Source organism: Armigeres subalbatus, chromosome 2 (assembly GCF_024139115.2).
Source record: "Armigeres subalbatus isolate Guangzhou_Male chromosome 2, GZ_Asu_2, whole genome shotgun sequence".
In the NCBI taxonomy this organism is placed as follows: Eukaryota; Metazoa; Arthropoda; class Insecta; order Diptera; family Culicidae; genus Armigeres; species Armigeres subalbatus.
Window position 1 is genome coordinate 299,513,178 of NC_085140.1, and position 72,089 is coordinate 299,585,266.

At 40.4% G+C, this 72,089-nt stretch overlaps 3 protein-coding genes across 4 annotated transcripts; 1 reads left to right on the top strand and 2 right to left on the bottom strand.

Annotated features, from left to right (window-relative positions):
* Positions 1-6,351: 6,351 nt before the first annotated feature.
* Positions 6,352-8,281, bottom strand: LOC134216618 (CDK5RAP3-like protein). Its single transcript, XM_062695477.1, has 3 exons — positions 8,125-8,281; positions 7,885-8,059; positions 6,352-7,751 (listed from the first exon to the last, which is right to left on the bottom strand). The coding sequence occupies exons 1-3, from the start codon at positions 8,128-8,130 to the stop codon at positions 6,427-6,429; spliced, it is 1,506 nt and encodes a 501-aa protein (XP_062551461.1). The 5' UTR covers positions 8,131-8,281; the 3' UTR covers positions 6,352-6,426.
* A 7,664-nt stretch (positions 8,282-15,945) lies between these two features.
* On the top strand, positions 15,946-25,266 carry LOC134212480 (small ribosomal subunit protein uS17). Of its 2 annotated transcripts, none has more exons than XM_062690386.1 (4): positions 15,946-15,996; positions 16,469-16,585; positions 16,923-17,128; positions 25,054-25,266. In XM_062690386.1, the coding sequence occupies exons 1-4, from the start codon at positions 15,985-15,987 to the stop codon at positions 25,175-25,177; spliced, it is 459 nt and encodes a 152-aa protein (XP_062546370.1). In that variant the 5' UTR covers positions 15,946-15,984; the 3' UTR covers positions 25,178-25,266. The 2 variants fall into 2 exon arrangements, with proteins under 2 accessions (XP_062546370.1, XP_062546369.1); XM_062690385.1 differs by lacking the exon at positions 15,946-15,996 and adding an exon at positions 16,079-16,117.
* LOC134212479 (gustatory and odorant receptor 22) lies at positions 25,254-58,918 on the bottom strand. The gene is made up of 7 exons (XM_062690384.1): positions 58,485-58,918; positions 57,625-57,786; positions 57,092-57,560; positions 56,883-57,028; positions 44,772-44,968; positions 44,485-44,646; positions 25,254-25,752 (listed from the first exon to the last, which is right to left on the bottom strand). The coding sequence occupies exons 1-7, from the start codon at positions 58,606-58,608 to the stop codon at positions 25,630-25,632; spliced, it is 1,383 nt and encodes a 460-aa protein (XP_062546368.1). The 5' UTR covers positions 58,609-58,918; the 3' UTR covers positions 25,254-25,629.
* Between the last annotated feature and the right edge of the window lie 13,171 nt (positions 58,919-72,089).

Consider the following 72,089-nt stretch of genomic DNA (forward strand, 5'->3'; position numbering starts at 1 on the left):
GGCCACGGATCCCCCGCCCCCTAGATTCGGCCCTGGATATAATTTTTGGTCCTCGCTCGTCTAGCCCCGAGGGGGTGGCCATATCGCCCCATACGATAGATATGGGCATCATAAAAACAGCTTTTTAAAACCAGTTTAAAAGATACTGAAACGTCATTAATCAGTGTATATTGATACTTATAAGTATATGTGACATACATGTCAAAGACAGGTAAATCATAAAGGTGTTTGATTGACAAATCAGTAGAATTCGACAGTTTTACTATTTTACAAGAATTACCGCTTAGGATGGCCATCTTGTCCCACTTTCCCCTATGTGGGTTGAAGTTTTAATACACAATTATTTATTTGAGAAACTGCAGTTGCCCATTTTGAAAAGTTTTCTAAAAAACAAGGAAAAATTGTTTTTAAACAAAATGGCATGGATTCTATCAATTTCATCGATACAATCCAAAGCTTAGCTAAAACATTTGAAACATAAAAATAAAGGCAAAATCAAATCAAGCGTGCAATGTTTTTTTTTTTTTTCAAATTAACTTAACCCTATGAGGTGAACCGGTCAAGGGCCGAAAACCTAATTAACCCTCTAAGACCCGGGACGAACGGATTTTTTTCAAATGGCTCGCATTCAGCACCTGATCGTCGGAATTCCTCGCGGTTTCGTTTGTGCTCAATGGGAATAACTATATTTTTGCTCTAAAACATTTTCAAATAGAAATTTTTGTTCAGGTCCGAGTTATTGCTAAAAATAAGTGTGCGCGGGGGTGTTTTTCCTATAATTCAAACATCTCTGCAATATTCTGGACGTGTTCATGTCCAAAATTTATCAAATCACCCATCAAACCAACCCAAAAAGATATTTGTAAAGATTTTAAGTCGATTCCGATGTTTTCACCATTTGAGTAGGGCAGGATTGACTGAATTCAGGGCCGCATTCAGGGGTTACAATGGTAGAGTATGGGCTAAAAATTCAATTACAATGAAATTTGCATGAGGTAATAAGCATGCGGCTGCACAAATTTTACAAAGCAGGAGGTTTAAATATTTAATTTTCAATTGAAATTGACCTTCTGAAAAATTCTTATCAGGGCCGGATTTAGGGGTCAAAATGGGGTGACCAGGTGCCATATCACCAATTGCAATGAAACTGGGCATGCGACTGCTCAAACTTTATGAAAACACATCAGGAGCTCAAAGAACTCTGTTTGAATTTGAAATTGACCTTCTGAAATTTTGACCAGGGCCGGATTCAGGGGTGAAAATATGGAGAGCAGGGGCCATATCACCAATAGCAATGAAACTGGGCATGCGACTGCTCAAACATCACGAAAAAACATTAGGAGCTCAAAGAAATCTGTTTCAAATGTAATTTGATCTTCTGAAATTTCAACCAGGGCCAGATTTAGGAGTGAAAATGTGGAGGACAGGGGCCATATCACCAATTGCAATGAAACAAGGCATGCGACTGCTCGAACTGCATGAAAACACATCAGGAGCTCCAAGAGTTCTGCTCGAACTTCAAATTGTCTTTCCGAAATTTTGACCAGGGCCGGATTCAGGGGTCCAAATGGGGAGAGCAAGAGCCATATCACCAATAGCAATAAAACTGGGCAGTCGGCATGCGATTGCTCAAACTTCATGAAAACACATCAGGATCTCAAAAAACTCTGTTTGAATTTGAAATTGACCTTCTGAAATTTCAACCAGGGCCGGATTTGGGGGTGAAAATATGGAGAGCAGGCCAAATCACCAATAGCAATAAAACTGGACATGCGACTGCTCAAACATCATGAAAACACATCAGGAGATCAAAGTATTCTGTTTGAACTTGAAACTGCTCTTATACAAATTTCAGGAATTTCTCCGGAAAATCCTCCAGGAATTCCTCCAGAAGATTCTCCAGGAATTCCTCCGGAAGTTCCTTCAGGAATTCCTCCGGAAGTTCCTCCAGGAATTCCTCCGGAAGTTCCTCCAGGAATTCCTCCGGAAGTTCCTCCAGGAATTCCTCCGGAAGTTCCTCCGGAAGTTCCTCCAGGAATTCCTCCGGAAGTTCCTCCAGGAATTCCTCCGGAAGTTCCTCCAGGAATTCCTCCGGAAGTTCCTCCAGGAATTCCTCCGGAAGTTGCTCCAGGAATTCCTCCGGAAGTTGCTCCAGGAATTCCTCCAGGAATTCCTCTACGAGTTCCTCCAGGAATTCCTCCGGAGTTCCTCCAGAATTCTCCGGAAGTTCTCCAGGAATTCCTCTCTCGGAAGTTCCTCCAGGAATTCCTCCGGAAGTTCCTCCAGGAATTCCTCCGGAAGTTCCTCCAGGATTCCTCCGGAAGTTCCTCCAGGAATTCCTCCGGAAGTTCCTCCAGGAATTCCTCCGAAAGTTCCTCCAGAATTCCTCCGGAAGTTCCCAGAATTCCTCCGAAGTTCCTCCAGGAATTCCTCCAGGAAGTTCCTCTCCGGAAGTTCCTTTAGAAATTCCTCCGGAAGTTCCTCCAGGAATTCCTCCGGAAGTTCCTCCAGGAATTCCTCCGGAAGTTCCTCCATGAATTCCTCCGGAAGTTCCTCCAGGAATTCCATCGGAGGTTCCTTCAGGAATTCCTTCGGAAATTCCTCCTGGAATTTCTCCGAAAGTTCCTCCAAGATTTTTTCCAAAAGGTGCTCCAGGAATACCTTCGGAAGTTCCTCCAGGAATTCCTCTAGAAGTTCATGCAGGAGGTCCTGCAGAAGTTCCTTCATGAATTCAGGAATTCTTTCGGAACTTTCAGAGATCCTCCAGGAATTCCTGACTTCTGAAGGAATTCCTGGAGGAACTTCCGAAGGAATTCCTGGAGGATCTCTGAAAGTTCCGAAAGAATTCCTGAATTCGTTTAGGAACTTCTGCAGGAATTCCTGCATGAACTTCTGGAGGAATTCCTGGAGGAATTCCAGGAGGAACTTCCGAAGGTATTCCTGGAGCACTTCCGGAGGAATTCCTGGAGGTACTTCCGGAGGAATTCCTGGAGGTACTTCCGGAGGAATTCTTGGAGGTACTTCCGGAGGAATTCCTGGAGGAACTTCCGGAGGAATGCCTGGAGGAACTTCCGGAGGAATTCCTGGAGGAACTTCCGAAGGAATTCCTGGAGGAACTTCCGGCGGAATTCCTGGAGGAACTTCCAGAGGAATTCCTGGATGAACTTCCGGAAGAATTCCTGGAGGAACTTCCGGAGGAAGTCATGGAGGAACTTACGGAGGAATTCCTGGAGGAACTTCCGGAGGAATTCCTGGAGGAACTTCCGGAGGAATTCCTGGAGGAACTTCCGGAGGAATTCCTGGAGGAACTTCCGGAGGAATTCCTGGAGGAACTTCCGGAGGAATTCATGGAGGAACTTCCGGAGGAATTCATGGAGGAATTCCTGGAGGAACTTCCGTAGGATTTCCTGGAGGAACTGCCGGAGGAATACGTGGAGGAACTTCAGGAGGAATTCCTGGAGGAACTTACGGAGGAATTCCTGGAGGAACTTCCGGAGGAAGTCATGGAGGAACTTACAGAGGAATTCCTGGAGGAACTTCCGGAGGAATTCCTGGAGGAACTTCCGGAGGAATTCCTGGAGGAACTTCCGGAGGAACTTCCGGAGGAATTCCTGGAGGAACTTCCGGAGGAATTCCTGGAGGAACTTCCGGAGGAATTCCTGGAGGAACTTCCGGAGGAATTCCTGGAGGAACTTCCGGAGGAATTCCTGGAGGAACTTCCGGAGGAATTCCTGGAGGAACTTCCGGAGGAATTCCTGGAGGAACTTCCGGAGGAATTCATGGAGGAACTTCCGGAGGAATTCATGGAGGAATTCCTGGAGGAACTTCCGTAGGATTTCCTGGAGGAACTTCCGGATGAATTCCTGGAGGAACTTCCGAATGAATTCCTGGAGGAATTTCCGGAGGAATTCCTGAAGGAACTTCCGGAGGAATTCCCGGAGGAACTTCGGCAGAAATTCTTGGGGGATTTTCCTGAGGATTTCCTGAAAGAACTTCTGGAGGAATTCCTGGAGGAACTTCCGGATGAATTCCTGGAGGAACTTCTATAGGATTTCCTGGAGGATTTTCCAAATGAATTCCTGGAGGAATTTCCGAAGGAATTCCCGGAGGAACTTCGGCAGAAATTCTTGGAGGATTTTCCGGAGGATTTCGTGAAAGAACTTCCGGAGGAATTCCTGGAGAAACTTCCGGATGATTTTCTGGAGGAACTTCTATAGGATTTCCTGGAGGAACTTCCGAATGAATTCCTGGAGGAATTTCCGAATGAATTGCTGGAGGAATTCCCGGAGGAACTTTGGCAGAAATTCTTGGAGGATTTCCTGAAGGATTTTCCGGAGGATTTCCTGAAAGATCTTCCGGAGGAATTCCTTGAGAAACTTCCGGAGGAATTCCTGGAGGAACTTCTGGAGGAATTCCTGGAGGAACTTTCATAGGAATTTATGGAGGAACTTCCGGAGGTACTTCCGGAGGAATTCCTGGAAGAACTTTTGGAGGAATTCCCGGAAGAACTTCTGGAGGAATTCCTGGAGGATTTTGCGGAGAAATTCCTGAAATTTGTATAAGAGCAGTTTCAAGTTCAAACCGAATACTTTGAGCTCCTGATGTGTTTTCATGATGCTTGAGCAGTCGCATGTCCAGTTTCATTGCTATTGGTGATATGGCCCGCTCTCCTTATTTTCACCTCTGAATCCAGCCCTGGTTGAAATTTCAGAAGGTCAATTTCAAATTCAAACAGAGTTCTTTGAGATCCTGATGTATTTTCATGAAGTTTGAGCAGTCGCATGCCCTGTTTCATTGCAATTGGTGATATGGCCCCTGCCCGCCCCATTTTCACTCCTGAATCCAGCCCTGGTTGAAATTGCAGAAGATCAATTTCCATTTGAAACAGATTTCTTTGAGCTCCTGATGTGTTTCCATGATGTTTGAGCAGTCGCACGCCCAGTTTCATTGCTTTTGGTGATATGTCCCTTGCTCTCCCCATTTGGACCCCTGAATCCGGCCCTGGTCAAAATTTCAGAAGGTCAATTTCAAATTCAAACAGAGTTCTTTAAGCTCCTGATGTGTTTTCATAAAGTTTGAGCAGTCGCATGCCCAGTTTCATTGCAATTGGTGATATGGCACCTGGTCACCCCATTTTGACCCCTAAATCCGGCCCTGATAAGAATTTCAGAAGGTCAATTTCAATTGAAAATTAAATATTTAAACCTCCTGCTTTGTAAAATTTGTGCAGCCGCATGCTTATTACCTCATGCAAATTTCATTGTAATTGAATTTTTAGCCCATACTCTACCATTGTAACCCCTGAATGCGGCCCTGAATTCAGTCAATCCTGCCCTACTCAAATGGTGAAAACATCGGAATCGACTTAAAATCTTCACAAATATCTTTTTGGGTTGGTTTGATGGGTGATTTGATAAATTTTGGGCATGAACACGTCCAGAATATTGTAGAGATGTTTGAATTATAGGAAAAACACCCCCGCGCACACTTATTTTTAGCAATAACTCGGACCTGAACAAAAATTTCTATTTGAAAATGTTTTAGAGCAAAAATATAGCTATTCCCATTGAGCACAAACGAAACCGCGAGGAATTCCGACGATCAGGTGCTGAATGCGAGCCATTTGAAAAAAATCCGTTCGTCCCGGGTCTTAGAGGGTTAATAAAGACAATAAAAAAAAAAAAAAAAACTTAACCGTTGTAATAAGCACAGCATCATCGTTTGTTGTCGTCTCGTATGAGGTGAGGCGTTTCGGATGAAGTGAGTATTGTCGAAACTCTCCATTTGAATTAGTTTCTTTCACAAATTACGTAACGCTAAATTTGATGATTTGAGACCCCCACCCTCCCCCTCGTAACACTTTTTGAATGGAAGGTTTATTTTATGTGTAAGGATCACACGGTCGACAATTCTCGAGTCATACGAAACGCAGAATAAGCACACCAGTCTCATGCGAGTCCCGGAAGGTCATATTCACACGATCGCATTAAAGTGATTATACAACAAAGCCACAAATTGGCCATCTTGGCAACCACGTGCTTTTTACAGTTTTTTTTTTCAATAACACGAGCTGAGAGAATCATAGAGCGCTTATAGTTATAAGTATGTATACGAATAAAACAATGGTAGATCAGATAGCTTACTTACGCTGAACAATCGACTTTTAATTTCAGCACTGTATAAACATCATTACGTCAGATGTGGGGTTTTGAGTTTGTTGTTGTTGTTCTGTTTGTCCTTCATTTATGAAGCTCAATACGCGCTAGTACCTACCTGTTTCATAACAGCGTCATACTTATGCCTCGTGTATTGTAGATCTCTGGTAGGTGGTAGATAAGTAAATTAACAAGATTTATCAACTTCAATATTTTAATACGTCATCATTCAAAGAAAAAAAAACAAATATTGATGTTATACCACTCTTGCTCACAAGTTTGCGCCGATCAGATTAACCACTCGATTTTTGTAGCGCTTGGAAATATCTTTCTCTATCTGTCCCTGTAGTATCTTGGTCTGTTCGATCACCTTGGCCAATGTCGGTTTCATATCTACACTTTGTTGTCGGAAAGAAATCGATTTCTCCCCCATAAGCTTCTCGGTATCCTTCATTTTATCTATGGCCAACAGTTTTTGCTTCAACTTGGAGGTAAGGATATCCACATACTTCGCGGAATGCTTAATTTGATGCAAGTGCTGGATCAATTGGCTATTAATTTTACTATAGACGACGTCGACCTGCGACAGCATGTCGGTTAGACTTTTTGCGTCATGATCCGGAAAGTTGTTCATCATCGTGAGCGATAGAATCTGATGTTTATCGGCGGTGCTTAACTCGTACAGCCTCATCTTCAAAAACGCTTCCAGCTCCAAAAGCTCGTTAATAAATCTTTCTCTATATGAGGGTGAATCGAATATACTGTAGGCTTCTTCGCCCTTGGCCGCTCCGCCAGCATTGCCATCGCCTTCAACAACGATACCACTTTCCTCCAGAGAAATATTGAAATCAATATCATTACCATTGGGTGCGACCTCTTCTTGTACACCCCAATCAATATCGCCTACTTCCAGATTAATTTCTCCCCCGTCGATTGCACCAAAATCAATCTCACCATCACCGAAATCCACGCCACCGCCATCTCCAAAGTCTATCTCCCCAGTATGTGGTACCTCATTCGCCTTTGTGTCAAATTTCACCGGTGGTTCTTCAATCGACAACGGTGGCTCGGAGTACAAGAACTCGTACACCGTCGTGTTTCCAGATGTTGACACATGCCGCAGAACCGGTAGGCATTCTTCATTACCCAAAAAGGCACTGTAAAGCTCGATTGCTTTCTTAAGCGCCGATACCGTACCGGAAATTTCGTTCAGCATCTTAGGAAGTTCACCGACCTTCTTTACCAACTCCTGGCGCACGTTGTCTCCGGCAATGCCCAACTGTTTGCACAATGCGTGATACTCTCCCATAACCACATTTTCCGACCGCTTTAAATCATTAATTTTTTTCTCTGCTTCATCGCTCAACTGTTCGAAATGTTTAATCTGCTTACGAATTCCCGGAACTTCATAATTGATGTTGCGAACTAATATCTGTGCCGCTTCCGCCAAGTACAAACTATCCTTTTCGTACAGTTTTAAGATCTCTTGCCAGTCCTTCATACGTTGGCTTCCATAGAATCCGAATACGTTCTTGGAATCTGCCTCTGTCGTTTTAAGGATATCAATTATCTGCTGGCAGTGAAAGTAGTTTATGTCTAGAATAGGAATTATGAAAAATAAATGTGACGATACTTTGTAGGTGATGTCTTGTAGGGCGCAAAGGTACCCTCAAAAGATTCATATCTGACCATTTGTATTCCGTCGGGTAGGCAAATGGGATTTACTTACGAGCTCCTTTAAGTAGCTGCACAAGGCCATCGTGCGCAGGCATATCAGTTAATGCATTGCTGATTTTGCTACGGACATCGCGGACATGTAGGGACCAATTTTTGTTTACAATCCGTCGTGATACCAACCAGTCCTGTAACTTGCCAGCATGAATGTCGATGGGGATATCCGCCTCCTAGAATTTGAGTACGTCTTGCTTATAAACCATTTGGACTTAAAAGTAAATAGGTATTTACTTACGTTCATTTTGCGAAAGTAACCAGGGAAAGACTATCCACGTATCCGATTTTTCTAGTTTTGATATTTTTATTTATTTTGACAAATGTAAATGTTTTGACATTGTATCCGGAGTAATTTGTGATTTTGGCGAGGCTTGGAAATCATTAATCAGGGGACGTTAAAAAAATAGGCCTTTTCATGTGACATGACACATTGCCGAAAATTTAAGATATTTTATGTCGTTTTCGTTTTTGCGGTGTAGCTACACTCGTGCTACACTTTTGCACCGAAAATGTTCGTTTTTGATTTTCGTGCTACACCAGTGTAGCATTTTTCTTGCACTGAAACAAGCAGTGTAGCACCAGAAAAAATCAGAGTGTGCCGTGTAGTGTAGTTTGTTTTCAAGTTTCTCACGTTGTTATTGTTTTCTTTGTATGGTATCCAACAGGTATCCATAACAAACAAACCCAACTGCACTCAAAACGTTCATTTTTGCCGTGCAAAATGCTGCACTAAGCGGTGTCGCTACACCTGAAAAACGAAAACGACATTAGTTAAGGCTCCGTCAGACGTTGCAAGCAAATCACTCGTGCGAGCGAATGATTTCTGAGAGCACTCGCAATTGCAGTCACACGTAGCAATTTTTTACTTTAAGCAAATGACAGATTTACTCTCATGCAAATATAAACAAAAACGAAAAACTTGTTTTTCGGCCACAAAATCTAATTTCATTCCTATTTTTGCAGTGCAACACTGCCACCTGAAAACGTTTTCACTTTTGCGAGCGAAAAATTTGCTAGTGCTGCACTAGCAAGCGCAATTTCGTTTCTGCGAGTTGAAAATTTTTAACGCTTAGCAGTCACACATTGCAAGCGAGCGTTTGCTTACGAGTTGTCATTTGTTTGCATGCAATCACTTTCAGTGTAGTCAGACAGGAAATTTTTTGACAGTTGTCACTTTCTGCGAGCAAAATGCTCGTTGCGAGTGATTCACTGGTAAAAAAATCTATATAAAGTTTATGTGTGACCGATATAGATATTTGCAATTAGATCAAACCAATATATTTTATGTGTGGGCGATATAGAAAATGTAATAGTGATCACACATAAAACTTATTAAGTGTACATCATACACTTCATCACGCTTGTTAATAATTTGGAATGAAGTTTATTTATATAAATTATCCATGAATTTATTGTTATTGAAATAAAAATTAGCTTTCTAAGAATAAATTGAAATGTGATGAATAATAAACGAGTCACTGTTTATATACTTTATTTGCATTTATCATTCGGCTCGTAGTACATGATGAAATTAACATTACAGTTGACTACTGCGTGAAACTGATGATCATTCCACTTCTAACCAGCTAATCCTTGCTGGGATCTGGCTAAGCAATGTCAAGCAAATTTGCTTGCAACGTCTGACGGCACCTTTACTATAGATTCGCGAAGTCGAAGCAAAATTCTTCACACAAACAATGACAGTTATTTATGGGTTTTTACAGTAGAGTGTAAAGACCCGCCGAATGACCAGCCGAATAGTCGCGTCCTTCGTGCAGCCGCTTGCTTGAGCACGTCTGCCTTGCGTGATGTCTATAACTCAACTGACCCAATGCACCATGCACCAATAAACCATGTGTACGAACGCACACATGCGTGCGTATGATCACGCCATCCGAGGGAGTACACACTAGTGCTTGTGATGTACATTTGATATGACCGTTACATCTCTCCCTTTTTTTTAGAACCTTGTGCCATTGTACTATTACATGGATTCTTATGTCTATAGTTCAAAATACATAATACACATATAATACAAAACCTTAAATCATCACATAACATCTCAGAATGTTTTATAATATTTCTCATCATGACTGTTGATATTTATAATGTAATAATTACGATGCATACATAAATCAGGTGTCATACAATGACTCACCAAATCTTCACAGTCATATAAAGAACCTAGCGAAAGTCTTTCTACTAAACATGTAATCTGCATGGCCAAATCCAAACACTTATTCTTTGCTCAGCTTTCCTTCCTCGGTCATCAATGTTTTTCGTCATTCAAATCATCCAGTCATTACATACCCGTTCAGAGTATACAATACACACGTCAATTCGATTTCACACCGAATGATTCGTGCCTAACAACAAACTTACACAATTATCTCTTAATTCAGCTTATTAGATGCACAATTATTTTTGCGCCAACTCATTGTACAACACATAACAAACAAACAAATGAAATAGCACTTCGAGAGAAACGCATCAGCACCATGTGCAATTCTTTTTATCTAAAGAACTCCAAGGAGCAGTTGAACACTGTGTTCATCAGCGCTAAACATGTATACACTTATCTCCTCCAACAACTCAATAGTTCCAAATCATCGACATAGTAGGCATCGATTCTCCTCAGGTTTTCTGATCTATCTTCCACCATTATTTGAGGTAACCCGAATAACTCTTCCGATTCTCAAACGATACCAGCATAAACCCTCTAATGCAAAAGGAAAGTTACTGCGCTACAGAAACATTGTAATCCACTGTATTACTCGATATTTTCAATATCATTCCCTTCAAGTCCTGGTTCATCCTGCAACTGTCACTCTGTACCAAATACTCAACGTCTTCTTCTCTCTTTGCAACTGCATCCCCCACTGGAACTATTTGTGTATCACGTGGCTAGCACCATGATATTCCGTATCTGAGGAGTTCAACAAAGAGTCCCATCCAAGAATTTCCTCAACAAGCACCAGGCAACGAACAGTCATCTTTAACATGGTCTTGCTTTGAAGCCGCACAGGCTAAAGAAGGCTCAAACACCAAAAGAAAACGAATAACTTCAGGAGGATACCTAACGACGAAGTTGTCATATAGAACTAAGACGCGATGATTATAATTCCATACAGGTGTTATTTACTTTTTTTTTCAACTTTTTTTCCTGTTCTCTAACAACATGGACACAATAGGTTGTTCCAGCCAGCCTCCCACCCATGCCAAACACAACCAATTCACTGCCGCCCAACTCCTATGCGTTGGCCACTCATACATTTAAACCTCATTCAATTCCTGAGCTAACAACTCATAGCTAATGAAATCAAATACACTTCCTAATAGAACACTACACCACTTCAAAATTCTCTCAAAATAAAAATGACTCATAATTCAGAAAATAACTCTCTAACACCTGGTTCGTGGGTAGATCCTTTCAACAAACAGTTCAACAGTTAATTTCACAAGATGCATGCACTTGGCAAACAAACCGTGGACGAGCCTATGGAGGCCTATGGAATCAATCCTACAAAAACTCCAAACATCCAAAAATCACAATCATAAAACAAGTAATATCGATGTTACTCTCACCATACGATCAACCACACTTCCCCTGGCATCCACCATTCTCTCAGCGATGTCACAACTTTTCCCCACGACGCCCAGCAGAGCTCAGCAGAACACAAATTCGGTCAAATCCACACATACACTCATTGAGCCTGTTCCCGGCCGCAACTGAACCGTTCCACAACTGCGCACAAAAACCGCTTCCCTACAGTGACTATAATAACAGTGTCGTCAAGTGTCAGAATTGGAACAGAATCGTCTGTCAGTTCCATTCAAATGCGCGTTCCAAACGGCAGGAGACCTGTCAAACGTGGCACATGACGTTATTCTTCTTATAGGACTCTACGCTTCCCAAGCCAGACACGATTTATAATCAAACTTGCGAACGCCAAACATTGGCTCAACTGTGAAGGGTAATTTCCCTTCCCGCCTCAGCAAAACACCCCTTGCAACAGCAGTCAATCACAATCCCGGAATCCAAACAATGAAGCTCAAATCATCAGCTCAACAATCCAAAATGTTGTACCATCAACTCCTAAACGAAACATCAACATCTATAGTACTATAATTTCTCAAAACACAACGTATTGAATCACGTTGTATGTTTGTGGAAGGACTCCCGTGGTATATCACACAAAATGCAAGTACTCCCGATTTCCACATAACTTCTATTACGCATGAATCAACACTGCATTGAACTCTTCTCATTATCACTCCTACAATGTGGAAAATACTATTTCATCTTTATGAGGATTACCTCTAAAACAAATCACAAACACTGCGCGAAGCAGTACTGCACGTGATCAATCCAAATCTTCTGCAATATCCCAGTACTAACGAAGCATACTCACATCACTGTGGAAACACGGAACACATCCATATTCTCGCTGTTACATATTTATCCACTTCGTCAACCAACGTAGACTAGTACGCACGCGAATTGCACTGCTACTTTCCATAAAGCAAAGCCTCTCGAATTGCTCGAGACATCATTCATGTTCCACAAAGCATCCCAAATTAACGAAGTGTACACATTATGCACGCATTTCTCTGCCTTACCCTGAGTTTCTCAATACTAAATGAAGCATTTCCACTTCTACGATTCATTTATTGAAATTTCGTAAAGCATCCAGACTTCTGCACATCGTTTCTCAAAATTATACCTGTACATCGCACGAAATATCTCAATTTTTACCAATCATTCATCAAAATTGCACGAAGAATCTCCTCATTACTAGAAACATCGATTTACATACGGAGTCTCTGCCTGTTGCACGCATCACCCTCTTATTGCACGAAACATCTCCTCATTCCATGATGCATCGCTGTACTGCATGAAACATCGCACTACATAAAGATCCGCTCATTGCACGAAGCATCTAAAATTTTATAAATCCTTTCCTAAAATAGCACGAAGCGTCTTCTCATTGCATGAAGCACCTCTACATTGCACAATGCATCCTCCTATTGCACAAAGATCCTCCATTGCACGAAGCATCCTAAATTTCATCAATCACCTTTCATAATAGTACGAAGCATTTCCATTTTTTCCAAAGCATCTCCTCATTGCACGAAGCTCGCTATTGCCCGATGCATCTTCTTATTGTACAATTTTTTTTCTCATTGTATGAAACATTTCAAATTTCATCAATCTCTATCTATCTATCTCCTCATTACACGAAGCATCTATTAGTTGTGCGAAGCTTATCATTACTGCATCAAGTCTCTCTTTATTGCACGAAGCATCTCTAATATCTCAAGCACGAAGCATCTCCTTCTTGCACGAAGCCTTTTGATACCACTCTAAAGCATTTGAACCTCCCGTGAAGTGTTAAGCTACAATGCACAAAGCATCTATATTTCGTACAATCTTTTCCAACACACAGCGCAAGACATTTACTAATTATACAAAGCAACTCTATAATGCACGAAGCAACAACCGATAGTACACACAATCTAAAGTAAACACATGTATTCTACAATCCGTCATGATTATCATATACGTTCATATACATATACATATATACGAAACATATACGTTCATCCAGACATCAATACAATAATGGTGCTTCGCTAAACGAATTAAAACTCAGCAACAAAAATAAATTCAAACACAAAATTCACATTACTCCATTTTGCGGTTCCTTCTTCTGTTGTGCATTCTTTCTTCTTCAACCACAAAACAAGAAACGACAAACCAAATTCCTCGAACTCTTTCATCTCTCATCTAAAAAAAATAAAATCAAATCGAATCTTTCTCCTCGTCGCCATTGTAAAGACCCGCCGAATGACCAGCCGAATAGTCGCGTCCTTCGTGCAGCCGCTTGCTTGAGCACGTCTGCCTTGCGTGATGTCTATAACTCAACTGACCCAATGCACCATGCACCAATAAACCATGTGTACGAACGCACACATGCGTGCGTATGATCACGCCATCCGAGGGAGTACACACTAGTGCTTGTGATGTACATTTGATATGACCGTTACATAGAGCAACAGAGAGGAGGAGATGGCGGCCATGTTTCACTCAAACTCTGACAGCTAGCAATGGGATTTCCCATAGGAGGGATCGAAGAGTAGAATTTGCTTCGACTTCTCGAATAAAAATTGTCGCTGTTGTCGCTGTCCGCAACATCTTTTGCTGGCGAGGATAGGGGAGCTAAATGTCAAAGAAGGAAAATCCATACGATTTGACAGCTTGGTACCCAACATGTTCCGGACAGCAGAACAAAGGGAACCGAAGTGACAATCTTTATCTAGTAACTAAAATATCTTTTCATTACCTTCACTGAAAACAGCATTGTGGTTAAAAATACCATGTTAATAGTTTAAATTAAATGCACAACACCAATTGATTTGTGCAGACTACATACTGCATTTTTTTCAAACGAATTGCGTAGTATTTTTTACCATGGTTGCAAAATGAACAAACAAATGTCAAAAATACCATAATACGTAGTTATTTTGACCGAGAAAAAATGTTAAAAAATCAAACATTTGTTGCATTTAAAATTATAAGTTTGTAGTAAATTTAACTGCATTGTATTGTAGTTTTTTCTAATGGATTTTTCTCTTTTAAGTAATAATAAATGTAATTATTCAATTATTATAAACATATTATATTTATTGATTACTCTAAGCGTTCATAGAAAGATCTCGTTGGAAATTTTTCCCAAAGATGTAGGTCTCTCTCAAGAATGTGCTTATTGCCTGTCCACTTCGCGACTGGAAATCATATACCAAGACCGCTTCATGAATGACCGCATGATGTACCGCCGTCCTATATCGAAAGGATCATATATGAATTCAATAAAAAATAACAAAAAATGATCTTACTTTTCAAAGTAGAGTGAATTGGTGAATCCTGGGAGGGAGAAACAGATTCAAAAAATGTGTGTGTCAAGCCGAGCCGAAATCTAGCTGTTATGACATGTCAGTGCGAGCCGAGAACAAAACTCTCGACAAGAAAATTTTCTAAGGCAAGGTAAGGTAACAACAATAACACACAAAACAAAATCTGGTCTTTTTAGGTGGCGCCTACGTTGATTGTTTATTCTTGTAGAAAATTTGCTTGTTGCCTGACGACAGTATTTTTTTTATTTGATGTGTAATATCGAGAGCTCCCTCCCAGGGTGAATCCAGTTGTCCATTATCAGCTACCATTTCACGGGCTGCAGAAAGGAAAAAAATTAAATTTGTTTTCTAAAACATTGCTAAATACAAACCTTCAACAAGCTGTGTTTCTACAACTATATCGTCGATAGCAATTTCAACCGTTCGAGAATTGCTATAGGCACTTATTTTAATATAAAACTTATCAAATTCTCAAGAAATCGCAATGTTTACACTCTTTGGTCGGGGAAGATGGCGTGAAATGTGGAAAAAAGTGAATCGAGTGAACAAGAACAGATGTTGTTAGTCTAACCATGTAAGTGGTTAATTATACCACGGCAGCATAGTGTTATTGAAAACTATGTTGTTATTTTGACAGCATCATGAATTGTTGTTTTTACTACACGATCATAGTTAAATTTACTGTAAACTTGTTTTCAGTGAGGAGTATTGCGTCTCTTTGTTTTTAATCCAGGCTCGTTAGTTATAGCCACCCTATAACCAGAGACCGGCGGAGTGAAAAACTGTCGAAATGGCAACGTATGAAAATGCATGAAATCGTGACAATGATACTGGCAGCACTTGAACTTTTTGCTTGCTTCTTATGGAAGCAAAAAGTAAACAAGTCGAAATGGAACCGCTTTTGACGGTTCGATTGGAAACAAGATGGCGTCTTCGCCGATCTCTTATTCTAGTATTTCTATAGTTAGTTAAGTCCATTGAATAAATACTTTATAGTCAAAAGAGCATACTTTAAAGTCTTTTGTGTGTAAACTTTTTTAGCAGTGTATATACGTGAACGCGTTCCGTAACTTGATTGAACATAATTTTCTTGTTCATTATAAATGACCACCGGCTGTCAACTAGTGTCAAACCTTGCGTTTAGCTGTTTCCTGCGTTTCCGTCTTTCTTTCCCAACGTCAAGATGGCTGATCAGGTACTGTTCTGCCATCCGTGCTCCGTTTATTTTTTGATTTGTAACTTTGTTTAGTGGTAAAACTAGAACTTTTAGTGATATTACGGTGGGAAATCCAATGAGCATTGATAGTGTTCAAAAAGTTTGTGACTAAAGTGCCAACTTTTTGTCAAAAAGTGATAGTTTTACACGTGTATACAAAATTGTTCGATCGTTTTGAAAACAAATGTTCCAGGGAGGTGATGTTCCGCGGTTCCTCTGCTAAATGATGAAAAAATCATGACGGTCTGCTGACGCCAACGTGAAGAATGTCAGATTACCAACCCAATTAAAATCACAACTGATTTGTGCGAGGAATCGTGCATCCGACGGTTTCGGAATTTCACTCCCGGAGAATTTGTTTACACGATCGAGTGAGAGCTGTCAAAGTGATTCTAACCCCAAACTTTCTTGTTTTCTTTTTCCGTACACTGGGGTGTCCTCTGGACAACAGAACGAGCGTGCGTTCCAGAAGCAAAACGGTGTTAACCTGAACCGTAAACAGGTGAACAAGAAGAAGGGCCTGCGTCTGCACCACAGCATCGGTCTCGGTTTCAAGACCCCCAAGGAGGTAAGTGCAGTGTCCTTGTCTTCGGATGGGTTGCATCGCAAAATGTCCGAGTGCTCTCTTCATGATGATACCCCTCACGATGGTCTTCTGAATACCACATGAGGATACCTATCTCTAAACCCAATAATTTGTCTGAGAACAGAGAGTCAAAGCATCCAGGGCTGGTAGCGAATATTTCTTTCAGTGAGATTGTCGTTTATTTAAATCAAGGAAACAGTTATTTTGTTGAAAGCTATTTTATTGAATGAAATAATTCGCAATGAGCTTTTCTTATTAAATAATCTTGACGTGCGATGTCCGTGATAAGAAAAGTGTTCTAATCAGTTTCCAATTTTAGGCCATCTCCGGAACCTATATCGACAAAAAATGCCCCTTCACCGGACACATCGCCATTCGTGGCCGAATCCTGACTGGAGTGGTCCGTAAGATGAAGATGCAGCGGACTATTGTAATCCGTCGTGACTATCTGCACTTCATCCGCAAGTACGATCGTTTCGAGAAGCGTCATCGAAATTTGAGCGTGCATCTGTCGCCGTGCTTTAGGTGAGTTTTATCCCTTTCTTTTGTCCCTGGCGGAAAACATTTACCATTGTGCGATCAATTTCATTACAAAAGCCGAATTTTGAAATGTGTTCCATGATGAATTTGAAGTATGTACTGTGTTCTACAACTTTGTATGAATTTCACACCACGATAAAATTTCAAAATTCAGCCTATGGAATGAATTATTGACAAAAATGGACAAATGGAAACTCTGACTAAATTGAATGAATGAAAGCACGCTTGGTGCAAACGCAAGTGTTCACTCTGTGTCATTCGGAATACCCATAGAATGATGCTATTTAATCTTGCAACAGAAAATTAAGCAGCATAACTATTCACGGAACGGTTCATGGTTCTTGTTGCCAATTGACGTTTCGATGCAAGTAGCTGGTACAACGTCCCATTATGAAATAAATATCTCGATACGATCTACATAGGCTATTGCTCTTCTCGTGAAGAATCAGTTTTTTGCAGTCATTGTATAAGGGACGCGCTGTAAGGCTTATACTGAAAATGAAAGCAAAACGACTTACAAAAAATCAAGGCAAGTGTTCACTCTGTGTCATTCGGACTACTCATAGAATGATGCTATTTAATCTTGCAACAGTAAAGTAAGCAGCATAACTATTCGCGGAACGATCAACTGTTTTTGAGTTATCGAGGACAATAATTATTGACGTTTCGATGCAAGTAGCTGGTACACGATATAGAATTTTATTTAATTTTAAGTAACTACATTAAAAAGTTAAGGAACAAAAAACAGACGTTACACTTAGAAGAAAATTCGTTCAGTATAATCGCATACTGTTACTAACCATTTTTAAATCTACAACGGTATAAAGCGTATTGTAAGGACCCGTTTTGTTTTGGCGATGTTCTTTAAATTTCCCGTTGCGGAGTACGGGAGTACTAGTACACTGTATTGAAAATACAGAATTACTAAGTATTTTTCAAGGCAACTTCCGGAGAAACTTCCAAAGGGATTTCTGGATAAATTTTTAAAGGAATTCCCGGAAAAATGTCTGAAGGAAGCCCATAGGAATTATTAGCGTTTTTTTTTTTAATTATTCTTGGAGGAATTTTAAAAGGCATTTCAGGAGGAATTACCAAAAGGGTTCTTTAAGGATTTTTAAGCGATTTTTGAAAAAAAAAATTAAAGGTATTTGTAACGGATTTGTGTTCAATATCGAAAGTATTCCGAATGAATTTTCCACTGAAATTCCAAAATTAATTTCCGATTAAATTCCGTAATATATTTCAGAATGAAATTTTTATGAAAATATTAAAGGAATTTTCGAAGGTTAAAAGGATTTTATGGTAGGGTTGCTAAAAGAAATTCTCTAGGAATGTCTGAATAAAGAAATTTTCGAAGAAGTTACTGGAAGAATTTTCAAAAAAAATACCGTGGAGGCACCATATTTGAGGCAGTTAAGAAAATTTTAAAAAGAATCATTATTTAAAACTGGGGCGTCTCGTGGACTTTTGCTACACCTGTTCTACCATGCTGATAAAAAATATTCATCAAGCTGAGTGGTTACGAATGAAAGTTGTGCATTTGATCTAATATTGAAACCTTTTTTTGTACAACTTAACCAAATATTAGAAGAAAAAGCCTTCTATAAAAAGTTCGGTTTTGGAGCAGTTCTATAGCCTTTCCGTATACTTAGTATACGAGAAAGGCAAAAACAATTTAAATAAAAAGGATTTACAAAACAATAAATAGCTTATTAATCTCTTTTGTTACAAAAATGTTTTAATTTAGATGCACTTAAAATTTTAAACTCTCGCAAATCGTCTAAAATCTAACTTGCTAACAGTTGGCAATAACTGGATATTGCTCAGAATAGAGATCTTTTAAATCGGCTCATTCCACCATTCGGGGTACACGGGTCCCATCGCCGCTAATATTTTAACTCTCACATATTTTGTTGTTATGAAAGAAATGTTATTAACCATCATTAGTATAATTGTTTGATGCGACCCCAGATTGTGACGACCAATGAATCACATTTTGAAGCTGAAATGTGTTCCGGTTATTTAATTTTTCAAATTTAGTGAAAACTATACCTTTTTCTCTATGGTGATCAGGGAATCAATATTCGAGCAACGCCTAACAATATACCCTTTGTCGTCAACAGAGTTTGTTACTGACAAACGCACCTAGCGACAAACCTTTATCAGAACCCGAACACAATATGACAAGAATCATTTGCCTTGCATGCTCTGATATTTCCGAGAATACGATGCTAATATTGTAATCATTGTTGGATTCTCGAATATTTCCATAAAAGCAGAAACTATGATAGCATAAAACCGAAATTTGCTCTAGAAATAATGCAAAATAACGGGATGAAAAGTTAGCAACAAGATTGTCTTCTTTTTTGTTGCTGACAAAATTTTTCGGATCTTTGTCATTATTATCTCCGACAAAAACAAAGCTTTGTCGTTGGTTCTCTTTTGTCGCTTGTTTCGCAAGCGCATTTCAGAAAAATTGATTCCCTGATGGTGATTAATTTTGAGTATTCGTAAAAAGCATTATTTAATGTCTTTTTTGAAAACGCAAACATTAATTTAATATTGTTCTTGATGCATTGCATATTCATCAGGAAAAAAAGAAAAACAGTTTCCAATCATCGGAATATGAACGAAAGCGCGCGTGGTGCGCGTGCGCCTTTCGGCAAAGCACAAGCCCGACACTATGATCGAGTCTAACCGAAGGTGCGTCGCTTCGTTGATTGTTCTCGCAGCGCGTCGAACGGGTTTGACTCCTGCGCGCATAGCAGAACTTGCATCTAAACGTGCTTGCTTCGCATGCGAAAGAGGATGATGTGAGGAAACGGAGAAACTGGTTCTTTGCGCGCGGAGAACGAGTGACCATACCAAAGAGAAAATTATTTCAAATCATTTGTCATGCCGCAGAACTTTAAATTTGACATCTGGTAGCGCTGCTGTTGGTTCTTCATTATGGATCGCACGACTGGCAAAAGCTTTCTATGTGATGGGGTGTGGTGTGTCGGAGAAACACATATTTAGCTACAAAGTTGGCGACGTGCAAATACTGACCGAGTTAAATGTAGAAGAATTTTATGTATACTGCAGAGGCATCAGTTTGAATAAATCAAATGCAAGAAATTCCATTGTTAGGATGTCAATTCATTATTTTTTGTTTTATTTCACGGATGTTCCGGAATTTTTGGAAGGCCTCAGCATGTATAAGCCACATGATTAAGTGGATACTCATAATACAAAAACAAATGCATCAGAAATATTTATCTTGATGTTTAACGATAGTTTTCATTTTTTGGGATCCTCCAGATTTCCCGGAGAACCACATGGTGATTAGAGGTGTGTGCCGTCGCCGCCGACAGTTTATGGGAATCCCGTTGAAATTCCAGAGGATTTCTCGTGAAAAGGCTATTGTTGCGTTTGAAAGTTATAAAGAAAATGGTGCATCAAACCGAGCCATATGAGCGCCATATAAAGTTGGTGTCTTGACTAAATACGAGAAAGGCAGTATCACTACTCGGTGAATTAGGTTGGGTTTTTCGTTCAAAAATTGAAAAAGCTTTTCGTAAAAACTAAGAACTTTTAATGACAATTCTGAAGAATATCCTTCGAAATCTCGTAAACACCGTTGAAATTCTGTGTAGGAAGATTTTTTTGTAGAATTTTAAAGAAAGAAAGACAGGATCACCATCTTTGACCAGAGCTCGCACAGACTGAATACTTAACACCAAATATAGTATATTAACAATATAGTCCACTTCGTAAATACCCATATATTAGGCAAGAGACAGCACATTAACACCATCTTGCGTCACAAAAGGCAACTAACGCCTAAAAACGATAGCCAAGGGGTGCGTTAATTGCGAAAATTACACTAATTTTACACTTTTTGAAAATTTGAATCACATTTTTTTAAATTTTATTTTTAAACTCAGATATCAAAATGGGGTCATGGGATGATTTCTAGCATATCATTTTGAAATGTTATGTTGCATACTGAATTATACGTTTAAGCACCCCTCGGAATGTATCTTCACTACATTGCTTGCCTTTTGTGACACCGCGGCGCTACTGCATTGTCTCTTCAAATCAGCCAGAGTGGACTATATTGGTAATAGAGTATATTTGTTAACACTTAGCATAAGTACATGTGATAGATTTAGTTCGGAAAAGGTATTGGAGGGTAACCGCCCCTTCGGTGGGGTTTGATCCCACGACCCCAGTTCGCATGATAGGTGCTTTCCCTACTAAGCTACGAAGGACCTCCGTCCACCGCAGCTTAGCGGGTACTGATGAAACCAAATTCCCAGCACCAAGTACCAGCCGATCTCTCGCAATACGTTTTCAGAACTAACTCTCTCAAATGTATTTTTGTACACATGTCAACCAAGTAGGATGAGTATTTAGTATTGTCCGGCTCCTATACACTTGCTTCATCAGCAACGGCGCTCAATGAAGTAGGGTTGTGTGAGGTTGTGCCAGTTTGGTCGTCAGATCCCGACCCGACCACACAAGCGAAGAGAGATCGCCACTCGAGATCAGTACATTCAAAGCTAAAGGGGCGGTTACCCTCCAATACCTTTTCCGAACTAAATCTATCACATGTTGTACATATGCATAATTAAGTTTCAGACATAGTAATTAATTTCCACTCCGGGTGGCTTAATACCCGGCATATAGGCAATTAACTTTGAATGTACTGACTTAGCATAAGCCAACGGACAGGACATTCATACAGCACCTAGTGAACAAGTGGAGCGTTTTCCGCGTCACGGAATGTTTTCTCCTTACTAGGGCGGGAATCAAACTCACACTCCATGGCTAGCAAATACGCTTAGACGACTGACGCCACTAACAATGCAAATTCCAGAAATTTCCCGGGTAAAGGTTGGTATCGTGTTCAAAAGAAATTTCTTTTTCTATCTCAATCACATGTTAAATTCCGTTTACTGAATCGGAAAAGTAAAGAATCGAAACAAAATTCTTTCAACAGTATCCACCTGACAAGAACAAAAAATAAAATTGGAATTTGTAAGGTTCCCACGCAAAGTAATGGGAGCTGTCACTTTACTTACGGAAAAATATTCTGCTCGATTATTCCGTAAGTACAAGTCGACATTGTTGTTTCAAAAGGGCGAAAGTCGCAAACGTAAACATTCACACTTAACCAGGGTTTTGGTGTTCGGTAATTATTTTTACAGATCTAGCTCAGTAAAATATGATTTTACTGAGAAATCAGTAAACCAAATGTCAAAAATGATATTTTTACCGGTGACTCAGTTAATGGAAATAAAATTATTGACGACTGTCAAAAAATTACTGATTTTTTCGGTAATTATGTTTTGTTCGGCAAAAAAAATACTGACATGGACCGTAAACAATATATTTTTACCGAACACCCCGTCAAATATGCTTACAAGATTACCGAACACATCTGTTAACCAGCAACTGCAACTTGATAACAAATTTAGTCGCCATTTGCATTAATCAAGGACGGTGTTGCAGTTTTATCTCTAGCGTAGTTTTGCATTTTCAGTGCAAAACTACGCTAGATTTCAAAATAAAATAATCTGTGGACAATCCCGAACAGGACAAATTTAAATATTCAGCATAATAAAATAATGCTTTCCGGTATTTTGTGTTAAACAATAGGTCTTAGAGACTTCTTAAATAAAGCACAGAAATATAAGATCGCAAATTCTTCTTTCTGTCACTCCTATTCTTCCTTCTTTCAAATGGGAAAAAAGTGATTTAATAATCGTGTAATTTACACCATACGCTTACATTTAAAAATCTAGTTGTTATTGCAAATATTACTTATTTCCTATTTATTATATTATTTCAAGTATTATTTTCTATTTTGAATTTTGAACCCAAAAAAAAACATCTTTTTACCGATCGATCGGTAATACAAATAAAGTTTTACCGAAAATATTGGTAAAATTTTACCGGCGTCCTGTTATTTTATTGACAGCCACGGTGAAGAAACAGCCTCAGAAATTACTGAACACGTCGTCAATTTTTTACCGAACAAACTGTAATTTTTGACAGTTCATATTGATTTTTGTTTGCTGAGCGTTCGGTAATCCAAAAAATTACCGGGCTCATTACCGAACGCTCAGCTGTTTGAAAACCCGGTAAAATTTTACCGACCCCAGTAATCTGAGTTTACTGTGTTGACTTCTTTCGCTGATTTCAAGAAGATTAGAGACTTCTGACCGTATTTTCCAGTTCCGTTCGATAGAAGACACGGAGCGCCACCAGTTCCATGTGGTTGTTAGCTGGGAGCGGTCCTAGTTGTTGAGGAATTTGCAGGAAAAGTCATTGTTTACGTTTGCGACATTGGCCCTTATGAAACAACCGTGTCGAAGTGACATTTTGCTCCATGCAGATTAGTTGTCAAAATTCCGCTTGGTAATATTGAACAAAATTCCGTAACCTCTCTACTTTTCAAGTCGATACTGGCCTTAAATTGTAAGGAATCTCGAAGAATTCCCTGCGTAAATCCGAAGATTTCCTGTTGAAATCCACAGAATTCCACGTTGAAATCAAATGTTTTGACGGGGAAAGGCCGTTTGTTTTTGGCCGAATATGTCATTAATCCGAAACTCAACTGGCATAAAATCATTTGGCCGAAATAGACATATGGCCGATAATGTCGTTCGGGCGAACAGGTCATTTGAGTGAAAAGTCGTCTAATCGAATAGGTCATTTAGGCAAAAAAAACCTAGATGGTCGTTTGGTGGAAAAGGGCCATTTGGCCGAAATGAACATAATTGTGTTGTTTGCCCGAGCTGCCAAAAAAAAATCGTTTGCCCGAAAATGCTGCTTGGCCGTTCAAGGTATCATAAGGTCGAAAACGGTTTGCGACGTACGGGTGAAGATCATACGGCCGAACTGATAATTTGGCCGAAAATGACGTTTGCACCGACAGCTCATTTGTTCGAAAATGGCGTTTGGCTGAACGGGTCGACATTTTTCGCCGTATAATCCGATCAGCCGAATAACATTTTCGGCCAAATTGCCCAGCCTGCCCAGTGGCATAGGCAAATTCCTAAACAATTTCCCTTGAAAATTTCAAAGAATTTCCCGTGAAAACTTTAGAGCAATTCCTGTTAAAAATTCGAAAAACTTGGATCTCCTGGGACAGCTCATTAGATTCTTCCGGGGAAATTAAAAGGATCCTCCCGTTAATGTCTTAAATATCCTAAAAAAAACTTTACGTTACGAACGCAATAAAAAAAAAATCGCCAAGCCATCGCCGACCAAAATTATGACAAACTTTGCCGCCGACGATTTTCGGATCCGGCACTGTCCTCTAATGGTAGTCAGAATCCATGAACGGACCAACGGGATATTTTATTAGATGTTATATTACCGAAATAAACATTATTTGAGCAAAAGATAAATTTTTAGCAACAATAAAAATGGCTCGATTATCCGGAGTGAAATTTTTTTCAACACTCTGAATAATCGAGTCCGGCATGTATATATATATATATATATATATATATATATATATATATATATATATATATATATATATATATATATATATATATATATATATATATATATGTTTTTACATATTCTGAATCTGCATAAAAAACTGAGCCTAATCCCAATTTTTCACCATTTTTGGAGCCCCGGAACTATTTTTAATTTATATTGGACTAAAAATTTGTTCTTATGCTGCGTGGGCCAACTGTCATTCTATGAATGTTAGTGTCATTCTATCGATTGAAATGGCTTATTGTTTGCTGTATAAAAATGTAAATAAAAGGTTTACAAACAAAATAAAAATATGTTGAATATCAGCAAAGCATGCTCTTTATGTTAAACTATAAAAAACCTCATATTTTTCCTTGCTAAACATCCCAATTCTAATCTGTTTGTCTGTTTCTCCTTTTCACTTGCAGAGACGTTGAGGCCGGAGATATTGTGACCGTTGGCGAGTGCCGGCCCCTGTCAAAGACCGTGCGCTTCAATGTGCTGAAGGTGAGCAAAGTCGCCGGAGCCAAGAAGAAGTTCAACAAGTTCTAATAATCTAAGCCGCGGTATGTTGTAAGGAAATGTAAATGGAAGAAAATAATATATTCCATAAAAAAACGCAAACAAATGAAGGAAAGCAATGTGCAATGGTTTATTCCAATCCTGAAAGAAATTCACCTTCAGTATTTTAATATTGTTCCAATTCTTGACCTTTTCAATTCATTACTTGTTGAAGTCATAGTACACTCTGTTCAATACTCAAATATTTGACAAGACATGTGTTTAGCGTAGTCCAAAAAGTAACCTAAAAAGTAACTATTCAGCATTATCATCATGAAAGTTATACTGAGTATGGCATGTGTATAAAAGACCACCAGATCAACCGCACCGCGTTCAGTTTAGATTTTTTTAGAGTGTACTGATAGTTTTACCAATTTGGACGTTATACAATAAGTTGATTCATCAATCAAGCAAACATCGTATTTGTTGTCTTGTGTTAGCTTCTAACTTGGATAAGTTAGATTCGCTCTGAGAGCTGGAATGAGTGCTTTTCTAGCACTTTGTCGTAGTAAGGTCAGCTTGAACTGCATCAGGACCACCAGGTAAGTTGCCATGAACGATATGTTCTGAAAGTATAGAAAAAGATTTATTAGAAATATTAAAGGTGGGCACAACATTTAGGTATTTTCTTCTTCAAAGTTTTACCCGTAAATTACCTGGACGAACTCATAATTTTAAAAACTATGTATCACAGAGGTTTTTGCTTGGAACTTTCACTAAAATCAAGGGGAATAGTTATACTTTTATGTACATGCAAACCATCCCCTCCGAACTCTCCTCTTTTTTATGGTTGAGACAATTATGTTGCCCAAAAGCGTAGTTTTAGGCTGTGATATATAAAACTGGTCCGTTCATCAGCACAAACAAGCAAAGCTATTCAATATGACTCAATTGTATGAGGTTTGTGCAAATAAAGTGCCAAGAACTATCTGAAAGCCTCCAATAATCCAATTTTATATGCATGAAGCATGAACCTATAGTAATCCAACATTCAAATAAGTCCAACGCAGATGATCAATATTCTCCAAAATGTCCTGAAGTTGAGTTCAATTTATCTACCAGGTCAACTAAGCACGGCATCGAACTGATAGCAACCCAGGCTGTCCAAATAAATTCCTATGAGCGAAGTTGACATGGTATAACAATTGATATCAACTGCTGAACAATTTAGAGGACCTAGAATAACTTATGTAAGTTAAAACAGTGGATTATTCGTCAGAGCTCTCAGAACCTAGGAGGATTTTCTGGATTGCGATCGGGTTGGTTGAGTAGGTAGATCAATTGTTTTGAAGGGGCCAGAAACCACGTGGTCATATAGGGGGTTGGAGGGGGGGTTTGGAAAATGACCACGGTAAGCCACATGGGGGGAGGGGTGGTGTTGCTCTCGAACCACGTGGTTTTTTTACACGAAAAACTTTTGGTAAATAACAATAGCGGTGTAAAAAATACAAATCATTAAAATTTAATGATTAAATCATTAAACGCAAAGCTCATCTAAGGGCCGATGCACACGTAGCGTCTTTTCAACTCAGCGTTAAAAAGACGTAGGTGTGCATCGAGAAAAATCGATAACGCAGCGTCGGTCGCAACGCCGATACGTATCTGCATTATTTGACCATCTTATCTAAGATCCTGCTGAGGGTGACTGGGTTCGATTCCTGGTGCCGGTTTAGATAATTTTCGGCTTGGAAATTGTCTCGACTTCCCTGGGCATAAAAGTATCATCGTGTTAGCAGGGCTGGTAGCAAGTCACTTTTTAGTGACTTGGTCACTATTTTGAGCCTAGTCACTAAAAAGTCACTATTTGCATCCAAAAGTCACTAAAGTCACTATTTTTCGGAAAATGGTCACTAAAGTCACTATTTTCGCACCACCGTTTGTTAAAAAAAAGTTCAAAACAAAAATCATTTGTGCCTACTATTATCATCAACCAAATCAAATGTAAATCTGTTAGCAAAATATATAAAGTTTGAAAAATTGCTCCAAAGCCGTCTTATGAAAGGCAGAGTGGGTTCGAACCATGGACTTCGGGATCGAGAGACACACAGACAGACCACACAGCGAAGCTTGGGCATACGTTTAGGCAACGCCGTATATAAAGCGCAGGATTGTTACGACTACGAGGATTTCGCGATTTTCGCGGTTTTTGCTATTCTCGCGGATTTGATGCGGATTTACATAACGGTTGAGGCTTCGCGCGGATTTAGTTTTGGGTGGAAATTTAATAAATAAGGAGCGTAGGGTTTTTTTTTGTCTGCTGCTTCTTTCAGGCTTAGACCAGAAGTGGTCCATCTTGCCTAGAGCGTAGGGTTTTGTTTTCGATAGCAAAATGGCGTTGAGAAAGGACTCCACATTTTAAGTCTATGCTTACCCAATTTTTTGGATATTTCCAAGCCATTATTGAATGCATTGAGCACTCGTTTAACAAGCATTATAAGGGTAAGAACCTCACTTGTTGTCATTTTTCATCGTTTCTGAATATCAATTTTTTTGTCACGTCAATTTTGTCATAATTCCGAGATATTTCTTAGTTTCTGATTGATTAACCCCTCTAAGACGAACCACACAGCATGATATTGTCGGCGTAGCACCACATTAGAATTCGGACATCGTGACTTCCGAACCGAATTTTCTTCCGAAGTTTTATCTGTCAAACTAATTGATGCGTTGTTTAGCGCATCTTTAGGCGAATCCAGCGCACTACTTCCTGTGTTGGGTAAGTTGCCTGTATCTAGAGAAAAATCCACCTTCGTTATAAAAAACTTCCTAACTTTGTTTCTCTTAGATGAACTTTCACTGTAATTTCTGTAAATTCCGTAAAAATTCCGCCTTGAATTTGGGAAATAATTTTCGGAAGGTTTTTCTTAGGAATTCACCAAACAATATCTACAGGAATTCTCAAAAAGATTTCTACCGGAATTCATGAAAAAATCCGCTTGTATTTGAAGGAGATTTTTTTTTCAGGGATTCGCGGAGAAGTTTTTATAGTAATTGACGTGCAGTTTCCGCGGAAATTCCTGAAAGACAGCAGGAAAATATTCTGCCTTGGATTTATGGTATGAAAGAATTTCCGGAAGTTTTTGTGCTGACATTCGTTATCGGATTTCTGTTGGAATTTCCGTTTGAACTCCTGGAGAAAGATTTTACAAGGATTGAAGTATTTTCTGCACAATTTCTGAAAAAAATCCTAGAAATTTTCACAAGGTTTTCCACAAAAAATCAACTTCCGCTAAAATTTCAGAGTTTTCCAAAGCAATTTCTGCATCAAATTTGGATCACATTTTATGAAACTCGAAACTTAGGTTCGGTAAAATTCATGTTATATATGAGTTAATGTTTTTAATGAAACCGAGATCAGGGTCTCGAAAAAAGCAAATGGCAAATGGACTCTATATGTATTTCAATTTGTTTCAATTAAAAATGTTATTTTTAAAATGTCATCATAATTTTGGATTCTCGTCGAGTCGAGGCAAATCGAGTCAAGTACGAGATACTGAAGACGACCACACAGTTGTGGTCGAAATACGTATCTGCAAAGATATCGAAAATTAATTGGTGGAATTAAATGGAGAGTACTTAATTCGTCTTAGACGGTTGAATACATTCCACTAAAAGAGCTTTATATATTTTTCGGATTCTTTAAGTTTTTTTTTAACAATTTTTCCTTATAAAGATTCATAAGCTTTGTGATTCCAAATAATTCTCTGTTTAGTAATTGATTAGATCATTTAATTTCTTTTTTAACGAAAAACCGTGTTAATTTTTAACGTGCCAAAACTAATGTTCACACGTCTAACTACATAAAAATTAGCGAAAGCTCAATCCAAAACATCACTTTTTCATACTGTCTTGCAGCTGAATCATCTATACATGGTGAAACTTTTGGAAATATATTTTGACGAGACAATATTTTTTGATCGATATTAAAAGACAGCACAAAATTTGTTATACATCATTCTGCCTTTTTCATACACAAACTGCAGTTTCACGAAAAACTTCGAGCTCATGTTAATCTTTATTACCACAATGCTGTAGAACTTGCTTCAAAATCGTTGTTGAAATTATAAGCATGGTTTAGTGTAACAAGTTGTAACTTGTCACCTGCTCCCGTGTGTTACGGAATAAGGTTTACCATGGTCATATTGCTAGCCTCTGGATGTCCCAACGAATACCTTCCTCAATATCCAACTCTGCGGTATTTATGATCGTGTCGCCAAGTCCGTTGTCCCCTGCTAAGATCCATCCTCTCCCTAGTTACGATGAAGATGCACACGGCCAGCAGTAGTAATCCTCATGATTTTGTAATTTTTGTCTTCTCTTGATTTCTGATAGCATTCTAATAAGGATTTGAAAAAACATGATATCCCTAGTTTCCGATCTACTACGAGTTACACATTAACAATACGAATGCAACTCAGCTCACTACCTGGTTAGTACTTCATACAAAAGTCACTATTTGGTCACTTTTTCTGCTTCTGAAAGTCACTATTTGGTCACTTTTTTCGTCATCGTTGGTCACTAAGTCACTATTTTGAACGGCATTTATCGCTACCAGCCCTGTGTTAGCCTCATGATATACGAATGCAAAAAAATGGTAGCCTGGCGTAGAAACCTCGCAGTTAATAACTGTGGAAGTGCTTAATGAACACTAAGCTGCGAGGCGGCTCTGTCCCAGTGTGGATGTAATGCCAAGAAGAAGAAGAAGCCTAAGCTCCTATATCTATACATAAATAAACGAAAAATCCCAAATTAATCCTTTTATTTTTCGATAAAATTCAAGATATACTGAAGGTGGTAACTTCGTTTTTCTGTAAAATAAGCATAATACATTATGTTACAATCAAGTTATGACGATCGACACCCCCACCCCCCTTCGCCAAGGCCCCGATGCCATTTTTGAACGATTCCTAAATATAAATAGAAGACAAACAAAACCGCATACATAATATAATATGGAAATAAGGAGATGTATAAAACAAAAACTATATTCAAATTTGCCCTTGAAATCACCCAAACTTCACCATAACTCCACACCACCCATCATACCACACACGCTAACTTTCACCTACTCAGTGACTGAGTACAATTGTATTGCTCTCTCTTTCTATCCCACGGAAATTTTACTCAATTTCCGTCAAAAGCAGGACCAAGATTTTTTTTATGTACAGGTTATCCGACTTCGTCAGTAGATGGGAATAACCAGCGCGGGGGGGAAACATACATTTTCAGTGCAAAACGTAAACAAACGAGCATAAATTCCATACAAAAATCCAAGATGGCTGAGTTGGGGATATTGACAGTCAAGTCGGGTAACCTGTATACATAAAAAAATCTTGGTGCACACTACCAAACCAAACAGCATGTTGATTGTTGAAGCATCAATGAAACCCCTCTTTTACCCCTTCCAATGTATGACACAAAACAAACGCAAACACCACCATGGCCACGAGCGTACGAACCAGCAGTTAATCGTGTCGTTATCGAGTGCAATTTCTGTTGCCAACGATGAAACTTACAACTGTGTTGGTACGAATGCTTCGATAAAGTATAATGGCAATAAACATCATCGAGTCGGCTCTACACTTAAAAGCGCGTACGTTGTTCGTCGATTAGTTTTCGTGTTCAACACGTTCCACATTGCAAGCTTTGAAAAGCTTTGCTCGTTGCGTTAGCGTTATCGATATTGTCGTAGCGAGGTTTCTAACCCATCGGGCGAACGTAATTTATATTATAGCATGGTAGCTGCTCAATGCTCGTAGTCCCGATTACAGGTATACCTCGATTATATGGACTTTTTCGATGCAAAAAAGTCCATATACAGTAGACGTTCGATAACTGCAAGTCATTTAACTGCAATGCTTTTTAACTGCAATTCGATAGTTGTAACAGTTTTGCAGTTATCGGACCGCCAAACTTCAAACTGATGTCAAACTCAATGACAGCTGCATTGCGCTGCACATTTGGATGCACTTTTATTGCATCTGACGTCGATTGACAACCGTTTGACGTCTAGAATGCGTTGCAGTTATCGAACGGCATTCGTTAACTGAAAAGTAAACATTTTGCAGTTATCGAACGGCTACTGTAATCGAATTTTCCATATAATCGAAGCAAATTTTTTTTCTCGAAATTTATGTTACACGATGAAATAAGTCTTAAAAGTTGAAAGAAAATATCCATATATTGCCTTACAGTCTAATCCGCATGATTGGTCTCATTTTATGACAACTCAGTAGATTATGATTTTCTAGAAGAAGGTAACCTTTTTTCCAGCCGCTTGTTTCTAAGATTACATTAGTAATGAAGACTTCGCCCAGCTAAATGTGAGCACACTTATACTTATTCACGAATTGTAACTACAGTGCCTTCCTGTTTCAGCAACAAAGCAAACACTGAGTGATCGAGAAAGGTATATGTTAGATTCAAAAACTGGCTTTATATAGAAGGACTGACACTTGTCCTCTTTTGATTTGATCGCAGCAAATTGAAACCGATGTAAAGTTTTGTCCTATTGTCTCCTTATGAAAATTGGCCGGATTGGACTATGGGCTCAGAAGATATGACCAAAATGCATTTGTTTATGCAAAAATCGCGTAGAAACAGTCTCACTTTTCTGACACTTATCTTTAAAAGATCTCCTTGCAACAAGTTGCGTTTGATTGATATTCTTAAAAAGAATTTAACCAAGAGAGAACCAATTTTTCCCGTTTCCCGTCATTTCCCACCAAAAAATGTATCTCGTTTTATTGTCTCAGTCAATTATTTGACTTATTTAAGTTCAACTTTTTTACAGAATTCGTATTTTAGACTAAACAAAAATCGGAAAAGTGCCGCACGTTTGAAGAATTGGAATTGGCCTTATTTTAATTCAAAATCGGGCGAATGTTAGGTCAAGCTTGGAAACCGGCACTATTCGTCAAAAAGTATGGCGTCAAAAAGTATTGAAGAATCGATTGAGCGGATAAAAATTGTTGACGGGAAATGTCAATTGCACAGTGCACCTGCTAAGTGGAATATTAAAGGATAAATTGTTATGGCTATTTTGGACTATGTTCGTATATTAAAGCAGGGCTGTATTTTGCAACGGGTTTCAAAATTCAAAACGACGCACAGTGGCGGACCCTCATAATAATCCCGGACAAAACTTGAAATTGCATTCAAAATTTCACCACCGCGCGCTGTTGTATTTTGTACAACACTAACGAAAAACACATCGCTCACATTACACAGCATGAACGAGTTTGCATGAGCGTTTCAGGATCACGCTTTGCTGAACGGTTTAGCAGCAATTGATTTAAGAACTGCTAACAAGAACATTCTAAAGATATTCAATTTCTTTTCCTACCATTGAGCGTCAGTATAATCCTTAAGCCTTGTGCTGAACAAATGTGAATACCAGGATATTCGACAACATTTATTTAAACATAAAGACTGCTCGAAGAGTGTTCAGTTTTTACATTCAAATAATTATCAAGTTCGTCCAGAAGAAATAATTCCAGGTTTGAAAACCATTTGTAACTTTATGTATCACATATTGAAATAAACTCTTCCAGTTTCGTGGATATACCTAAAAAATCAGTCTCAGTGGGTCCGGTTTGCTAAATTTTGATGCGTCATCCGTCCTTCTATACTTTATTCCATGCACCAAAATCAGAAAAAGGATGGAAGCAAAGATCTAACAGCTAAATATGACAATCTCATCTTATCACTTGCTCCGCATACTGTCAGTCAGACAATTCACTTCACGTTTTCGTATGGCAGAGATCACCAAAAACACGCATTATTTTTCACCACCTATTTGTAAGGACGTGGCCGTGGCTATTGCAGATTAAAGAATTGTATATTTATCATTATTTACAATGAAATTTTCCAACGCGAAAATGGTAAATCAAACAAGTCAATCGAACATATGACTCAGAGTGCATCTCCATATATAACATCACAACATGCCTTACGGGCCTTTATTTGCCCCAATGTACCATAATAAATATAGAATCAATGTAAAATATGACTTACAATATTTAACATCTTTTTAAAACACCAAAAATCAAAACAAAAATTGAGCGAAAAAAAAATGTCCATATAATCGAGGTAAAAAGTCCATATAATCGAAGTCCATATAATCGAGGGTCCATATAATCGAGGTAAACCTGTATATGGAAAAAAATGGAAAACTGCCTAAACCATTTTCCATGTCAGCTGCGAACGCATTAATCAATCTTGATGAAATTAAATAGCATGAAATTAGAAGAGTGGCTCTGCGGAATGTAGCTTATTGCGATAAAATCAGTTGAGTTTAAGTACATGAAAATCGTGTGAGTTTTTGAGGTTTAAAAAGTGACCATACAGACACACACACATACATACACACACACAGACATCACCTCGATTCATCAAACTGAGTCGAATGGTATAAGAAACTTTACTATCAGATGTTCCTGTAAAAAGTTCGTTTTCAGAGTGAAATGATAGCCTTTCGGTACAACTTTGTTGTACGAGAAAGGCAAAACAGGTTGCGATTCACTGCAAGCCTCTTTAATAAAGAAATAATAAAAAAAAGGTTGCGATTCAGTCTCAATTTCCACAAAAAAATGGATAGGAAAAATGGAAAAATATTTAAAAAAAAATCCGCCGCAGATGGTTTTTGGCATCACGCCGACACTTTTTAATCAGCGGACTGCAGCTACAATTTTGAAAAATGTTCATGTTTTTACAATAATCCAAGAAAAAATCTTAAGAAGAAAAACTCAAAAGAATTTCTTGAGAATATTCAGGAAAAATCAAGTAGAGAAATTTCCTGTAAAAACTTTGACATTACTTCATACAATCCTGATAAAGTGCTGGCATTCGGAATTTTTTTTGAACAATTCTCTCTGAAAAATTTTGCTTAGATATGTTGCTACAAATTGGTAATAAAAAAAAAAACAAAACATCTCCAGTGTTAATTCGAAAAATTTTCCTTAAAACTCCGAAAAAAAATCCAAGTGAATTCTGTCTGAAAATTAATAACAGTCCCGTGGGAAATACATATAATTTTCGGTGGAAAAACATTCTAATGAATTTCTTCGACAAGTTCTTCCGAATCTTCACCAGAAATTCTTCTTAATTTACAAAATAAGTTTTTCGAACATTTTAAGGAGTGCACTTCAAAATGTTCAGTCTCCAGTTAGCCTTGCGAGCAAAGGCGTAGGATTGCCAATCCGGAGATGACGAGTTCGATTTTCGTTCCTGTCTAGGATGTTTTCGGGTGGGAAACATTCTCGACACCCTAGGTATAGTGTATCCATCGTACTTGCTACACAAGATATATAATCGTGCAATGGCTGGCATATAAAAGCTTTCAATTTATAACTGAGGAAATGCTAATATAATATACTAAGTTGAAAAGCAGACCAACTTCCAGTTGGAATATGGATTATTTATTATTATTTATTCAGACTAAGGCCGAAGTGGCCTGTGCAGTATGTAAGAGTCTTCTCCATTCGGCTCGGTCCATGGCAACACGTCGCCAGCCACGCAGTCTACGGAGGGTCCGCAAGTCATCTTCCACCTGATCGATCCACCTTGCCCGCTGCGCACCTCGCCTTCTTGTGCCCGTCGGATCGTTGTCGAGAACCATTTTCACCGGGTTATTGTCCGACATTCTGGCTACGTGCCCGGCCCACCGCAGTCGTCCGATTTTCGCGGTGTGAACGATGGATGGTTCTCCCAACAGCTGATGCAACTCGTGGTTCATTCGCCTCCTCCACGTACCGTCCGCCATCTGCACCCCACCATAGATGGTACGCAGCACTTTCCTTTCGAAAACTCCAAGTGCGCGTTGGTCCTCCACGAGCATCGTCCAGGTCTCGTGTCCGTAGAGGACTACCGGTCTAATGAGCGTTTTGTAGATTGTCAGTTTGGTACGGCGGCGAACTCTATTCGATCGAAGCGTCTTGCGGAGTCCAAAGTATGCACGATTTCCAGCCACTATACGCCTCCGAATTTCTCTGCTGGTATCATTTTCGGCAGTCACCAGTGAGCCCAAGTACACAAATTCTTCTACCACCTCGATTTCGTCACCACCGATGCCAATTCGCGGTGGGTGGCTCACATTGTCTTCTCTAGAACCTCTTCCTATCATGTACTTCGTCTTCGACGTGTTGATGACTAGTCCGATCCGCTTGGCTTCCCTCTTCAGTCTGATGTAGGCTTCCTCCATCTTCTCAAAGTTACGTGCCATAATATCTATGTCGTCGGCGAAGCCAAATAGCTGGACGGACTTATTGAAAATTGTGCCACTCGTGTTAATCCCCGCTCTTCGTATTACCCTTCCAAAGCGATGTTGAATAGCAGACACGAAAGACCATCACCTTGCCGTAACCCTCTGCGGGTTTCGAAGGGACTCGAGAATGCCCTGAAACTCGAACTACGCACATCACCCGATCCATCGTCGCTTTGATCAACCGTGTCAGTTTATCCGGAAATCCGTTTTCGTGCATTAGCTGCCATAGCTGGTCCCGATCGATTGAATCATATGCGGCTTTGAAGTCGATGAATAGATGATGTGTGGGCACGTTGTATTCGCGGCACTTCTGCAGTACTTGGCGAATGGCGAACACCTGGTCCGTGGTGGAGCGTTCGCCCATAAAACCCGCCTGGTACTGCCCCACGAACTCCCTTGCAATTGGTGCTAGTCGACGGCATATAATTTGGGAGAGTACCTTGTAGGCGGCGTTCAGCAATGCGATTGCGCGGTAGTTGCTACAATCCAGCTTATCGCCCTTTTTGTAAATGGACACGACACCTTCCATCCACTCCTGCGGCAGAACCTCATCCTCCCAAATCTTGGTAATGACCCAGTGCAGCGCTCTAGCCAGTGCCTCACCACCGTGTTTAAATAGCTCTCCTGGTAGTTGGTCAACCCCAGGGGCTTTGTTGTTCTTCAGCCGGCCAATCTCCTCCTGGATTTCCTGGAGATCCGGGGCCGGTAGAATTATGTCCTGCGCGCGTTCCCCTAGGTCCATCACCATACCGCCATCTTCGTCTGCCACATCGCCATTCAGGTGCTCTTCGTAGTGCTGCTGCCACCTTTGGATCACCTCACGCTCGTTCGTAAGAAGGTTCCCGTTTATGTCCTTGCACATATCAGGCTGTGGCACGTGGCCCTTACGTGAACGGTTCAACTTCTCATAGAACTTTCGTGTGTTATTAGTGCGGTACAGTTGCTCCGTCTCTTCACGGTCTCGATCTTCCTGCTGACGCTTTTTCCTCCGGAAAATCGAGTTTTGTCTGTTCCGCGCCTGTTTATATCGTGCCTCGTTCGCCCTCGTGCGGTGTTGCAGCAATCTCGCCCATGCTGCATTCTTCTCTTCTACTAACTGCTCACATTCGCCGTCATACCAGTCGTTTCTCCGATCCGGGGCACCGTGCCAAGTGCAGCGGTTGCGGTGCTACCAATGGCGGATCGAATATCTCTCCAGCCATCTTCAAGAGACGCTGCGCCTAGCTGCTCTTCCGTTGGGAGTGCCACTTCCAGCTGCTGCGCGTATTCTTGGGCTAGCCTACCGTCTTGTAGCCGCCCAATATTAAGCCGCGGCGTCCGACTTCGACGCGTGTTGTACACCGTCGAGAGTTTTGAGCGCAGGCAAACTGCAACGAGGTAGTGGTCGGATTCAATATTCGCACTGCGGTAAGTGCGGACGTTTGTGATGTCGGAGAAGAATTTACCGTCGATTAGAACGTGGTCGATTTGGTTTTCCGTTTCTTGGTTAGGTGATCTCCATGTGGCCTTGTGGATATTTTTGCGGGGAAAGAAGGTGCTTCGGACTACCATTCCGCGGGAGGCTGCGAAGTTTATGCATCGTTGGCCGTTGTCATTCGATACGGTGTGCAGACTATCCGGTCCGATAACCGGTCTATACATTTCCTCCCTTCCTACCTGCGCGTTCATGTCACCGATGACGATTTTGACGTCCCGCAGTGGGCATCCATCGTATGTCTGCTCCAGCTGTGCGAAGAACGCTTCTTTCTCGTCGTCGGGTCTCCCTTCGTGTGGGCAGTGCACGTTGATGATGCTATAGTTGAAGAAACGGCCTTTAATCCTCAGCTTGCACATCCTTGCGTTGATTGGCTGCCACCCAATCACGCGTTGGCGCATCTTTCCCAGCACTATGAAGCCGGTTCCCAGCTCGTTGGTGGTGCCACAGCTTTGGTAGAAGGTAGCCGCCCGATGCCCGCTTTTCCACACTTTCTGTCCTGTCCAGCAAATCTCCTGCAGCGCCACGACGTCGAAGTTGCGGGGATGTAATTCATCGTAGATCATCCTGTCGCAACCTGCGAAACCTAGCGACTTGCAGTTCCATGTTCCAAGCTTCCAATCGTGATCCTTTATTCGTCGCCTAGGTCTTTGCCGATTATATCGAGTCGCATTATCTCTTATATTGTTCGTAATTATTGGTTTTCCAGGCGGCTTATTGGGCCTGCGCAAACCTCCTGTCTCGCCGGAGGGCCGTCGTGTCAGGGCTGTTTAGCGTCCCACCTAACACCAGGACTTGGGCTTGTGCGCTTTGAGCGGCACACGGTCGCTTTGGCGGAGCCTACTTGCGGATACATGCAGCTTTTTTTAGAGGTTTAACAGGGCCCACTGTCAAACCCCACCACATCCTAGGCAGGCGCCACAACTCGCAGATGGCCTGGGGAGGGATCGTCAAGCCCTTGGACAAAGTCCCTGCTGCCCCTAGTTGGAATATGGAGCCACTTTGATATTTCCGTTGATTTTTTTTTCTCAATTTTGGAATTTTGAAATGAAAATTTTTTGGAATACTTTTTTACGCTCTTTGTGAGCTCTATCAGATTTTTTTTTTTAAATTTTCCAAGTATTTTTTTATTCGAGGCATTATTTAGAATTTCCACGGAAGAGTCTATGATTATCTTCAAAAAATTCTTTGGATTTTCGAAGAATAAATCTTCATTTTTTTGAATTTGAACCAGAAATCATTTCAAAATTTCATCGGAAATTCATTCTTCTTCGGGATGTCATTTTGATTTTTTTGTTGGTTCAGCTAAACATTGCTTTAAATCTTTACCATGCACCATGCACAGGAAATGATTTAGAAGGTTTAAGGAATTTTCACATCAGAAAATCTTTAAAATTTTGATTTAATTTTTAAGGAATTCCTACTGGAAATGCTTCAAAAGTACAACCTTTACAAGTACTACAAAAGTACATTTTTTTTTTCGTTATTTCCACTTGTAAAAACATCGGAATTTCCTCGGGAAATTCATTATTGGTGATTCAGATGAACTTTTTTCGGATCTTAGGAATTTCCATCGGAAATATTTTGGCATATTCCGAATAATTTCTTTTGGAAATTAAAAAAAACTGCTGAAAATTTCTACGAATTTCTTTTGGAAAACGAAAAAAAAATTCCATTGGAAATTTCCTTGGAAGATTCATTAAAGTTGCCCAGAATTTTAAAAAAATCTTTAGAGATTCTGTAAAAAAGTAAGCTGGATTTTTTTTCTATTTTATACTGGAAATTCTTCGGAATTTGATGTTTATTGGAATTTTCATCGTGAATATGCATTTCGGATTCTTCTAGTTCTTCAAAATTTCTACCGAACATTTTTCGGAACTCTTCCACAGAATTTCGGCAAAAAAATGTCGTTGAAATTCTAAGGATTTTCCGGGGAGACTCCGAAGAATTTCTTATCAATATTCCGAAGGGTTTCTCTTGCAACACCAGAATAATTATTCTTGAAAATTAAGAAGATCTTGGAATTTAAAATTAATCCAAGCAATAAATGTAGGCAATAATTTAGGCTTAAGAAGCCTAGTTTTTATGATATTGAATAATTATCATAATTGATCGAAAAAATTAATAATGCACCTAAATGTTCTGATTGCACAAAATTCTAGTAGTGCGCATGAAAAAGGTTATGACATAGAGAAGCTTGCATTTAAAAATCAACATGAAATTCTAAATAAAATGCTTTTAAATTCATAAAAGGGTCTTAGAACTAAGGAGATTCCTGCGATATGAAAAAGTGGCAGTATTCCAGAAAAACACTCCAATTCCTAAAACAATCTAGGTTAAAAATAGTGTTATAATAACGATTGAAATTGAATTCCAAAACAAATCTCAACCCTTTCAGGAATGATGGGTCATATATGCCCAGCGTTTTAGATTGCCTATAAAATCACAAAAGAGAGCTAGGCCATCTAGATATTGGCTTTACAGAAAAAATGTGGAAGCTCAAATTTGACTGACCATGAAAACTCAGATATCCGAAACCTTGGGAAGATTTCGATTCTAAGAGTGTGTAAATAAAGTTTAAATGTTTGAATCATTCTAAACAGATGGGTGGTCACATAAGATGGGTCATCCTGAACGTTAAGCCAGTGATTAATATTCAGGAATACGAGATGCTCAAGGTACTTCAAAATGCTCTCAAGTTCAGCCCACGAATCTACCAGAGCAATCAAGACATTTGCAAAGTTCTCATCATCGGTATATGCATACCCAATCCGATGAAATAAGCATATGATCCTAATTTGCATTAACATGAGATCCAAGAGACAAGGTACCCGAACTCCAAAATAATAATTGGTCTATAATACATTCATTCCTCTATGAGTCGCTTATGAAAGGACCATTGACTGAAGCATATTCGAGATGTGGAATAGAAGTTCCTTGGAAAATTATTCCAAAGAACCATCAGAGTGACCGAGAAAATATTTTTAGTATGGCATCATTGGTTTCCACGAGTCGACATCAAAATAAAATTTCAATGAAGAATTAGAAATTTTGAGAGATGAGCCAGCTCTGGATTGAAAATCTCTTTAGTAGAAAAAAATTTGAAATTTTCCATAATAAAATAGAAAATTGCCAATAAAGAACAATAATACACACAACAGGGCCCTACTTAGCCGTGCGGTAAGACGCGCGGCTACAAAGCAAGAACATGCTGATAGTGGCTGGGTTCGATTCCCGGTCAGGTCTAAGAAATATTCGAGTTGGCTCAACCTTCCTGAGTATAAAACTATCATCGCGTAAGCCTCATGATATTCGAATGCAAAAATGGTAACTTGGCTTAGAAACCTCGCAGTTAATTACTGTGGAAGTGCTTAATGAACACTAAGCTGCGAGGCGGCTCTGTCCCAGTGGGGGATGTAATGCCAATAAGAAGAAGAAGAAGAATACACACAATAATAAATTAGCACTTGTAAAAGCAAAAATTGCAATTATGAAATAAGAATTTTCCATAAAGAAATCAAAATGTTCAACGAAAAAATACAAAATTTTCATGAATAAGTCAATATTAGCAATGAACAATTAAAAAAAAAAAAATTTATAATTATTTATTTCTAATATTGATGATTCTGAAAACAATACTGAAATTTCTACAGGAATGCTACTCAAAAGAAACAACAGTAGGAGGTTTTATTTGCATCTCTAAGATTACATATTAACTTTGTGATTCTCTGGTAAACTTTTCGTTGTAGGAGTTCAGTTCAGATGCTTCGCTGAGGTTAATTTTGAATCAATTGAAATTGTCCATCTTCCAAATTGATCGGATTAACCACATGTTTTAGTTACATAAGGTTTTTTTTTTAAATTTTTGTACTTGAAAAAAAAACCACGTGGTCATAGGGGGGGGGGGTTCTGCCAAATGACCACGATAAGCCACATGGGGGGAGGGGGGGGGGTTAAAAATCTTCAAAAAAATGACCACGTGGTTTCTGGATGGCCCCGTACTCCAGAATAATTTGGAGACGATGGAACATCTGCTATGGACTTATTTGAATAGTTAATCATTCGTTACATTTCTAGGGATTTACATGGACATGCTTGAATGCTTTTGGTTTGGTGCCATAGTTATGGTTGATCTGGTAGACCAATTGATCTTAACTCCCGAATAAACCGAACAACCAAGGACATCTGAAGTGTGAGAACATTCGAGCGATCACCATCCTTAATGCCGCCTACAAAGTGATATTCCAGATCATCTTCCGTCGTCTGTCACCATTAGTGAACGAGTTCGTGGGAAGTTATCAAGCCGGCTTCGTTGACGGCCACTCGACAACGGACCAGATCTTTACTGTACGGCAAATCCTTCAAAAATGCCGTGAATACCAGGTCCCAACGCACCATCTGTTTGTTGATTTCAAGGCGGCATACGACAGTATAGACCGCGTAGAGCTATGGAAATGTATGGACGAGAACAGCTTCCCTAAGAAGCTTACCAGACTGATCAAAGCAACGGTGGATGGTGTGCAAAACTGTGCGTATATTTCGGGCGAACACTCCAGTTCGTTCGAATCGCGCCGGGGACTAAGACAAGGTGATGGAGTTTCGTGCATGTTGTTCAACATTGCGCTAGAAGGTGTCATGCGGAGAGCCGGGTGTAACAGCCGGGGTACGATTTTTAACAGATCCAGTCAATTTATTTGCTTCGCGGATGACATGGACATTGTCGGCCGAATATTTGCAAGGGTGGCAGAACTGTACACCCGCCTGAAACGTGAAGCAACAAAAGTTGGATTGGTGGTGAATGCGTCAGAGACAAAGTACATGCTTGTGGGCGGAACCGAGCGCGACAGGGCCCGCCTGGGAAGCAGTGTTACGATAGACGGGGATACCTTCGAGGTGGTCGAGGAATTCGTCTACCTCGGATCCTTGCTAACGGCTGACAACAACGTTAGTCGTGAAATATGAAGGCGCATCATCTGTGGAAGTCGGGCCTACTACGGGCTCCAGAAGAAACTGCGGTCGAAAAAGATTCGCCACCGCACCAAATGTGTCATGTACAAGACGCTTATAAGACCGGTGTGTGACAGCGAAGGATGAATCTCGAGCTCGCCCAACTCTACGGCGAACCCAGTATCCAAAATAGCTAAAGTCGGAAGGGTACGATGGGCAGGACATGTTGCAAGAATGCCGGACAGCAACCCTGCAAAGATGGTGTTCGCTTCCGATCCGGCAGGTACGAGACGGCGTGGAGCGCAGCGAGCGAGATGGGCAGACCAGGTGCAAAACGACTTGGCGAGCGTGGGGCGTATCCGAGGATGGAGAGATGTGGCCTCGAACCGTGTATTGTTGATTCAGTGTTATCTGTTTAGATGTAAACTAAATAAATGAAAAGGACATCTGTTTTATTTGAATAGTTAAGCATTCACAAGAATCTACGTACTTATGTGGACGTATATTACAGCGTTGGACCCATTTGAATGGAGAAGCATTTGCATGGGCTCTAGGAACTAACATGGACACGCTAGGTTGGTATATGTTTGGTTTCACAATAGACGTAGTTGATCTTGTCAACCAATTAATCTTGACTATCGAACAATTTTAAGAACCAAGAACATCAGCGTTGGACTTATTTGGCATTTGCTTACTGCGTTCCTGCCATTCCAGTAGTCTCCAACGCTGACCTTCTTTTGGTCGATGACCAAAATCCGTTCCCCGTACACGCGGACCCCGTCGTGCTGATGCGTAGAGAAACGATCCGCAACAAATTCACTCTGCCTGGTGTTCACACCAGGTGTTTGCCATTCGCCAAGTACTGCAGAAATGCCGCGAATACAACGTGCCCACACATCATCTATTCATCGACTTCAAAGCCGCATATGATACAATCGATCGAGACCAGCTATGGCAGCTAATGCACGAACACGGTTTTCCGGATAAACTGACACGGTTGATCAAAGCGACGATGGATCGGGTGATGTGCGTAGTTCGAGTTTCAGGGGCATTCTCGAGTCCCTTCGAAACCCGCAGAGGGTTACGGCAAGGTGATGGTCTTTCGTGTTTGCTATTCAACATCGCTTTGGAAGGTGTAATATGAAGAGCAGGGATTAACACGAGTGGTACAATTTTCAATAAGTCCGTCCAGCTATTTGGTTTCGCCGACGACATAGATATTATGGCACGTAACTTTGAGAAGATGGAGGAAGCCTACATCAGACTGAAGAGGTAAGCTAAGCGGATCGGACTAGTCATCAACACGTCGAAGACGAAGTACATGATAGGAAGAGGTTCAAGAGAAGACAATGTGAGCCACCCACCGCGAGTTTGCATCGGTGGTGACGAAATCGAGGTGGTAGAAGAATTTGTGTACTTGGGCTCACTGGTGACTGCCGAAAATGACACCAGCAGAGAAATTCGGAGGCGCATAGTGGCTGGAAATCGTACGTACTTTGGACTCCGCAAGACGCTCCGATCGAATAGAGTTCGCCGCCGTACCAAACTGACAATCTACAAAACGCTCATTAGACCGGTAGTCCTCTACGGACACGAGACCTGGACGATGCTCGTGGAGGACCAACGCGCACTTGGAGTTTTCGAAAGGAAAGTGCTGCGTACCATCTATGGTGGGGTGCAGATGGCGGACGGTACGTGGAGGAGGCGAATGAACCACGAGTTGCATCAGCTGTTGGGAGAACCATCCATCGTTCACACCGCGAAAATCGGAAGACTGCGGTGGGCCGGGCACGTAGCCAGAATGTCGGACAGTAATCCAGTGAAAATGGTTCTCGACAACGATCCGACGGGCACAAGAAGGCGAGGTGCGCAGCGGGCAAGGTGGATCGATCAGGTGGAAGATGACTTGCGGACCCTCCGTAGACTGCGTGGTTGGCGACGTGTAGCCATGAACCGAGCCGAATGGAGAAGACTCTTATACACCGCACAGGCCACTTCGGCCTTAGTCTGAATAAATAAATAATAATAATGGTGTTCACACCACTGCCGTAGGGGAAGGAGGGGCAATATGCCCTACCTAAGCATAGACTGCTTTTATGCCTTAGCTATAACGATTTTCATGGGTGTTTCTACCTCACGTAATAGTTAAACAATATAGCTAGCTGATGCCATTTTAAAATTAAAAAAAAACTCAATCATATTGATAATATTCACATTTCAAAAAAGTGGTGATATTTCGTTGCCGGAAAACTCATGAGGCAAAACGCCTTTTAGCAGGCAGCTCCTAGGGAACAACGTACCATGCGTCGGCACATCAGCATTCTGGTATGGACAGTGCGTGGAGACACGAGTACATTGTAGGATAGTTCCATTAGGGCGTTTTGCCTCGCCGAAATGTTAGATGTTTCATCAAAATGTGGAAAATTTCAGTTTTTCCTACATTCCTATCTATTATTTTGACACTTTTTTCGCCTAACCTACATAATTTCACGTCTAGTTTTATTAAGGCTATCTCAAACATGGTAAATATAAGTAAATACCCGAAAGTCGTTTTGCCCCGGGGGGGGCGTTTTGGGGCCTCTTCCCCTAGTCATGAATAATCGAACAACTCACCGATGTAAGCAATCCGCGGTTGATGTTTGCATATCCGTCCAGGTTCATCGTTGGTGGATTTTTATCAATGGCCACCAGAAACATTTCCACCTCCTTCTGTGTCGCCTTATCTACGGCCGTCAGGTTCACATTGAGTAGCCGCTCTTGGAAGTTCAGTCCAACCTTGGTTGATTCCATAAAGATCACATGCGTGGTTGTGAGAATTGACGATGAAGATACATTTCATTGGCGTTAATTGAGTTGTTGGAGGTACATATCAGATTATTGATAATCCGACTGTGGCTTACCCTTCTGGAGGCGTGATGGGCCTCGTTGCAGATGACGAACAGCAGACCCATGCAGTAGAGCACAATGACGAATAAACCAACCTCCTTATAGGTTGCCCCGTGCTCCATGATTTCGCTCAGTGCTCCATAGGTGGCGATAATTGTGGTGAAGAAAATCACCAAACAATAGATGCCGTACATGTTCGAGTAAGCTTTTCCTTTCGTTCGACGTTGAATGAAGATGAGCCGTTGCCGTTCATGGCGGAGTGCAATGCATGGAATCAAAACAAAAACAGAGATTAAAATCAAGACATTTGAAGAAGTAAAAATTTTACGACCCTTTCCGTTTTCGATCGACGGAGCCCGATAAAGGGTGCAACTCTTGGACCAACGATATACCACCACGGGAACAATGTAATTTTTATTGCTCGACAAATATGTTTTATTGAAGGTTGGCGAAATCAGGCTCTAACGAAGGCATCGTGATTGCATGTCTAGCTTTGAGTAATATATTGAATAGCCTGAACTGCTATCTTGGATTGAGAACGAATTCTTTCACTTTATAAAATAAGTAGAGAAAATTATTAAAATTGATCTACATGAAAAAATGAATAATTTAATTAAGAAAATTATTTTGAGCTTTTTAGTGGAATGTCTTCACTTGTCATAAGACGAGTTTGTACAATCCCATTGAAATTCCACCACTTAATTGTATCTTGACAGATACGAATTTCGACCTCAACAGTAAGGCCGTCTTCAGTGTCTCGTACTTGACTCGACTTATATACGTATCTGTCAAGATACAATTAAGTGGTGGAATTTCAATGGGATTGTACAAACTCGTCTTATGACAAGTGAATAATTTAAGTAAAATTGAATATCCACCGTTCTAAAATATCGCACTAGTTCAACAAAAAATGCGTTTTTGTTGTTTTTATTACTTTTCACGTCGGAGACGAGCCAGCCTCGGGCTGAAAGTCTCCTTAATAAAGACACAAAAAAAAAACTTTTCACGTGGGATGAAGCAACTACACCATTTGATAATGAAAAACCATCGTTTGTATGATCATATAACGTGTTTAAATGTAATTTACTTGTATGTTAAGAACCTGACACCTTTTGATTAATATTACAAGCACTTACTTTCAAACGTCGGTTTTGATTCAAATTACATTTTTCATTCAATTAGACATAAAATTGAAATAGTTTGTCCTCAAGACCTTCCTTACTGGAAACCACGAAAAATATTAGAATTGGGCCACTTGAACGACACATTGAGGTTTATATCATGTTAAGGTTTAATTCAGAGTAGTACTTGGTCAGTTTTATTAAAATTCTTGGCATTTTTATCTGATTATCTTTCATAAACATGTAGGCTAACTGGGTTGAATTTGTTTTTCTGTTGAGAATTAAATATTCTATTTACATATAAGGATTCTATGACACTCCATTTTTTTTCGAAAGACCTTGTTAGCTGCCATTTCATCAACACGGAACATCTATTATGATTTTGATAACACCCTTTGGTTTTAAAGTAAAGGCACGATGCCTAAAATAAAATTCAGTGACCGATCCTCAGAGCGATCAATATTAGCGGTCATTAGATATTAGGCCTTAGACTTAGATACCGCACCAACATTGTCCTTAATCATCATAAAATGAACAGAATAGATTTTCTGGTAGTACTACAACATAGTTCGGGCCCTTCAGTCGATATTTTGCTACTGCAAACATAACGTTTCAACGATACACGCGAGTTAATCTGCAAAAATGTGATGGCGTGAATTCATGTTCTGCCGGCTCTTTCACCAGCCCTTAACTCTATTTAGAATGTTTGCGACATATAATTTACGATATATATGACATTAGGGTGGTTCAAAAAATCGATTTTGCTCCACAGTGCTCATCTGATTCGTTATCATGTTCTGAGTGCCCTCTGAAAATTTGAGCTCATTTGGATGAAAACTGATTTAGCACAAGTTGATCCGATACTTGGCCAAGTACAAGTCGACGGTTTCGAACGGAGGAGTGGACAATAAGATGCTGGCGCTGCTGATGGCGTTGATGTACGGGTTGGATATGACCGTGATTCAGAGCCGGGAGGATGGGGAGGTGGTCGTGAAACGGCTGCCAATGGTGAGGGATCCGGAGTTCATCGAGAAGGTGATGGATTCAGTGTGTTCATGTTGGGAGTGCGAAGGTTTGCGATCGGTTTCGTTGTTCACGTTTGGGATGGATTTTTATATATATTTTATTTGTATAATTATTTTTAAATTGTTTTTTTTTATTGTATATAAATATAGTTTTCTTGAATAAAAATAATAAATGAAACGAAACGGAATATTTATTTTGAATACGTAAAATGACATGCTACTACTGACATACTAGACTCAAATTGAAAGCGCGCATAACTTGTTGATTTGAAAGCTAAACTGTTAATTCGAAAGTAAAATACACATTTAGTTTTGAGAGGAAAATGTCATTTCGAAAAGTCAACTCCTGTGACAATTCTTACCGATGAGACATTCTTGCGCTTGTAGATTTAACAGTCGTATACTTTCTACTGAAAAACACTAACGAATTTTCTTAACTTTACTAACGTTTCTTTGACTTTTTCCAACTATTTTTTTTTGTGTGCGGTGTCATGAGTAAAATTCTTTCAAAAGATGAAACAAATCATTAAAAATGTATAATATATATATCAATAAAAATATACCAATCAAATCTATTGAAAGTGTAGTGAACGTTAATGAATCGTTGTTCCGCAAAACACGTTTTGCCATCTTCAAAAGAATTCCTGGAGAATTTCCGAAGCTATTATTGGTGAAATCTAGGAATTTATTCGGGAAATCAATTAGGGATTACTTTGTAAATTCTTTTGAGTATTCCCTCGGAAATACTTTATGAATATATTTAAAAAATACTAAATTAATTAGGATTATTCTAAGCTATTCCTGGAGGAACTTCCGAAGGAATTTTACAAAGAAATCACTAAAAGAGTGTCTATAAGAATGATTAGCAATTTTCTAAATTATTTCTGGAGGAATTTCCAAGATAATCACCGAAAAGAATTCCCGGAGGAATTTCAAAACGAATTTCCGAACGATTTTTCGTATGGTTTCTTTAAGAAATTCCCGAAAGGGAACCTGAAGGGCTTTTAAAAAAATAGTGAAAGTGATTTGTGAAGGGTTTTTGCTAAAGGAATTCTTAAAAGAATAGCCGAAGGAATCCCGAATGGATTTTTCAAAGGAGTTTCTAAAGGTATTCTCGAAGAATTTCCTAAGAATTCTGAAAAACAAAATATCTGGAAAAACTCCTCCATTATGATTAGATTATTTGTCGCAATAAATATCGTGTTAGGTAAAGCTCTAGGATAGGATGTGCCAATTAGTCATTAAAAATCTGTCTGTCAAAATCGTACCGGTTGCTGATTGGTTGAAAATGACAATCGATTACTTCGATCAGCGGTATCACATTTTCAAAAGGGCAGCTTGTTGTTACCTTGGCCGTGTTGCTGGGTAATTATTTTGAAATTTAAGACTAAATTCAAAAGTTTGTTTTTTCATTTTTTGGGTAAAATAAATTTATGTCAGGCTGCAAATGATGTATGCATGATTCTTAAGAGTTATGCTAATTTCGAACACTCAATTTGAAGCTCTATTAGCCAACTTTTTATCCATTTCACTGTAAAACTCTTACATTTCCATGTTAAAACTTTTTTCTGATAGTACGTATCATCCTTTATTATGAATTATGGCAAAAGTGAATGGGAAAATATGATTTAATTACATATTTTATTCAGCGGATTTTGCTTAAAAAATATTCGGAAGCACTGGCCACCACCTCGTCGAAGCAATCGACTGAGGAAACAACAAGACAGTTGCAATTTTTTTTTTTTTTTTTTTTTTTTTTTTTATTTTATTTCGTCAACCGACGTAGACTAGTACATATACAATATACATGTTTTTCTTTATTTTCTTAATGCTATAAATACGGTATTATAGTGTATAAAAATAAAAATAGTTTGGTTAAGTAGTGTTTAATTTTGCGATTTAATGTAAATTTAGATGTGTAGGTTTCGAATTGTGACAAAATATTTTTTTAGGTTCTGCCGAGACATTGTAAAGTCAATAGTTTCGCAGTGTTGATTATAGATAGCCATCATCTGATTGAGAGGTCCGAATTTTTCATAATTTGTACGGCAGTGATTAATTAAAAATGTATGTCGATGACGCAGTTGTCGAGATGGTATGTAGAAATTTAATTTCGATAAAATGTTTGTTGAGTCAATACGCTGCGAAACTATATCGTTAATAAATGAAACCATTGCAGTTTCACGACGCTCTTTCAAAGATTGAATGTTTATAAGCTTGCAGCGTGCCTCATATGATGGAAGTGGGAATGTTGTCCAACCTAATTTACGAAGAGCAAATAATAGGAATTGTTTTGTACTGATTCTAATTGTTCTTCGTGTGTTAGTGAAAATGGATACCATACAATGCTGCAATATGCCAGTGTCGACCTTACATATGCAATATGTAAGGTTGTGAGTGTGTAGGGGTCAGGAAAGGTATAGCAGGAACGTTGTATGAAACCCATCATATTGTTTGCTTTATGAATAATGGTGTTGTAGTGGTCGATGAACGTTAGTTTGGAGTCTAAGATAATTCCTAAATTCCTAACTCTATCGCATTCTTTTACAACCTGGTTTCCTAATACAATTGAGAGATTTTATGCTATTTTTTTCTGCTGAATGATATAAGGTTACATTTTTTACATTCAGTTGCAATAGTCTTTTATTGCACCATTCGTAGAATGTGCATATTTCGTTCTGGAATATGTTGAGGTCATTTTTATTCCCTATCTCCAAAAAGAGCTTCATGTCATCTGCATAGATTAACACTTTAAGTTTGTCAAGAATGAAGGAAATGTCGTTTACATATATTATGAATAATAGAGGCCCCAAATGAGAGGACACCGGAAGTGGCTTGAATGGGTTTTGATCTATTGTTGTTAAATTTTATAATCAATTGGCGATCAGTTAAGTAGGATTCAAGCCATTTGAGTAGTCCCAGCTCAATTCCAGTTTTTTTCAATTTGAATAGAAGCATGGGTATATCTATGCGATCAAATGCTTTACTGAAGTCAGTATAAAGAGCTTCTACATGGTTTCCTTTATCCATTGCATTCAGGGTATAGTCAACAAATTCAAGAAGATTGGTTGAACTTGAACGCCCTTTACAGAAGCCATGCTGTGCGTCTGTTATTCGGTTTTTTACTTGTTTGAATAATTTTTCGTTTACTATGGCCTCAAAAAGTTTTGGAATGCAAGAGATAATGGCTATTCCACGATAATTACGTATGTCTGATTTTTTCCAGATTTGAAAATAGGTATCAAAATGAGTTTTTCCATATATTTGGGAATTTTCCTGATTCTAGTGACATATTAAATAGCCAAAATAATGGAGTGGTTAGTTCCACTGTTAGGGTTTTCATAAATATAGGAGGGATTCCATCAGGACCAGGACCTTTCGAAGCATCTAAATTACGTAGGGCCTGCAAAATGTCATGGACTTGAAGTTGATTCACTCCAATATCATTTGAAAACTCTGGAAAAAATGCAAAATAGTCGCGGTCACGATCATTTTCAGAAAATGTAGAATAGGTTTCCTGGAAAAAATCTGCAAAAAGATTACAGTTCTTTTCCGAGCTATCCCCCGCGTTTTCGTCTAGATGCATAATTGATGGAAAGTTATTAGATTTCAGTTTTGTTTTACGTAATTAAAGAAGTTCTTTGGATAGGACTTTATTTCGCTCTCAGTTTTTGAATTGTAATCTTCCAATGCGTTACTGATAGCGTAATTCAATTGATCGCATACGTCCAAGTAATATACTAAATTTTCATTACTGTTATGACTTTTGAAAGTTTTGTGTGGCTTTTGCTTGCGATTTCTTAAATTCTTGATTTGCCGGTTATACCAAATTGGGTCTTTATTATTGTTATGACGTCGTTTTCGTTTTAGTGGAGTTTCTTGCGAGATTATGTCAAATAATAATCTGTAAAAAGTGTTAACAGATGCTTCGACATTTTCTTCATTTCTTAAAACTATTTGCCAGTTTATACTACTTAACCTACCTCGAATATTTTCATAGTTCGCTAAATTGTATTCAAAGACATCCTCATACTCACAATCGTTGAGTTTTTGTTGGTCATGAATGAATAACGAGTATTCGATTGCAGTGTGGAACGCTTAATTTTCCATAATGGATTGAGAGGTTCTGTTACACAAAAATCTTCATAGATATTTGTCAACAAGAGGTCCAAATAGCAATTTTGATTGTTTTTTAAATGTTTAATTTGGTTCGATCCTAATTTTGCAGACTTGTCAAAAATTAATTGCAAAGTTTCGTTATCCCCAACGACTGGCAGTAGGATACATTCGTTTTCTGAGTCTAGAATAAAGTCAGCATTGCGTTGGTTAAAGTCCCCATAGATGTGAACTTTAACCTCCGGTGGATGTTCTGATAGTATTTGTTCAGCGCACTCAAAAAAAGATTCATAGTTGTGCTTACAAGCATGAAGAGGTGGGAAATATACCGATGCGAATATATGCATTTCTCCAGCTATTTGGGTTTTTACCCAGACATGCTCAAATTCATTGAATTTATTTGTTGTGATGATTTCTGAATTAAAGTTTGCTGAAATAGCTATTAGAACACCACCACCGGACTTTTTCTGAGACGTTAGAAAACTCCTGTCATCTCTAAATACATTAAAGTTACTTCCAAAAATTTCTTCACTCCTAACGCTTTCATCCCAGCTTGTTTCAGTTGCCAGAATAATCGAAAAGGATGAGCTTAATAAATTTTTAAATATATCCTTCATTTTGGCTGGGCTTTTCATTCGATTGAAATTCTGACAATAAATTAGAACTTCAGTCGAATTCTGTTTCTGCGAAGAAGTTTTTGGAAGTATGACGGTCGACGAAATATTTACCTCTTCTGATGTTTCATGTAGCGTGTTATCTTCACTTGTTAATGTTACTTCCGGAGAGTGCGTCATTGCCGATGAAAATTTGGTGGGCTGTAGAATTTATATGCGGCCTCCCTAGTGCGTTGAAGTTGTTGAGTGCGTTCACTGGAAAGGAACGAACGGTGTGATTGAAGGTCTGCCAAGGCGTCGTTGCGAGATATTCCTAGATCCTCGTGTACATCCAGGAAAATTTGACGCAATAGTTGTATGTCTGTTGGTAGTCCTTCAGATGCTAGCATTGCAGTGGCGCTGGTTTTGGTGGTTCCACGAATGCATACTGTAGGTGGCTGGTCGTGCAAGTATGACAGGAACATACGCACAATGTCCATAATTTTTGGGTCCCGTAGTCGTGCTTTTAAAAAACGTCGATCACCAGACGCAGATTGCTCTGTGAGTCTTACTATAGGTGGTCGCATTGGGTCCAGCAGAGGAGGGTGCTCGATATCCATTTGAAGTCGGCTTTCACTGCTGCAAGAAAGTTGTGCTGGCTGTTGCTGTTGTTGTTGGCTTTGTGACTGTTGATAGTTTTCTGGTTGATGTTGTTCTTTTGAATAGGTGGTTCTGCTCGATATGGGTTGATAGTTTCACCCTTTCTAAAATTAATTAGTTTTGGGACTGATAGACCAGGGATAGGATGGTCGGTGATAGAGGGTGGACTGGCAAATTTAACTTTAGCAATAGCAAGTAGTTCCTTGTCTTTACCCATGTGTCCTTGAGTATGATCTTTGAAAGTTGCAGGTGGTTTGTTGCTAATACGAACGGATTGTTGTTTTCTTCGTTTCCTTCGTTGTCTAGCCTTATCAACGGCTTTTTCTTGGAGCTTTTGCCTATTCAGCTTCTTGTCGTATGTCGACCAGTCTGGCCTCCAATACCATTTATTTCCCAGCATTCGCCAACCAGCGGAGGAAAGGTCTTTTTTCGATTGAGCTTCGTTGCTCAATTTAGAGAATTTGGCTCGACGCTCAGCAAACAGGTCCATGATTGCATTATTGGTCACGTCTTGCTGGGATTGTCGATTTTGTTGTTGTTGTAGATGTTCTGATGCCTTTTGCCGTTCATTGGAGTCTTGGAAAGATTGTTGTTGCTGTTCTTGTTGTTGATGTTGTTGGTGTTGATGCAGTTCTTGTTGATGTGGAGACAGCTCAGTAGTCGAAACGTCATATAGCTCGTCTGCCAAAGTGTTGTGTAAAGGAGGTGAATTTATTTCTGCACTGTTACTTAAGTTGGAAACAGCAGCAGAAACATGTTTCACTTCATCCAATATATCATCCAATTTTTTTGATTCAGTGAGGACTAGGGAAGATGGCACCAGGTCGCTTTTGAGGTCATTTATAAGTTGTGGAATAAGGCCCATTGAAATTGTTGTTGTTTCCATCGCCTCCACTGCTGCTGCTGTAGCTGATTTAACCGCCTTTTCTACTATGAGGTCGTCCGGAGGAGGTGTGTCCAAAAATGCTGATAGCTTGTTTTTAATTTCTGTAGCGTATGCTCTGTTGTTGTTGGTGACATTGATGACGCCCCGCTCAATGTTGGTAAGCATTGTTTCGACGTGAGCAATCGCCTCATCGTGTGTGTTGTTTAAGGTCTCAAAATTTGTGAGCACCTTATGATTTGCCACTAATCTGTGTTCAATGTTCTCAGAAATGTTTTCAGAGACATTGATAATTTATTTAGATTAAGTTCTTGCGCGAACTTTTCTTGGCAATCATTACAGAGAGGCAGCATAAAAGTGCGTAGCACTTCTTCGTGATTCCTTTGGACGCCTATGCATGCTGCATGAAAGGTGCGTTTGCAGGATCCATAACAGCGCCATAAAAAGTGATTGTCACTTTGCGCACAATTTCTTATTCCACACTTCATGGCACAATTAAACGCGAAATGCGCGCGGGTCAGGTCAAAATATTTAAAAGATAAGCACGGTAAAGTTGAACGCGAGGAGAACGCGCGTGTATGTAAAATAAAAAATATTTATCACGTCAAGTTTAAATGTTTAAAAATTGTTAAGACGCCGCGATACGAGTGGCTACACGACGAGAAAAAAAATAAAATTAAATACTTGCGGAGCGCAACGACACACAACCGCCTTCGTCAACCACTCGTGATGGAAAAGTTCAAAATTCAATTGTCACATCCTATCCTGGGTAAAGCTGAGAAAGAAAATTGAATGTATGGGGATGGCATCAGGTTGTTGTTTATCATGATATTTATTACCATAAATGGCGTAATCTATATAAGGCTATAACTGTAAGGCTATAACTTGGCCGTTTGACACTTATGGTACCGGTACCTTGGCTGCTAGGTCCAAGCAAACTAGACATTAATTACAAACTATAACAAACTAAATGTTGGTCACGCGAACAGATATAAGGATATTAGGCATGAGTACGTTAGGCATAAAGGATGTTAAGCATAAAAACCAGCCCACGACATAAAGAAGGTATTATGCCTAACGTCCTTATGCTTAACGGCATGGACCCAGCAATCTCATATTTATGCATCAACACATTTCCTGAAGGAGTTTTCGTAAGAAGTTCTGAAGGATTTCCTGAAGAAATTCCCAAACATATTTCCTTAAGAAAGAAGTACCTTAAGTTTCCTTAAAAAAACAGCTGAAATAAGATTCAAAGAAGTTTTCTTAATCAAATTTCCAAAGAAATTCCTAAAAAAATTGTCGAAGTATATCTGAAGAAATTTGCAAAGTATTTTATATAGGTGTTTCCGAGGGATTTTCACAAAACATTTTCGAACAAACACCTAAAGGAATTCAAAAAAATCGTGAAGGAATCGCCAAATGCATCGGCAAATGCATCTCTAAAGGAATTTCCGGAACAATTCCTTGAGATGTTTTCTAAAGTTTTAGCAAAGAAAATCTCAAATTAAATCCTGGAGAATGTTCTGAAGCAATTCTTGAAATCGGGAGGATTTTTGGATGGAATTTATGGAGAAATTTTCAGGGGAATACCTGGAGGAATTTCCTATGTGATTCCTGAAGGAATTTTGATTGAATGGCTGAAGCAATTTCTGGGTGAACTTGCGAAGGAATTCCTGGAGGAATTTCTTGAGTGATTTACAACATTGTTTATGTGAGGCTACCAAAAATTCTTTAAAAAAATATTTTTCGCTGTATTTACTTTTTTGAATTGATTATTTTGCTGCTAAAATCTATATATGGCACGTTTGTTTTTACCTGGAAATTAATGTAAAACACCTGGAAAAAACCTGGAAAAATCAGGGAATTTTGTTTTTACGGATGAGTAGACACCCTGTAGAAGGAACTACCATCTAGTGAACTGGCAGCGGATCCAGCAGTGCGTTGACACCACCATCGGCAGCTGTGCGCCATCGAAGAGGCAATCTCGGTGGCCAGAGAGCAGCATGTTCTAACGGCTCGTCGGGTAAGCAACACCCTAACCAAAGATCTCATTCGTGGTTCGCAGAAAGTACCAACGTACTGAACTGCATGCATTCAAAACCCGATGCAATCGTTTTACAAAAGTAATCCAGGCCAGAATGGTGGACCTCAGAAAAAGTGATTTTTCAATAAAATCCGCGCTCTCCCGAACTGTGCTTAGCCGTTCTGGAAGTTGACAGAAATTCTAAAATCCAAGCCTCGATCGATTCCACCTTTGATCCCATTAGATAGCAATGGCGCTAAGGATCGCTTGATAATTCCTACAGTGAAGGTCGCCGAAATTGGTCGTCACTTTGTCAGCTCGCACAATTTTGGACAGAACATCATCAGAACGACTTCGCGGAGTAGTTGGAGATCTCAGCTGGCGAATTGGCGGCCTATATCAAATCATCGAAAAACATGAAGGCCCCAGGCTTAGACAGCATCCTGAATCTTGAACTCAAACATATGAGTGCTCCATTTTTCGAGCACCTTTCTCTGATCTTTAACCAGTGTCTCCGTCTCAGCTACTTCCCATCGTCCTGAAAGTCAGCCAAAGTCATCCCCATCCGGAAGCCTGGGAAGGATCCTTCCTCTCCGAGAAGTTATCGCCCCATCAGCCTTCTCTCATGGTTATCGAAGCTGTTTGAAAAGGCGATTTAGAGCTAATTACTTGAGTCTGCCGAACACCACAACATCTTGCTCGAGGAACAGTTTGGTTTCCGACGCGGTCGATCAACCGTACACCAACTGACCGGAGCTACCAACGTCCAATACCAATATCCACCATGGCCTTACTCGATGTCGAGAAGGCATTCGACAATGTATTACATGATGGGCTTGTATACAAACTACATCGCTACAATCTTCCCAGCTGCCTAGTGAAAATCATCAAAAATTACCTGTCGGCAAGGATTGGAAGTATCCTCGTATCCTCGGCCCCCAGCTTTTCAATCTGTTCCCTTCTGACATGCCAGAACCTCCACAAGGTGGCATTTTGTCTCTGTTCGCAGATGACACTTTCATCGTCTACAATGGTAGAGTGATCAGAGCGCTAGTTGATGCCCTGACAGAGTACCTCACCAGCTGGAAGATATGTATCAACGCGGCGAAGACCCAGGTCACAATTTTTCCCCACTCTAAATCCCCTAAACATGTTCCGCCTGGGACTGTAAAATCATTCTCAATGGCACGACTCTGGAATGGGCCAATTAGGCCGACTTCCTTGGCTTGGCTTGACCCTCGACAGCAAGCTTATTTTCCGTCAACAGGTTGACCAGACGGTGACGAAGTGTCAAGGTTTTGTTGAAAATAATGTACCCTTTGATCAACTGTCGGTCGTCATTGTCCTTGTAAAATAAGCTTGCTGTGTTAGTTAAGTTAAGTTAAATGATATGTTTCTCAGTGAGTCTGTACGAAAACCGTGGTCATTCATTCATTTTTAGCTGTGATACATCGGAAATGGAAAAGGGGGTCCAGTCTCCCCAGTCTCCCCTACGACATGTATTTTCAACAGGTATGCCCCTCTTATGTGTCTAGATCTGAACCCAACAAAATGAGTTTCAATCCAGAACAGCACTAACTTATATGCAGATGACAGCATTCCACTAAATAAAATACTGGAGAAATGAAGATGAATGCATTTGCTCACTGTTTCATTTAGCCCCAAAACATCTAGCTTGGCTAAGTCACTGTCCCCAATACATACCTAATTGTTGCATCATATGACTGAGGTCCAACCACAGGTGTCGATACTCGGTCAACTTGTCGGCAGGTTTTTCAGTGCCTAAAATATCCATCAGCTCCAGGGAAAAAGCTTTGCTCGTAGTTCTAAAGGCGTTACAGTTAACAAACCTGCATATATTGTTCAGGTCATAGTCGTATTAATGCATTTAATATCATCTAGAAAGCACTTACCATAAACTGCAGAACCCATTCAACATCGCTAATATGTGATAATAGGCGAAAGTGTGTGTTAGCTGGAAATCCGGTTGCAAATAGTACTGGGACAGTATGATCACGATACTGACAATCCACGATACAACACACAGCGCCCATGTGATCGGATAGAGCTGCGGAAAGACGATCGGTTTTCCGGTGACCATCAGATACTTGTACTGGAAGTCGGTCCACATGTTCTTGAACTTGGCCACCTGGGATCCATTCCGCCACGATGCAAAGGGGAGAAGAAAATGGGGAACCAAAAGGCTCATGAAGATGATGTTGTAGATGACTTCGTCGAAGCGTTTGTCGCTGGTCGAAATGAATCGGTTGATGCGTTCCTTCGCCACCAGCACCACTACGGCCGTTTCGCAGGCGTAGATGAAGTAGGCCCAAATAAAGAACTTTGAGACCCACGTGAACGTGGTGCGCGGCATGTTGACCCCTTGGGAAATAGTTACGAAGCGAAGAATGCAATAGTCAATAATATTATGCAAATTAGGACTAACCTTTAGGACTTCTTACGATTGGCATGACGCCCATGATCTGGAACAAGACTAAAAGGCTTTTGGTGGTGTGGTAGAAAGAATCGTGTTCATCCAGAAGGTTCACATCGTCGGCCTGATATTTTATCTTGCGTATTTGCGTGTGGGTTGGCGATTTATTATATGCTGAAATATGTAACACTATGTCAATTTTTTGTATCGAAATACCGGGGCTTAGTTGTTTTTTAACCGTGTTTTAACAAATTTTAACCAATTTATTTTTTATTGCCAATTTTTTTTTTCGTATTGAGAGATTCATATGCCGTTAATCAACATGGAACCGAAATCATCGAAAGGTCGAGCTACTCTAGTTCAATAATGTTGACCACCATCGTTCGGAATAAATGCGCTTCAAGCATTTCCTAAAGGTAACCCGGGGTCTCCAGTAGCCTTGCGAGCAAAGGCGTAGGATTGCCAATCCGGAGATGACGAGTTCGATTATCGGCCCGGTCTAGGATGTTTTCGGGTAGGAAACATTCTCGACTCCCGTACTCACTAGATACATACTCACTCATGCAATGGAAGGCATAGAAAATGTAACAATAAATAACTGAAGAAATGCTAAAAGAATATTAAGTTGAAAAGCAGGCCAATTTCCAGTTGGAATGTAGAGCCATCGAAGAAGAAGAAGAATTAACACAAGCATGAATTGGTGATGATGATGGATACATTTATACTATGTAAGCGAATCAACTAGGTCAACTAGGAAGTAGTTATGGCTTCAAGAATTCAGTAGAGAATCCGAAAATGTAAAGAATGTCTATGAATCCAAACTAAACTTATCAGTAAATACCCTCAGTAAAATTGAGATTTATAGTTAGTACCTTTTTGCAACTGCTGCATCTGCTCTTTGATGCGGCGATTATCTTCCAACTGTTGGCGTTGGTTCGGATTCAAAATTTTCTGCCGTATCCAATACTTCGAGTCTTCCATCTGGCCGTGGATCATTTTGGCGCCAAGATTGATTGTGGTTCGTCACGTGCTTTTTTTTCGAAAGTGTAGTTAACTTTAATGGCGCCTATCCACTCGATTGATGCAACATAGTTCTGTAAATGCGTAATTTATGTATCTGTCGGTTGGAACAGTGGAGAAGATGCCTGTGCAATGATGTTGATCTTTTTTGCCTCTTTTTCAGCAACGCACACAATCTTGTTTAAGTTTTTTTTGCTTGTTTTTATGGCACTTATTCCAATTACTTCCAGAATTTGTATATTTCTTTTGCCGCGAGGACCCACACTGCAGTGGGTTGTGCTGCAATTAATTTGCCACTGGTCTTTATGGTCTTTGCAATTCTTTCGAAAGGGGCGATGGGCGGAAACTAAGTGAGTCGCACTACTGTGGAACATATTGGCTTTATAGCACCGCCAGCTGGAAGAACTGAGCGTGGAAGGTCGTTAAAGTCTTATGAGCTGACATTGTTTTTTGTTTGTTCTTGATTCAAAATTAATTCGCTCCGGTTTATCTATTATTGATGGGTACGGCTGCTGTGCTTGGGGGAGAGCTAGATAGATATGTGTGTCGAGCCAACCAACATCGATTCTATAAGCGATGATGTGATGAATTTATGAGCTCGGATGCACGTCTTTGGTAATGTTTGCGTTGGCGAAATGTTTTTCTTTGACAATATAACTATGCTGCGATCAGTAGGTCAGTCGAACGCATTAGATACGATTGTAAACTTAGAATGATACACGGTATTCGTGGTTCTCTCGTGTTCTTTATCACACTCCTTTATATTTAGTACAATCATTCATATTAATTGTAGTTCGTAGAAACAAAAATTCAGTTTAAGAAGTTTGACACTATAACTACAAATTTGTGCTTTGGTCATTATCTCGGAAGGTAATGATTCCACCTAATCAATTTAATTGATTTCCCATTTTGTTTATTGCCACCTACTTTTCGAGTTTTCTCAACTTCTTTCTTCCACGAAGAAAATATGCAAATTGCCATATCACTGCCAAACGAAAATTCAAGGAGTTCCTCGTGGAAACTCCTTTGAAGGAGGCTTTGAAGAAGAACTTCCAGTGAGAATTCTGAAGAACTTCTGACAAATTTCCATGGAAATTGCAAAAAAAAACCTCGCTAGCACTAATTTCGAAAAGTATTGCGTGTATGTTTCAAGAATTTCTCTTGAAGATTTTCAAGAATTTTCCCTGGAAATTACGAAGAATTTTTCGTGGATATTCCAAAGAATATTACTGCCGTAATCTGAAAAAGTGACGTAACCGCCATTTTACAACATGCATGTTTTCCATTTTTCTGTTAAAGAGCTCGATGAGCAGTACTCGTTAACACCATTTTTGGAAAATGGCGTATACGTCACTTTTTCAGATTACGGCAGATTAGGTGAAGATTCTGAATAATACTACAAACTTAATTTTTTACCGGGATCTCAGCAAGATGTTGAACTTTTACCGAGATTCGAGATATATAAACACCGAATATGTGTAGGAAAATGGCTTTCTGAGATATAATTGGCTGCGTGACGCTACAACACGCGTGAATTCGTGATTTTGTACCTCGACTTAAACATGGTTAATTCTTTGCTCTGGTCGTTTTTGACGTAGGACTACGTCTGTGTTTTCTATATTGGGTTACACTTTACGATTGCGAAAATCTGGGACCGTCACGAAAATATGATAGACTTTAAACTTTAATATCTAAGCCGTTTCTCGATGGATTTTCAATTTTTTTGGACCATTCGATCAAGGATGAGTCAACGCTTCTTCGTATTTATTTGAAAATACTGATTTTTAACTATTTATTAAGGTACACTGGGGGAAGTGGAAAAAGGGGGTAAGTGTAAAAATCGACTCGAAAAATTGGAATTGTACATACTTTACAGTTTTTACCACATCATAGCATCATGCAATGTTATACTTTGATGCTCACACTAATACTATGTTGACATTTGTATAACACATACACTAACACGGTTAACGCTTGAACTGTAATTTTAGATTTCGCGAAAAATTGATATTTGAATTCATAAAATTAATTCTTATTTGCACCAATTGTTCTTTTTTCAAGTGAATTTATATCACAGGTGACTATTACAATACAATTAAACTAATCCCATTCAATTGGTAGTGGTTTGTACCAAGAAAGCAAATAATTCAAAGATTTTACACTTACCCCAGGTATCAAACACTGCGGGGGAAGTGGATAATGTTCTAATTACGCAATTTTTTTCTTCCTTCCAGTGTTTATTTCGATACCTGTGAATCTTAATATGTTCCTTATTTGTTATCATGGTGATTCCAGTAGTGATTGGACTCATATAAATGAGAAAATGCCTGATTAATCCACCTGTCCGTACTGATGCCTTTCACATGTTTTCCATATGAAAAAAATATATAAGAAAGTTAAAAATAACACTGATAGGTAAATATATTGTATAATTCACATTAATTTTTATTCCTAACAAGTTTCGCCGTTGAATGCAATTTTTTGCGAACAAACCGGTTAAGGACAAGTGCTTAAGAATAACTGATAATTCTGTACGTGCTTTGCGAACACACATACATACAAATACGCACATACAGACATCATCTCAATTCGTTAAACTAAGTTGATTAGTTTATAACCCTGTAAGTCCCATTTTTCCTTTAAAATGTTCATCTTTGGGGCGAACATATAGACTTTACGTACACTTAGTGTCCGAGAAGGCAAAACCAGCCCTCCCCTAGCTATTACGAGAATTCCTTGAGGATCTATTCCGTTAAGGTAATGAAATTATTCCACAAAAGATACTCAGAGTAATTATAGTATTGATTTTAATTATATGTAACTACTCATCAATATTTAAGGTCAAGGCAACATCGGTTTTCCACTTACCCCATCCCACTATGAAAAGTGGAAAAACAACTCCTAATTTTAAAATCTATTTCCATAAATTTCAAGCGACCAAAATGGTATGAATTACCGCACAGTTGGTGCAAAATTTACTGTTTTTGATAGCCCATTTTGATTGAACGCATTTAAATCATTAAAACTGGTTTTACACTAATTCAAACATGCACTATCGATTTTTCCTTTTCCACTTCCCCCAGTGTACCTTATCTATAATTGATAAAAAGTTTGGAAATAGGTCAACCAACCAATCACGTACATGCATCACTAGCACAGACATCAAAAATCAATCACTTATTATTTATTTATTCAGACTAAGGCCGAAGTGGCCTGTGCGGTATATAAGAGTCTTCTCCATTCGGCTCGGTCAATCACTTGCGGGTTTGAATCTAATCCTCAGTTTGAACAAGGTTTCACGCAGAGCAGACGCATCAAAGCGATCGCTGCGGAGCGGACACAGCATCACGGAGGCGCTAATAATATTTTCAAAGGAAATCCATCGCATTGGTGGAACCTCAACGAACCAGCATTTCATATGAAGAAAGGGTTGACCATAAAAATAGCACTGTGGCGATCCCGCACCGCCAGTGCCGATGCTGAAAATTTATTACAAATTGTGGTGTCAGCTAGTTGGAAAATTGGGAAAAGAAAAATTGGTTCTTCTCAGGACCAACATTTTATGGAAAGAAAGAGTTAATTGCGAAAATGGACTGTTTCGGTGGCATCGGGTTTGGCGTGGTAGCTTGGTTGCTGTTAGTGATCCCATCCATTAAAATTTACTGCATCATCTCCCTCCGACGCGCTATCAAATTCGCTATTTACGATTGAGTTTTTCACTTTGAAGAAAATTTATTTCGGATAGTCGGATCAACCTTCTTTTGTATAAAATGGTGGCTTTTGTATAAAATCAATTAAGACGCCACCTCAGTGGAAACTATATCTACAGCAACCACCCATCGGTGAACGTCACTCGAACATACAGATGCCGAAAGATAATGTTTTGTAATATGAAGAAACTTCGTCTTGAGTCAAATTTCTGTTGTCATTCCTCGCAACAATACGCATCTTAGATAAACAACATCTCATAACCAAATTCAGAATCTTGCGAGAAAATTTCATAGGATTCTTAGAATTTGTCATCCTCCGAACGGTCCGTTGTCTGCGGAATCCCGATCGAAATGGCTCACGCGCGCCGAAAAGCAGCTTTCTTATACTTTGTGAAGTAATTCCCTTAGCCCCGCCCCTTCATTAATCGTTATGAGTGCACATTATATTTACACCCATATCAAATCACAAAGGGGCGGGGCTAACGAGCTTAATTTATTAAATACAAGAAAGCTGCTGTTCGGCGCGCGCGAGCCGACCTTCGATGCAGCAGAGCGGACACAGCAGCACGAAGGACTGAGTGGCAGTGTGGCAATGCTGAAAAATTATTTCACCCTTTGGAGGCTTAGCGAAAAATCATCAAGTGGCGGTCGGACAGTTGCAACGCAAGGTGTCGACAAGCGATTGGATGCAGTTAGTTATTGGAATGGGAATTGGGAATATAAAATTGGTTCTTCTCAGTACCAACATTTTATGAAAAGAAAGAGTTAATTGCGAAAATGGACTGTTTCGGTGGCATCGGGTTTCTCGTGGTAGCTTGGGTGCTGTTAGTGATTCCATCCATTAAAATTTACTGCATCATCTCCCTCCGACGCGCTATCAAATTCGCTATTTACGATTGAGTTTTACACTTTGAAGAAAGTTTATTTCGGATAGTCGGATCAACCTTCTTTTGTATAAAATGGTGGCTTTTGTATCAAATCAATGAAGACGCCACCTCAGTGGAAACTTTCTACAGCAACCACCCATCGGTGAACGTCGCTCGGACAGATGCCAAGAAATAATGTTTGATAATATGAAGAAACTTCGTCTTCAGTCAAATTTCTGCTGTTATTTCTCGCAACAATACGCATTTAAGATAAATAACATCTCATAACCAAATTCAGAATCTTGCGAGAAAATTTCATAGGATTCTTAGAATTTGTCATTCTCCGAACGGTCCGTTGTCTGCGGAATCTCGATCATAAGCTCGCGCGCACCGAAAAGCAGCTTTCTTATATCGAATGAAGTAATTCCGTAATAAAATCTTGTGATGAAAAATACCCTCCATTTCGTATAGCTACGTAGTCCTACGTCAACTTTGCGTACAACCCGATTGGGCTGCACCTTTGAGTTTTTTTACTCCAAATATAATGAACACCCTTCGACTATATGAGGATAATGGATGACCCTACGGGGTAATATGCCTTAAATACGGTCTAAGTTCGTTTTATTCGCCATAAACATTTCGTGACGTTACAACGCAAGGTGCTCTAAAAACAGGTTTTTCAATGCGTTGTAACGTCACGGAGAAGTGTACCACTTTAAAATCAATTTTAACATGAGGTTTCGATCCGTATAGTATGGTTTTATACCAAAATGAAAAAGATATAGTGTCCGATAATCTATTAGATGAAATCCTGGTTTTCGATCAATGGCACGGAGCGTTAATTCCAATGCCCAAATTTGCAAACTGGAACATATATTTTGGCCTTGTAAGATTCCACCAAGTAGAAACAAAAAGCTGATCGTCCGAGCACACACAGTGTTTGGTCTAATGTAAAAATTGCGGCATAACTGAAATTGAAAATTTTATAAAAAAAATCCAGTATTTTGCGCTCGATAATGGTGGCCAAATGAGTGCCTTTTTGACATTCAAGAGGTAGAAAATATTTACATTTTGCAATCTATGTAGGCTTCGATTACATGAAAAATATTGGCACTCATCATGTCTGCCATGAACGGATTGTTTTGTTTACCATCAAAGGTCAAAAATTTCCTTTTTTGATTTGTTTGTTCTTTTTTTAATCGCTTGAAATCTTTCCTGTTTTTAATTATGCATTTTTATTTTCTAGCTGAAGAATCCGATAACAATAGGCATACTTCTTGCCTCGTATTTAGCCTGTTCTCCTTGTATGTTGCAGCGAGATGCAGCCGTAACTGAAAACTGCAGATGCAATCATCAGACGGACTAGATGTACTTAACGAACCAAACTTCGAACACCCGAAAACCTGGGAGAGCTTGACGAATATTAGGCTTCATTTGTGTTCGATGGTTTCTGTTCAACGGATTTGGACATGCTTGTACAGGCATGAACAACAGGAACTTTCTCAAAACTCAATTTTAAGATTGCGATTTAAAAAAGTATTTTTCAATAAAACTACAGAGTCATGTAGAATCAATGCTTTGGGCAAGTGTATCAATTCAGCATTGCTATTTCGAAAATAACTGTCCTTCAAGCTCTGGTGTCTATTGATAGAAGGGAACTTTGTCTGAATCCATAAACTCGCTTGTACAAGCGCCTGTATCTGTGTTATTTGTGTCCGTTGTATTCAAATAAGTGATCATCATCCTAGAAAGAACCAGCAGTGTCAATAATCTACGTCATGGCAGCTGTTACTACATCAGGGTACAGCCTGTGCCTAGATTCAAAAAAGATTTTACTACTATAGGAATTATTATTTTAATATAAGAAACAAAAAAAAACATAATAAAACGGATACATTTAAGAGAGAACAAAAGCGCTTAGCTTAACTTGAACAATTATGAAACACGCTTTCTAAACACAATTCTCGCTAATTTAAATGTTTTGCTTAGTAGTATTGAACACTGCTGACTCTCCAAGTTTTCTGCTAGTTTTAGTTGTGGCTGCATTTCACTGCTACTGTGAGTTCAGGTTCAGACAAAACAAATGGGAGTTCGGTTGCACATTGCTTGTGGTTAACGAATTCTTCAGCTAGAAAATATGAATATTGAAATTAGAATTGTGGCGAATGAGGGAAACAAACATATCAAGGAAGTTTTTTGACGTTTAGGGAAACAAATTGTTGATTCAAGGCAGAGCGGATGAGTGCCAATATTTTTCATTGAATCGAAGCCTACATTGATTAAAATAGGTAAATATTTTCTACCTCTCGAATGTCAAAACGGCACTCACTTGGCCGCCATTACCGAGCGCAAAATACTGGATACATTTGAAATCGATAATACGACTCGATATAATGGGCAAAGACCTAGGCGACGAATAAAGGATCACGATTGGAAGCTTGGAACATGGAACTGCAATTCGCTAGGTTTCGCAGGTTGCGACAGGATGATCTACGATGAATTACATCCCCGCAACTTCGACGTCGTGGCGCTGCAGGAGACTTGCTGGACGGAAGATGCGCCAACGTGTGATTGGGTGGCAGCTAATCAACGCAAGGATGTGCAAGCTGAGGATAAAAGGCCGTTTCTCCAACTATAGCATCCCAGCCAACACAAAGTCGCATATAATAGCGAATAAGTATACAAGGTGGAGGCGATATAGGCGCATGCCTCCATTCAACTGCATGCAAAGTGTACGTATATGGACTCCACTTTGTACACTTTTTCGCTATGATATACGTTCTTGTGTTTGCTGGGATCATCAACGTGCACTGCCCAAACGAAGCGAGACCCGACGACAAGAAAGAAGCGTTCTACGCACAGCTGGAGCAGACATACGATGGATGCCCACTGCGGAACGTCAACATCGTCATCGGCGACATGAACGCACAGGTAGGAAGGGAGAAAATGTATAGACGGGTCATCGGACCGGATAGTCTGCACACCGTATCGAATGACAACGGCCAACGATGCATAAACCTCGCTGCCTGGTAGAATGGTAGTCTGAAGCACCTTCTTTCTCCGCAAAAATATCCACAAGGCCACATGGAGATCACTTAACCAAGAAACGGAAAACCAAATGGACGGTAAATTCTTCTCCAACATTTCGAACGTCGGCACTTACCGCAGTGTGAATATTCCGACCACTACCTCGTTGCAGTATGCCTGCGCTCAAAACTCTCGACGGTGTACAACACGCGTCGAATTCGGACGCCGCGGCTTAACAATGGTCGGCTACAACACCGTAGACTAGCCTAAGGATACGCGCTGCAGCTGGAAGTGGCACTCCCAACGGAAGAGCAGCTAGGCGCAGCGTCTCTTGAGGTTAGCTGGAGAGATATTTGATCCGCCATTGGTAGCACCGCAACCGCTGCACTAGGCACGGTGCTCCCGGATCAGAGAAACGACTGGTATGACGGCGAATGTGAGCAGTTAGTGGAAGAGAAGAATGCAGCATTGGCGAGATTGCTGCACCACCGCATGAAGGCGAACGAGGCACGATAAAAACGGGCACGGAACAGACAAAACTCGATTTTCCGGAGGAAAAAGCGCCAGCAGAAAGATCGAGACCGTGAAGAGACGGAGCAACTGTACCGCGCTAATAACGCACGAAAGTTCTATGAGAAGTTAAACCGTTCACGTAAGGGCCAGGTGCCACAGCCTGATATGTGTAAGGACATAAACGGGAACCTTCTTACGAACGAGCGTGAGGTGATCCAAAAGTGGCGGCAGCACTACAAAGAACACTTGAATGGCGATGTGGCAGACGAAGACAGCGGTATGGTGATGGACCTGGGAGAACGCGCGCAGGACATAATTTTACCAGCTCCGGATCTCCAGGAAATCCAGGAGGAGATTGGCCGGCTGAAGAACAACAAAGCACTTGGGGTTGACCAACTACCAGTAGAGCTATTTAAACACGGTGGTGAGGCACTGCACTGGGTCATTACCAAGATTTGGGAGGGGGAAGCTTTGCCGCAGGAGTGGATGGAAGGTGTCGTGTGTCCCATCTACAAAAAGGGCGATAAGCTGGATTGTAGCAACTACCGCGCAATCACATTGCTGAACGCCGCCTACAAGGTACTATCCCAAATTTTATGCCGTCGGCTAGCACCAATTGCAAGGGAGTGGGGCAGTACCAGGCGGGTTTTATGGGCGAACGCTCCATCACGGACCATGTGTTCGCCATTCGCCAAGTACTGCAGAAATGCCGCGAAAACAACGTGCCCACGCATCATCTATTCATCGACTTCAAAGCCGCATATGATACAATCGATCGGGACCAGCTATGTCAGCTAATGCACAAACACGGATTTTCGGATAAACTGACATGGTTGATCAAAGTGACGATGGATCGGGTGATGTGCGTAGTTCGAGTTTCAGGGGCATTCTCGAGTCCCTTCGAAACCCGCAGAGGGTTACGGCAAGGTGATGGTCTTTCGTGTCTGCTATTCAACATCGCTTTGCAAGGGGTTATACGAAGAGCAGGGATTAACACGACTGGTGAAATTTTCAATAAGTCCGTCCAGCTATTTGGTTTCCCCACCCGCCACCCGCCTCGAGTTTGCAACGTGTAGCCATGGACCGAGCCGAATGGAGAAGACTCTTATATACCGCACCGGCCACTTCGGCTGTTGGGGGCGCCCCTACGTCACTGCTACTCGATAGCGCGCAACCCTGCGCCGCGTCATCAATATCGGCTGTCAAACGCTGACATCCCTCGTGTCATAATCCTGCAAATCATTCGTTTCTCAAAACCATTGTTTTTGTGAAGTCAAAAAAGGTAGAGCTGAATTACAAATTATTGAACTAGTGATCGTTTAATTCCCGAAATATCATCCAGTTAACACTAGGAAGACCAAATGTAAGAATAAATTCTCGTATATAAACAAATGTTATCCTAATGTATTTATTATTTAATAAATCTAGCTTTGAGCTCGCTAACCTAAAAACACGCGTGCTATAAGAGGGTCCGAAAACGTTTCCGTTCCAACACAACTCAAAGATTTGTTGTGACCAACATAGGAACGGGTTAACCAGGATGCCGGAGACGAGTCGATTCGATTGTCAGGATTGTCAGGAGCCCAAAAACATCGACGATATGGTGCAGTGCGAAGGATGCGGCAAGTGGTCACATTATGGATGTGTGGGTTTTGACGACGGGCAGAAGGAAGAAAACTGGAAGTGCTCCAGATGTGTAACCAAATCTACTTCCGACGGCGCCGTAGGAGATCCGAGCGTGCAAACCAATGTGGGAAACCAACAATTAAGCAGGTCCACAGTTGGATCGGGGGCTATCGGGGAGCTCGCCCGGCTTAACCTCGAACTGTTGGAGGAGCGAAAGGCATTCCTACTAAAGGAAATTGAATTGGAGCAGGCTGCTGAACTTGAACGTCGAAAGTTGCAGTTGGAAAAAGAAGCGTGGAAGGCTCGCTACGAAATCCTGAACGGAAGGTGTGAAACAACCGGCGATGAAGCGGCAACCGGTGGTCTTGGAGACTGGGTAAATCGACTGAGCCAGATCGCTGTCAGCCAGAATCAGCTAATTTCTGCGCCGGCGAGTACAGTAACGGTTCCAATTATAAATTCCGGAACGAGACTGCAGCATACCGTTGCTGGAGGAGTAGTTCCCACCCCGTTGACTTCGTTGCTACCAGCTGTTGAGTCGTTTTTCGGCGGCGAACCAGTTCAAGTTTCTCAACCCTCTTCGACTATGGCGGCACAGGCGAATTTGCGACAATTGTACCCGCCAACGAGTGCATATGCAGTGGGGCAGGCAACGAGTTTTATGCGTGATTTCTAACCTGGAGGAGGAGCAAATCGTCCGGAATCATCGACGCCGGTCACGACAGCCAATTGGGTCGATCCAGTGACGGGACTTACCAGCTCCACCCAGTGTCTTCCGCCAACCATCAGCTCGGTGGGACAGCTCGGAAATCACCCGATGGGAAGCGTAAGCCAACCGTATCAGGTAACACATAGCTTAAGCAGTTTTGCTCCAGTAGGTCAGGTAGCTTGTTCGCAGTATGCAAATTGTAGCGTAGGGTCAGGTTATCCCCGAGCAAATACAATAAATACACAATCCGTCTACGCTCCCTTCCCTCCTTCAATATACCTCCCTCAATCCAACCCACACATTTTGCAGGCACCGCTCGGTGCTCAAACAATGTCATCCGCGCATATCGACGACCGTGCTCCTACGTCTCGTCAACTGGCGGCGAGACATGTTATGCCAAAAGAACTGCCGTTGTTCAGTGGCAGCCCGGAAGAGTGGCCAATGTTTTACAGTGCCTTTAATACTTCCACGGAGGCGTGCGGTTTTAGTAACGTGGAAAATCTCGGTCGTCTACAACGGTGCTTGAAGGGCGGTGCGCTCGAAGCAGTTCGCAGTCGTCTACTATTACCTGCATCAGTGCCACAAGTGATGCAAACGCTGCAACTGCTGTACGGGCGTCCGGAGCAAATAATCTACGCGCTGCTCCAGAAAGTTCGAGAAGTTCCAGCACCGAAAGCAGATAATCTGTCTACAGTAGTGGCCTTCGGGATGGCGGTACAGAATTTCTGTGATCATCTGGAGGCGGCAGGTCAAGTGCTACACCTTTCCAACCCGATGGTGCTCCAAGAGTTAGTGGACAAACTTCCCGCGAATCTGAAGCTAGACGGGGTGACTTTCAAGCGGCAGTTTCCTGTGGTCGACCTCCGTATGTTCAGCCGATATATGGCGAACTTGGTTTCGTCAGCTGCCGAAGTCACGCTTTCGTTCGATCTAAAGGGAACACGACCGAAGAAGGAAAACAAGCAGAAAGGATTCGTCAATGCTCACACTACTCCATCTGGTGCAGCGGTTCCGGACAAAACCAAGGTGGAATCTACGAAACCAGCATCGCCAATAAGCTGCTTAGTCTGCGGAAATTCAGATCATCGCGTGAAGGAGTGTGATGTGTTCAGGAAGATGGATCGGGATGATCGCTGGAAAGCTGTTCACGGCAACTATCTGTGTCGGATATGCTCACCGCTTCGTGGACAACTGTCGACGGAAGATTTTGAAGCAGCCACTACAGTCATCGCATGTCAATCAGGAGGAATTCATTAAGGCTGAGAATACACTCTGGCGACTGGCTCAGCAAGCTGAGTTTCCGGAGGAAATGTTCCAGTTACAGCAGGCGAAAGAAGGGCGAAAAACGAAACTGGATAAAACTAGTCGCATCTACAAATTGTCGCCGTTTATCGACGAGGCCGGCGTCGCTAGGATGGACACACGCATCGCGGAGGCAGTCTTCGTATCGTACGACACCAAATTCCCAATCATTCTTCCGAAAGGTCATCGTTTAGCCAACCTGGTCATCGAGTGGTACCACCGTTACTACCTGCACGCAAACAACGAAACCGTAATCAATGAAGTCCGCCAGCGATTCCACATCCCCTGTCTTCGGACGCTGGTGCGGAATCTCTCAAAAACGTGTATGCAGTGCAGAGTAATGAAAGCGAAACCGACGTATCTGAGAGAAGCACCCCTTCCTGAGGCGAGACTCAGTCCGCATATTCGGACGTTTAGCTTCGTCGGCCTGGACTACTTCGGACCCATCTTAGTCAAGGTTGGACGATCTTTGGTCAAGCGATGGGTAGCGCTATTTACCTGCCTTACCATCAGGGCCGTCCATCTAGAGGTGGTCCACTCGTTATCCACCGAGGCGTGTAAGATGGCTATTCGACGATTCGTAGTGCGTCGGGGAGCCCCCTTGGAAATCCGAAGCGACAACGGTACCAACTTCATTGGCGCCAACCGAGAGTTACAACAGCAGATTAAGGAGATGAATCAACAACTGTCCGAGGTTTTCACCAACGCTGTTACCAAGTGGGTGTTTATTCCACCATCCGCTCCCCACATGGGCGGATCATGGGAGAGGCTCGTTAGGTCAATTAAAACAGCATTCTCTGCACTGACAACCAACCGAAATCCAGACGACGAGACTCTTCTCACATTAATGACCGAGGCAGAAAGGATAGTCAATTCTAGACCATTGACGTACGTGGCACTCGAAGCGGAGACACAGGAAGCACTCACGCCAAACCATTTCTTGCTCCTGAGCTAGTCACCCAACCTCCGATTCCGGAACGCCCGGAGTCCCTACGGCCCAACTGGCGACTGGCAACAAATTTGGTGAATCAATTCTGGAGTCGTTGGATTGAGGAGTACCTCCCAATCATCGCGAGCCGAACTAAGTGGTACGAAGAGGCGAAGGAACCGAAGGTGGGAGAGCTGTCATCGTCGATGCATCGGTGCGGAACGGATGGCTGCGCGGACGGATTATTTCCGTCATCAAGGGACGTGATGGGCGAATCAGACAGGTGCTGGTGAAGACGTCTGGAGGCGTGCTACGGCGACCTGTGACCAAGGTTGCTGTTTAGACAACGATCTAGTGGAGAGTAACGCAGTACCACCAGAAGCGCTGGACGTGCATTACGGGTCGGGGGATGTTGGGGGCGCCCCTACGTCACTGCTACTCGATAGCGCGCAACCCTGCTCCGCGTCATCAATATCGGCTGTCAAACGTTGACATCCCTCGTGTCATAATCCTGCAAATCATTCGTTCCTCAGAACCATTATTTTTGTGAAGTCAAAAAAGGTAGAGCTGAATTACAAATTATTGAACTAGTGATCGTTTAATTCCCGAAATATCATCCAGTTAACACTAGGAAGACCAAATGTAAGAATAAATTCTCGTATATAAACAAATGTTATCCTAATGTATTTATTATTTAATAAATCTAGCTTTGAGCTCGCTAACCTAAAAACACGCGTGCTATAAGAGGGTCCGAAAACTTTTCCGTTCCAACACAA

What these genes read in the sequence shown, in the direction of transcription:
- LOC134216618 (XM_062695477.1), bottom strand. An exon ending in GCAGCTACTTAAAGGAGCTC is followed by an intron (nt 7,752 to 7,884) that starts GTAAGTAAATCC and finishes TTCCTATTCTAG; the next exon opens with ACATAAACTACTTTCACTGC.
- LOC134212480 (XM_062690385.1), top strand. Translation starts at nt 16,094, where the DNA reads ATGAGCATTGATAGTGTTCAAAAA. An exon ending in GCATTGATAGTGTTCAAAAA is followed by an intron (nt 16,118 to 16,468) that starts GTTTGTGACTAA and finishes TCTGGACAACAG; the next exon opens with AACGAGCGTGCGTTCCAGAA. An exon ending in GTTTCAAGACCCCCAAGGAG is followed by an intron (nt 16,586 to 16,922) that starts GTAAGTGCAGTG and finishes TTCCAATTTTAG; the next exon opens with GCCATCTCCGGAACCTATAT.
- LOC134212479 (XM_062690384.1), bottom strand. Translation starts at nt 58,608, where the DNA reads ATGATCCACGGCCAGATGGAAGACTCGAAGTATTGGATACGGCAGAAA. An exon ending in AATGGGTTCTGCAGTTTATG is followed by an intron (nt 57,029 to 57,091) that starts GTAAGTGCTTTC and finishes CAATATATGCAG; the next exon opens with GTTTGTTAACTGTAACGCCT. An exon ending in ACCGCGGATTGCTTACATCG is followed by an intron (nt 25,753 to 44,484) that starts GTGAGTTGTTCG and finishes CTATACTTTCAG; the next exon opens with AACATATCGTTCATGGCAAC.